Genomic DNA, 71,891 nt, shown 5'->3' with positions numbered 1-71,891 from the left:
TGGAATTCACTATGTAGCCCAAGCTGGTCTTGAACTTGCCACCCTCCTGCCTCAGCCTCCTAGATGCTGGTATTATAGGTTTATGTCACCACTCCCTGTGTTGATTACTATAGCTTTGTAGATATACAAAGTCCTCCTACTTCATTCTCCTCTTCCTCTTTCTCCTCCATTTTCTTCTTCTCCCTCCTCCTCTGATTCTGATCTGAAAAGATGGAATCTCACTATGTTGCCCAGGCCTTATCTCAAACTCACAGGCTCAAGTAATCCTCCTGCCTCACCCTCTTGAGTAGCTGGTACTACAGGTGTGCACTACCATCCCTGGCTTTTCATTCTTCTTTTTCAAAATTGTTTTAGCTTTTTGAGGTCCTATGAAATTCCATATGAATTTTAGGATGGGTTTTTCTATCTGTGCAAAAAGAAATGGCAGTGGCATTTTGGATAGACATTGCATTAAATCTGAAGATTGCTATGGGGAATGCTATAAAGTATAAATCTTTTTTTTTTTTTTTTTTTGGAGACAGGGTCTTGCTACATAGTCCAGGCTGGCTTCAAACTCCCAATCCTCCTGCCTCAGCCTCCTAGGTACTAGGATTACAGGCAGGTGCCACCACACCCTCTTTTACAGTTTGAATACTAAACATCTTCCAAAAGTCCATGTACTAAAAGCATGCCCCCTCCCTCCCCCCATTGTCACTATTGGAGAGAGGTGGAACCTTTGAGATATGGGACCCTCTGGGAGGCTCTTCAGTCATTGGGAGCATGCCCTCAAAGGGAATCATGAGACCTCAGTCCCTTCCTCTCTTCTGGTCTCTGGCTATGAAGCGGGCAGTTTTACTCCACTGTGTACTCCTCTCATACAGGCCAAAAGAATGGGACCAATTAATCAAAGACTGTAACCTCCAAAACTATGAGCCAAAATGAATCTTTTCTTTTGACAAATCAATTATTTCAAGTATTTTGTTATAGTGACATAAAGCTGACACTAGAAGTATTTTCCTCTTAATAGTAAGTCTTCCAATCCATGAACATTGTATTTCCATTTATTTAGGTATTCTTTAATTTCTTTCAGCAGTGTTTTATAGTTTTCAATATGCAAGGTCTTCTACCTCCTTAGTTAAATTTGTTTCTATGCATTTTATTCCTTTCAATGTTATTGTGAGTAGAATTGCTTTATTAATTTGCTTTTTGGATTTTCGTTATTAGTATTATAGAAAAGCACGCAATTTTGTATGTTGATTTTGTATCCTGCAACTTTGCTGGATTTGTTTATTAATGCTAATGTTTTTTGTGTGTATTCTTCAGTTTTCTTTCTTTCTTTTTTTTTTGATGGTCTGGAGTTTGAACTCAGGGCCTTACTCTTGCTAGGCTGCTGCTCTACCACTTGAGCCACTCCCTTAGAGTTTTCTAAGTATAACATTGTGTCATCTGTGAATTGAGATAGTTTTATTTCTTACTTTTCATTTGGATGTCTATTACATCTCTTTCTTGATAATTGCTCTAGCTAAAACTTCCAGTACTATGTTGAATAGAAGTGGTGAGAGTAGATATCCTTGTGTTTTTCCTTATCTTAGGGGGAAAGCCTTTTATTAGTCTTTCATCTTTGAGTATGATGTTAGTGGTGAGTGCTTCATATTTGGCCTTTATCTAGTTGGTTCTAGTTTATTGAGTGTGTATAACATGAAAGGGTATCAGACTTAGAATTCGTTGTTTGTTGTTGGATTTTGTTTGTTTAAATGGGTTCTCAGTGTGTTAACCAGGCTGATCTCAAATTCCTGGGCTAAAGTGATCCTCCTGCCTCAGCCTGCTAAATAGCTGAAACTACAGATGCACACCAGTGCACCTGGCTCACATATTGGACCTTGTCATATGCCTCCTCTGGATCAGTTGAGATGATCATGTGATTTTTTTCCCTTCATTCTATTAATGTAGCATACTTTATGGATTCATTTTTATATGCCAAACCTCTCAAACATTCCTGGAATAAGTTCCACTTGACATATAATCCTTGTAAGATGCTTCTGAATTTGGTTTTCTAGTATTTTGTTGAGTATTTTTGCATCTTTATTCATTGGTCTGTAGTTCTCTTATAGTGTTTTTGTCTGGATTTGGCATCATAATAATGTTGGCCAAGCATGAGGCCCTGAGTTCCGTCCCCAGTACCACTATATATACATATATGTATATATATATATCATATATATTAAGCATTCCTTATTCCTCAAGTTTGTTTGTTTGGTTGGTTGGTTTTTGGCAGCATTGGGGTTTGAACTCAGGGCCTCACACTCGCTAGTCAGGTTCTTTTTCCACTTGAGCCACTCTACCAACCCTTTTTTTTGTGATGGATTTTTTTTTGAGATAGAGTCTTGCATTTGCCCAGGGCAGGCTTCAAACCAGGATCCTCCTGATCTCTGCCTCCTGAGCTAGCTCTGAGTAGCTAGCTAAGATTACAGGCGTGAGCCACAGGCTCCTGGCTAAACCTGGTTTTTTTTTTTTTCAGAGGTACTGGGGTTTGAACTCTGGGTTAACACTTTCTAGGGAGGCACTCTACCACTGAGCCATACCTCCAGTCCTCTTCTCCAATCTTTATTATTCCCTTCTTTCTGCTTGCTTTGGGTTTAGTTTGTTTCTCTTTATGGTATAGTTTTCTTCGTGTTTCTTGTGCTCAAAGTTTGTTGGTATTCTTGTATCTGTGTTTATAATATACATCAAATTTGGAAAAAAATTGTAGACATTATTTTTTCTATCCATCCCTTCTTCTTTAGGGACTCAAATTACATGTATGGAAGGCTGCCTGGGGTTTGCCTTACATTGATGATCTGTTCATTTTTTTCAGTCTTTTTTTTCTTTGTTTCACTTAGTTTACATCATTATGCCTTCAAGTTTTGTTAATCTTTTTCTACAGTGTATAATCTGCTTCTCATCCCATGTAGTATATTTTTTTAAATGTTGGCATTGCCTTTTTTATGTCTAGACATTTGATTTCTCTTTTTTACATCTTCTATGTCTCTAGTTACTATGCTTAGTTTTTCTTCTATGATCTTGTCTGTTAACTTTATCACATGTGTTATTCTTAGGTCTTTTTCTATTCTTCCTTCTCGTGAGTCATATTTTCCTGTTTCTTTGCATGCCTATTAATTTTTTTTTTTTTTAGTACTAAGGATGGAGCCCTGGGCCTCATGCATGCTAAGCAAGCACTCTACTAACTGAGCCATGCTCCCAACCCTTTTGTTTGTATTTTGAGGGTAGGTTGTTTGCTTTTTTTGAGACAGGGTTTCACTAACTTTGACTGGGACAGGTTTGAACTGCAGTCTTAACTCCACCTCCCTCATAGCTGGGATTACAGCCGTAAACTACCGTGTCTGGCTTGCCTGTTATTTTATTTTATTTTTTTGCGGCATTGGGGTTTGAACTCAGGGCTTACATCTTGAGCCACTCCACCAGCCCTATTTTTGTGATGTGTTTTTTTGAGATAAGGTCTTGCGAACTATTTGCCCCAGCTGCCTTTGAACTGCTATCCTCCTGATCTTTGCCTCCTGAGTAGCTAGGATCACAGGCGTGAGCCACAGGAGCCTGGCCAGAGTCCTTTTTATATTGGACTGATTCGATTGTCCTGACAATTTGATTTTTGTATTTAAAAGGAACTTGTATGAAGATCAACTTGCCTGGCTTGCCTGTTACTTTTTTTATTGAATGCCAGACATTGTGAATTTTCCCTTACTGGTTGCTGGATATTTTTTGTACTTTAAATATGTTTAAGCTCTGTCCAGAAAGTTACTAAGTTATTTTGAAGGAGTTTAACTTTTTTGCAGTTCTAAAGATCAAGCCCAGGGCCTCATGTATGCTAGGCAAGTGCTCTACCACTGAGCTACAGCCCAGACGTAGGTAGTTTATGTGCATGCACTGACCAGGAATCAGTTGAAAACTCGAGGGGCATCATTGCAGTTTCCAGAGCTTTCTCTGTGCAGCTGTTTTTTTCTCTCGTACTCTGTCCTGTGAACTTTTCAAACTATTGTTTGATATAGTTTGTTGCTGTTATTTTAGGTGGTAGGATAAATTACCCAATGTTGGCCAGAAGTAGAAGTAGCTCTGCCTTGTTGAGAGATTGAGGTTTAGGATTTCAGAGATTTGAGCCGGGTGCCAGTGGCTCACGCATGTAATCCTAGCTACTTAGGGGGCAGAAATCAGGAGGATCACAGTTCGAAGCCATCCAGGCAAATAGTTTTTGAGACCCTATCTCAAAAATACCCATCACAAAAAAGGATTGGTGGAGTGGCTCAAAGTGTAGGTTCTGAGTTCAAGCCCCAGTACCGCAAAAAAAAAAAAAAAACACATTTCAGAGATTTGGGTTTTCTGGGAAATGAAGAAGCCCAGGGTATGGTCCTGAGAGTGGGTATTAAAATGGAATGGAAAACAAAGTTCCTAGGAGAATGATGGAGGGTGAATTCAACTACGATATATTGTAAGAACTTTGGTAAATGTCACAATGCACCCCCAGTACAACAATAATAAAAAAACATTAAAAAAAAAGTCCCCGGAGTGAAGGAAGAATAAAAAAAAACCGCAAGACTAGCTGGGCATGGTGGTGCATGCCTGTAATCCTAGCTACTCAGGAAGCAGAGGCAAGAGGATCATGAGATTGAGGTCAGCCCAGGCAAAGGTAGAGACCCTATTTCAAAAAACAAAACAATATAAACAGAAGGGCTGGGGGCATGGCTGAAGTTGTAGAGCCCTTGACTAGCATGTGCAGGCCCTGGGTTCAATCTCCAAGACTAAAAAGAAAAAGAAGAAATGCAAGGCTGAATTGTCAAATGAGGCATTTCATGTGAGTGTTCAGTAAGCAAAGATAGCAGGAATGGAACTAGTATTGCGGACAGAAGGATAAAGATGGGCAAAGAGCCTGGAATAATAAATTAGCAGTGGTCTAAGAGTATCGCAAAATATTTCTTTTTTTGTTTTGTTTTGTGTTTGTTTTTGTTTTAAGACAAGGAAACCAGGTTGGCCTTGAACTAAAGATCCTCCTGCCTCTGCCTCCTGAGTGTTGATCCACCATGCTCTGCTATTAAGTATTCCAGATTTTTTGTTTTGGCAGTACTGCAGTTTGAACTCAGGGCTTTGTACTTGCTAGGCAGGCACTCGCTTGAGCCAAGCCTCCAGCCCTTTGGCTGTAAAGTGTTTCTTATAGCTGGAATATAAAGTACATAAGAAACTTTTCTGGTTTGAATATATCCCCTCCAAAGTCCAGATATTGTGGTAGTGGAAGAGCAACTTGCTAGAATGTGTGAAACCCTGGGTTCTATCCCTAGCACTGCAAAAATAAAGTTTGGGTGTTGCCAATGTGATGATATTGAAAAGGGAGGCCTTTTTGAGGCAATTAGGCCATGAGGGCTCCTCTCTTATGAATGAGATCAAGGCTTATTTATTTATTATGGGTATGGTACTGAGAATTGAACTCAGGGTCTCATGCATGCCCTAGCACTCAACCACTTGAGCCATACCCCAGTCATGTTTTTTTGGTGGTACTGATGGTTGAACTTTTAGGCAGGTGCTCTATCACTTGAGCCACTCCACCAGCCCTATATTTTGTTTTCAAAATGGGGTCTATTTAACTTTGCCTAGGCTGGCCTTGAACTCAACAGTCCTCTTGCCTCCGTCTCTCTGGTAGCTGACCCCTTTCAGAGAGGCTTCCCACAGTATTTGGCTGATTTGTTCTTCCACCTTCTGCCATGTGAGGACACAGTGTTCTCTCTGGAGGATGCTGCCTTACCAGATAACTGAACCTGCTGATTGCCTTGATCTGGAGGCTGGGAGCAGCCTCCAGAACACTGAGAAATAAATTTTTGTTGTTTATAAACCCAATCTTAGAAATTCTGTGTTAAGAGCACAAAACAGACTAAAACAGAAATCATGTCAGGAAATGAAATAGGTGACTATATTTTTAAAATTATCATATTATTGCTGTACTGGGTACAGCGTGACATTTACGAAGGTTCTTACATAGTTGAATTCACCCCTCCATCATTCTCCTTTACCCCTCCTCCCCCATTCCTGGAATAGTTTCCACAGGTCTCATTTTCCATTTTTATACATGAGTACATAATATTTCGACCACATTCATCCTCCTGCACCCTTTCCTTATGTTCTTCCCCCTCCCACTCCTACCAACCCCCTTAGGTGACTATATTTGAAAAATCCTCTGTTAAATGAAGGAATTTGGGTATTTTCTTCAAGGCAGTTGAGAAATTGAGAGGCCAGAGAGTCAGTCATCCAGATTAATTCTGGAGTCTTTTAGCTAATGACAGGACATGGGGCAGGTAGAGAAGAAAACTGAAAGCTAGATTCAAAAATTCTTACAAGTGCAGCTGGAGAGCAGAGGGGGCTAGGAGAGGGGCTAATGCTGCTGGCCAGGATGTTACTGGAGAGCCTGCTCCCCGTCCTAAAGGTATGGTTCCCTGCTTGTCTTAAGTGGCTCCCAGTTTTTGAGAGCATTAGTGGTTTGTCCCCCTTGCAGTTTCAGAATGACTTTGGTTATTGCCTTTCCTTGGTGTACTTGCACTGTTTGGCTACCTTGCAGTTCATCCATTCCTCCCAAATTAAAAATAACAGAAGGATAGCTTAAATAACTTTTTTTCACTCCTTTTTCTTTTTGGTGGTACTGGGGTTTGAATTCAAGACCTTGCTTTCTAGGCAGGCACTCTACCACTGAGCCCCACCCCCAGCCCAGCTTGATTAGTCTTGAAATACAAAAGGAAAATTCCAAAGTGGTGCTCAAGGATATTTCCTCTCTGTGATGGTTCCTGTAACAAACATAATGAACTGATAGGAGAGAAAGTAGTTCCACACATACTGAAGAAGAAAGAAGTATAACACTAATGATTTAGGATTGATTCAATCCCATATTGTAAAATCTTACAATATTTTCTCATTTTTTTTGTATAGAAAATCTTTGAAATGGTGGTCTTAATTGTTACTACTGGTTGAATAATTATTTCTACCAATTTGTTTTCTTGCTACACTACTGCTTATATTTGACACTGTATATATTCAGTCATTTAAAGAGAAATTAAATTGTCAAGCCTCTAACTTCAAAGAATTAATGTGTCTTCCAGCAATAAAAGCAATACTTCTTATTTCAGTCAATTGCAAATCTATTTTTGTTCCTTTAGACTGAAGAAGTTTAGTTTTCTTCTTCTTTTTTTATTATTGTTGTACTGAGGGTACATTATGACACAAAGTTCTTACAATATATCATAGTTGAATTCACCCCCTCCATCATTCTCCTTTATCCCCCTCCCCCATTCCTGGAGTAGTTTCAACAGTTCTCATTTTTCCATTTTCATATGTGAGTACGTAGTATTTCCACCATATTTAAGCACCTACTCCCTTTCTTTATATCCTCCCTCCTCCCACTGGTACCAACCCCAGACAGGGCATGTTTTACCTTCCTGTTCTCCATTTTTGAAAAAAAGACATTTTTGTTTAAGATAGCTGTTACAGGGAGTTTCATTGTCACATTACCATAATTTTGGCAATAGGTCCAAAGCTATTTCCCTGAATATTAATTTGACAGAATATATTAACAAAATGTCAATTTCAACAGAATCTGTACTTTAAAAAATTTCCCTATATTGTTAAAAATATTTTCCATATTGGTTTTGTTTTGACCATTTGAAGTGGTTTTATTACCTTTTGGCCTTCCGCAAAAGATCATTCTTTTTAAGTGAATTAAGAAAAATATTGCCACCGGGTTTTGATGGCTCACATCTGTAATCCTAGCTACTCAGGAGGCAGAGATCAGGAGGATCACAGTTCAAAACCAGCCCCAGGCAAATTGTTCATGAGACCCTATCTCGAAAACACCCAACACAAAACAGGACTGGTAGAGTGGCTCAAGTGATAGAGCACGTGCATAGCAAGCGTTAGGCCTGGAGTTCAGTACCATCAAAAATTTAAAAACAAAGAAAGAAAAAAGAAAAATATTACCATCAAGAATTCCTTGAGGTGGGCGCCGGTGGCTCACATCTGTAATCCTAGCTACTCAGGAGGCAACGATCAGGAGGATCGCAGTTCGAAACCAGCCCCGGGCAATTAATTCCGCGAGACCCTATCTTGAAAATACCTAATACAAAAAAGGGCTGGTGGAGTGGCTCAAGGTGTAGGCCCTAAGTTCAAACCCCAGTACCGCAAAAAAAAAAAAAAAGTCCTTGAGGTCACAGAGATAAACTCTTTTGCTTTATAGAGATTATTGACTCATTAATATGAATGTCCCAAGGGTTGCTGGTGTGGCTAAAGTGGTAGAGCACCTGCCTAAAAAGCATGAGGTCCTTAGTTCAAACCCCAATACCTCCCAAAAAAGAAAAAAAATGAATGTCCGAATTTCAGAAAAGAAGTGAACTGCATATAAAAAGTTCCAATGAAGAAATTATTTGCATTTTAAAATATTTGTTTACAAAAGGCTTGGTGTGTCTGTGTCTGAGTGTATGTGTGTCTTGAACTCTGACTCAGTGACAACTGGGTTGCCAGAACACTTAAACTCATGGGCTGCCACAATTTGAAGGTCAATTCTAAATAAACCACATCTGAATTCAGATTAAAATGATAAATAGTTCAGTGATCAAAAATTCTTCTGGAACAGGAGTCTGGGATGCTAGCTCTAAGGTTGTGTAGAAGATTACAAAGCCAGTTGTCATGAGCCTTCAAAGGAGTAGATTTTCTTTTTAACCCAGGATTGGTGGATTTGGCAAGGGGGAACTAGAAGAAAGCTTCTGTTATTCCCTTCCAACTCCCTGTCTCTGTGATAGGCAGAGCACGAGAAAAGCAAGCAGTCTCGGTCAGGAGAGGGCTGCAGGGAAGAAGGAACCATAGGAGAAAGCCCCAGTTCAGTTCAGATGGGGGCTGGAAGGGAAAGTTCTGTGAAGAAAGCCAGGATATAGGAGAGTTTGCTTTTCATTGAACAGGGATTCCTGAGGGCCCAGTGGAAAGAGCTCTGAGAAAAGCAAGCAGTAGGAAAACAGGTTCAGATGTGTGTGAAGGAAACAGAGCCTCTGGAGCTCTAATGTTAGTTCTGACCTCTTTTCCAGTCTTGTGAAGGTGGCAGCACCTCCTCTGTTGTCATTCTTTCTTTAATGCCATTTTAAATGTGCTCCTTTGTAGCCAGTTTTAGTTTCACTTGGACATGCTTTCTGTTTAAAATCCACAAATCAGATTGGCATATCTCGGAGTAAACATTCTCTAGCCTTTATGAAATGTGCTCTTTGTAGCTAAAACTTTGTCATTGCAATGTCTTAAGTCATGTTCCAAAAGGCCAGTTTTCTCTGAGAAACAGCCATGCATTCATCACTGCTATAGCTGTCCTGCTCTTTCCAAATTCCTGACATCAATTAGAAGTGCAAATTCCCCCTTATACTCCCAAAGTCTCCAGCTTTTGCCCAGGCCTTTATCTAAAAGAAGTACATGTTTTGCAAGGTACTTGTGGAAGTGCTACTCAACCCTGCATAAGGAACTGTATGCAGATAGAGGTCCAAAAACTGGATAGATTCTGTGACATACTCCACATTCACAGTTTGGAAAAACAGGCATATAGTGTTCAATTTTATATACACTATGGTATAAAAATTAAAATCTAGGACAGGGGATAAAGTACTTACCTAGCACATGCAAGGCCCTGGATTCAAGACCCAGCACCACAAAAAAGCAAATTAAAATCTCTAAGAAAGCCTGCCTAGCAAGCATGAGGCTCTGAGTTCAAGACCCCACTATCACTAAAAAAAAATAATAAAATAAAATAAACAAACTATAAGAAGATATGTAATACAGAGTAAGTTTCCTTTCCTTCTCTATTCCTCAATTCACCTTCCTCCCTAGTGGCAACTACACTTATTAGTTTCTTATATATCCTTCCAGACAGATACTATACGGCTATCAACATATATTTATATATTCCTTTTTAAGAAAATGTAAATAGTAGCCCATTGTTTTGCGCCTTGCCTTTTCCATTTATGAGTATATTCTGATGCTCTTTCTGAGTCAGTCTATATATAGGAAGATACTCTTTGTTTTTGTAATGCATAGTATTGCACTGCTAGCTGTACCAAGTTTATTTAACCAATTTCCTACTGGTGTACTTTAAGGTTATTTCCAAATTTTTTCCTGTTGCAAGCAATGTTTCAGTGAAAATTTTTATAGGTATGTCATTTCAAACACATATTTATAAGCTATATATAGAATAATTTATAGAATAAACAAATGTGGAATACATCCCATGAAGAATACAGTCTTTTTTTTTTCTTTTTTCTTTTTTTTATGGTATTGGGATTTGAGCTCAGGGCCTATACCTAGAGCCACTCTACCAGCTCTTTTTTGTGAGATAGGTATTTTCAAGTTAGGGTCTAACAGACTATTTGCCTGGGCTGGCTTCAAATTGCAACCCTCCTGATCTCTGCCTCCTGAGTTGCTAGGATTACAGGCGTGAGCCACTGGTGCCCAGAGCATTCTCTCTTTTGATTGGCTGTGAGGAGGCTCTATCCAGCGATCTCTTGAACACTGTGGTGGCACACCATCCACTTCCACAGGGTCTCTGCTTCTGCTGTTAAGGGCAACTGTCTCCACTTCTTTCTGTTTCCACTGGCAGAATCCTCCCTCTCCTTCTGTGGAATATGTGATAAAATATTTTTGTCTAGTGGGTCTGTATAAAATCCTTCACAGATAATGCTTTGTATCTGTTGTGGAAAGTGGCTAGTTCAAATTTATTCTTTTCACATTCTTGTGCTTGTCACATAACCCCAGTTATGGAAGCCCTCTGAGATCTCCTGACATCTTCCTTCTCCTTTTCTTCTTTTTTCCTTCACATCTCCTGTTTTCTCTTTCCTTTCCCTTCTCCTTTTTCTTCTTTTCCACTCCCTCTTCTTCTCCTTTGTGATAATCTTTTTTCACACTAATACAAAGCGTTTAATAATAGAAGAATCTGGAGGGGGGAGTATATGGGAACTCTACTTTGTGCTCAATTTTTCTGTAAACCTGAAACTGCTAAAAAATCCATTAATTAAAACAATCATCATTTTCTATAAAGGTAAATAATTAGTAAGTCTAACTCAAGGCATTAGGAGACACTGAGGATGGTTAGGATACCACACAGCATGTGGATTTACCTATCAGCTGTCCACCTGTCCTGGTAGAAATGGGAGGAGAGACTTCTGTAAATTTATGTCTTGTTTTGTTGGCCGATGGTGGGAAGGCAGAAAGCTTTTGTCTGCTTCTCAATTCCTTAAGATTGAAATAATACTTTAACATTGTTTAAAGTGACATATTGGAGTGACATATTCTGGTCTCCTATAATGTGTTGTTTTTTCTCTACTGTTACAATTAAATTTTTCATGACCTTCTTTTTCCTTTTAACACATTCAGGGCATAACATATTATCATCTAGTCCTGGGGATAGGAAAATATAGGAAGAGAGAAAGTCCTGCATGAAACTGCAAGCAAACCCACCCTATTACATCTGCAGAGAGAAGACTGCCATGAACCACACACCACCTGACATTAGAGACTTGCGGCAAAAAGGCCTCCATGAAAGCAGGAATGGAACAAATTCACAGCCTTGGGCTGAACAGCCCTTCAAGCAATTCTTGCCCGAGATGCCAATACGGACTCCCGAGCAGAAGTTACCACTTCAACTATATTAGTCTCCTCTAAATTAGTTTCCTCCTCTGTACTAGTCTTATCACTCACATTACAATTTTTCTAAAGTCTTGTTCCCTTGCATTTTTGGGAACCTGGCTGCAATCTGACCTCTGTGGTGTTTTAGGAATACCGCATTTTTGTTCCAGGCACACATGCTTCTGGAGACTCAAGTCAAACTCTATTTTCTTGCCATCAGTACTCAAACTGTTGGCACAGTTCCACAAAGTGTTCCGAGGCATTAACTGGAGGCAAAAATGGTCTGCAGGGGAAGAAGGACTGGTATTTTACAATTAGATTTTGAGGAAGCTTTGAATTCATTTGCAGGGGGTGAACTTTATTGTTTTTCCTAGGCTTCTTACATTTGATACCTGCATGTTCAATATCTGCTGTTGAAGAAACACTGGGTTCCATTAGAAGTCTTCATTAGGTTCCTCTACAACTGGGATAAGTGTTAAAATCACACTTTCCTTCTCAAGGAAATTTTCCTACTTTTCCTTGCTGATACTGTGACTTGAATCTGACATTTTCAGGACTGCCCAGCAATGCTAAGGTTATCTGCAGTTAACTTACTCCTTTTAACCTGAGGGTTTCTAACTTCTTTTACAGGCAAATGTCTCCTTCTGCTTCCTGTTCCAGTTCCATGATAATCTTTTTTTTTTTTGTGGTACTGACATTTGAACTCTGGGCTTACACACCAGCCCTTTTTTTGATGGATTTTTTTCGAGATAGGGTCTTGCGAACTATTTGCCTGGGCTAGTTTTGAACTTCAATCCTGATCTCTGCCTCCTGAGTAGCTAGGATTACGGGTGTGAGCCACCATGATAATCTTTTGAAATGTCAGCTTGGCTAGGCTACAGTCCCCAGTTATTCAATCAGAATAATTTAGGAATTTCTGTGTAAGTATTTTTAATTTTTTATTTATTTTTTACTTTTTGCAATGTGCAGGACCAAACCCAGGGCCATGTGTATGCTTGGCAATTGCTGTACCACTGAGCTGTATCCCCAGCCCTGAAGGTAATTTTTTGGATGTGATCAAAGTCCCTAGCCAGTTGATTTAAAGTAAGGGGGATTATCTGGGATAATCTGATTCAATCTGTTGAAAGACTTTCAGAGTAGTGTTGAAGTTTTCCTTATGAAGAAGAAATTCTCCCTGTGAACTTCAGCTTTAGCCCGTGCCTGTGAGTTCTAGCCTGCCCTTCTCATGGCCTGCACTGTGGACTTTGGACTTAACTAGCCACCCCCTACAACTGTGTGAGCTCATTTCTACAATGAAACTCTTAATATATATCTTCTGCTGGTTCTCTTTCTCTAATTGAACCCTGACTGATTCATCCTTCAAAGTATTTTCTCCATCCAGTCTGGGAACCTATCTCATTGATAAGATAAATACAGAGAGGCAGTCCTCAAACCTTTTTATCAGCTCCTTTTATCTCTTTACCAATTTCAGTGAGTACTTACAGAGAACTTGAGCTGTCATTGCCTCTGACAAGAAGGAAAACATTCTGCAGGTCTCAGGAAGGGTTTCCCAGTGTCAAGAACAACGTGCTAGGGTTGTCAAGCGGAATCACCCTATTGGTGGTTGATTGTTGCCAGACTGCTGTTAATTGCATAAAAAAGAAAGTAAAATGATCGAGCATAAAAATGAGGGTAGGCAAAGTATAAAATAAATATCTATGAGTCCATACTAATATAAATAAGTGATTAAATAAATAGATGAGCAAACAAAAGAGAAGAGATCACTCTGCAGTGCAGAGGAATTACAAGTAAGTGCAGATACTATATTCTGCCCTCAAGGAAGTGGAGTATTATTCCCTATTCCTTAATAGTGATGCATAGTGACTTACTTCCAGAGTACAGCATGGAAAGGGGGAAAAGAGTATATTTACAGGCGAGAAACCTGACAAACACTACCTTAGCAATGTGATCAAAGTCAACATCAACACTGAAAAGTTTATGTTGATAGTATGTATCCTATTTATGATTTAATGAAAATGGCACTTTACCTCTGGGAGCTTCCTCCCTACAAACCTGTAACCCCACTCTAATCATGAGGAAAACATCAGAAATACTCCAGTTGAGGGATACCTGATCAGTATTCCTTAGAACTATCCAGAAGGTCATAAACAAGGAAAGTCTGAGAAAAACTGTCACAGTCAAGAAGAGCTGAAGGAGAAATGATGACTTAAATGAATGTGTCCTGCATAAGATCCTGGAAGGGAATTAGGTAAAAACTAAGGAAATGCCAGATACAGTGACTCACACCTGTAATCCAGCTACTTAGGAGGCAGAGATCAGAAGGATCTCAGTTCGAGACTGTCCTGGGCAAATAATTCTCCAAAATAACCAGAACAAAATGGACTAGAGGTGTGGCTCAAGCAGTACAGCAAGTGTGAAAAGCCCTGAGTTCAAACCCCAGTTCCACTCCCCCCAAAAAAAAAGTAAAAGTAAAGAAAACTAACAAGTGTTGGTGAGGATATGGGGAAATTACAACTCTCTTGCATTGCTGGTGGGAACGTAAAAAGATACAGGCACTACAGAGAAAGTTTATCAGTTCCTCAAAAAGTTTTTTTCCCTTGACTTTAGAGAAGTAAAAGAGTTTTAAAAAACCAAAACCCACTGCCTGTAATCCTAGCTACTCAGGAGGCAGAGATCAGGAGGATCTTGGTTTGAAGCCAGCCTGGACAAACAGTTTTCGAGACCCTATCTCTCCAGTACTGCCAAAAAAATTTAAAAAATGGATATCATCCCAAGCCAAAAGAGAGGCAGATATGGAGCAGATTGTGTCTCCAGGCCCCATCTCAACAGGAAGAAGCTGGGCAAGATGGTGTACCTGTCATCCCAGCTATGACAGGAAGCATAAAGGATCACAATTCAGGTCAGCCTGGGCAGAAAAGCAAGACCCTATCTCCAAAATAATCAGAGAAAAAAGGGCTGGAGGCATGGCCCAAGTGATAGAGTGTCTGCCTAGCAACACAGAATCCCTGAGTTCAAACCCCAGTACCCCACACCACATACACAAAAAGATGGAGAAAATCCATCGTTCTCTACTCTTCATCTATAGAATGAAAATGTTACTCACAGAAAGTTTCCATCAGTTCTCACTGTCACCTGTGGGTCTGTGTAGCCAACTGATGCAACAATGTTACTCTGACTGTTGATCTGGTTGTGAGTATTAATAAACTTTTTCCCTTATCCAGGTGCCTCATGTGTCTTTAATAAGTATACTAAAGAAGATCTCCTAAAGTGCTCACTGCAAGTGGAGTACATCGCAAACTCGCAAATCCTTCTCGATTCTTAATGAAACACATGGGCAACATTAACTTTAAAATGGTGGGAGGAGGAAGAGGAGATCAAAAAGAGGACTGGTGGAATGGCTCAGGTGGTAGAGTGCCTGCCTAGCAAGCATGAGGCCCTGAGTTCAAATTCGCCAAAAAAAAAAAAGAGCAAATAACCAGGAAACTGAATGAATTCAGTGTCATGGAAACCAAAGGACAGAACATTTCAAGGAGGTAGGAATGGTCAGCAGTGTCAAATGCATAGAAAGATCCAACAATATCAAGAGTGAAAAGTAAGTTGGATGTGCTCCTTGTAGTCCCAGCTACTCGGGAGGCTGAGGCAAGGAGGCTGACTTGAGCCTAGGGGTTTGAGGCCAGCCTGAACAACATAATGAAACATTATCTCAATAAATAAATAAATAAACCTTCTGTCCTTACCTGCAAAAGAAGCTATTGGCTTTGGTAATTTGGAGGAGGTCATATTACCTGTTCTATTGCCAAAAACAATAGAACCATTTTTCAGTAGGTTAAGGCATGAGTAGTTAAAAGGAAGTAGAGACCATGAATGTAGACTATTAGTATTTGGAGAAGCTTACGATGAGAAGATAAGATGAGAAATTAACACTGGAGTAAGATTCAGGATCAAGAGAGTTTTTTTTTTTTTTTTTTTTTTGGTACTGGGGCTTGAACTCAGGGCCTACACCAGCCCTTTATTGTGATGGGTTTTTTTTCAAGACGGGGGTCCCTTGGACTCCTTGCCTGGGCTGGCTTTGAACTGTGATCCTCCTGATCTCTGGCTCCTGAGTAGCTAGGATTACAGGCGTGAGCCACCAGCACCCAGCTCAAGAGAGATTTTTGTTGTTTTTAGTGGGTGACTCCCAAACGTGTTTTAGTTTTTTTTGGCAGTACTGGGGTTTGAACTCAGGACCTTCTGCTTGCTAGCCAGGCACTCTACCAATTGAGCCACTTCCATCAAGTGTTGAGGTTTTTTTTGAGATAGGGTCTTACTTTTGTTGCTCAGGCTGTCCTGGAACTGCTATCCCCTTGATCATTGCCTCCTTAGTAGCTAGAATTACAGGTGTAAGCAACTGGTATCTGGCCTAAACATGTTTGAGGCTAAGAAAAGATAGTACAGATTAGGTTGAAATCAAAGACAGCAGGGATACTTAATAGAGCAGGGTTCTGAAATGGATGGAAAAATATGACATTTAGGATACAAGTGGATAGGCAGGCCTTGAACCGGAATATAGAATAGAGAGAGATAAGGATGGATGTAAGTGTAGTGTTTGTTGACAAGGTTCAGCTAGGTCGATGACCAACAGTTGGTCTGGTTTAGTGAGTTGTACGGTTTTGTGTATTTCTTTATAACATGCAGATAAAGGAGAGGAAAAGGGTGATTTGTTGCACTCATACAAGGTTAGAGGTTTGTGGCCCATGTGGCAGAGAGGGATGCAAAGTGAGTCAAAGGTGCTGTTGTGAGTAGTCTAGGTATTAAGCATGGGAGTACAAAAAGTTGGGACTGGAAGGAAAAGAGGCCAGGCATTCCTGACATGGATTAAAAGGAGGTCTCAAGTATGAACTAGAGAGAGTCAGCATGTGGTCAAAGAGCCTCGCATGTGGCTGAAGGCTAGAGGGAGCAGGAAAGAGAGGAGACCATCAAAATGGAATACTTGAGTTAGAGATGTCAGAAGTGAGCCATTCCAGACCACAGTGAAGTTCAAAATGTGGTGCTTCCAGTGTACATGACTGAAGTAGGATAGACAAGGTAATTGAGAGCAAAGGAACTGAGGAATTGCTGCTTATGTCATCTTTATAGACAATGAGATTCCCTGAAATGAGGGCCAGGAATTAGAGTGGAGAGGGAGCTACTGGGCCATGTGCCAGTATGTTAAAGAGGGGAGAGGGAAAGAATATAGAAAAACTTGTTAAGCAGCCAGGGGTGGAGGGCATGGCCATTCTGGCAGGATGTGTGAAATAGCCTGATCCTTTTGGGGAAGTGAAATGAGTGAGCAATGCCAAGTGTGAGTACAGTAAATCATGGCTGCAAGAATAGGCTGGATTAGTAGGCAGAACTGACATATGGACGTCTCATGCACTAAACTAGATGATGCAGGGACCAAGAATTTTTAAGCTGGGTATTGGCTTAATTCTGTTTTCTTTTCTTTTAGATTTCCTAAGGTCAAGTGTAGAAAGTTAGGTAGGATTAACATCCCAGAGACCAGTCAGAGAGCACAAGCCAGTACGAGAGGAGTGGCATTAGCAGTGGAGGTGGAGAATGAATTCTGGAGCTATTTCGATATCCCACATGTGTTCTTCCAGCCCTATACCCTTTCACCTATTTTCAGCATGCAACATGAGGTCTAGTGGGTTTTTCCTTTCCATTTATCCTTTTTTCTGCCCCAGCTCCTTGCCCTAGAAGCAGCGGTCAGAGCCTTAGAGAATGGGGTCTCTGTCACTAATATCTTCCCAGTGCTCACTCTATAGGGCAGGGGATGAAAATATGGTTTTTTTGGTCTCAGATAATTTACTTTTCTTTACTGTCTTTTGTTCCTGTCTTCCAAATCATTCCAGTAATCTGAGGGAAGAATGTGACACCTTGAACACTATGGAATCAGACTGTTCCACCCTTTCTCTGTGCTATCGCTGCCTAGAGTTCCACATGTGGCAAATTGGGAGCGCTAGTTCTGTGTATGAAAGTTGAAGTCAGCATGTGCCTTCTCCGCCTCCCGTCGGCACTCTACCTCCTTTTTCAGGATTATTCATTGCCACTGTGGGCAGGTAGAACGCTAAGACAGACTCCAATATTCCCAGCCACACTGGTGTACACACACTTTCTCTCAGTTACTAGACAAACACTAATCTAGGCACTTATTTGAAGGGATTGTTCAGATTAAGGAACCAAATCAGCTGACTTTTAAATTTAGAGGATCCAGCCAGGTACCAGTGGCTCACCCCTGTAATCCTAGCTACTCATGAGGCAGAGATAAGGAGAACATGGTTCAAAGCCAGCCTAGGCAAATAGTTTGAGAGACCCTATCTGGAAAAAAACCATCACAAAAAAGGGTTGGTGGAGTGGCTCAAGTGGTAGAGTGCCTGCCTAGCAAGTGTGAGGTACTGAGTTCAAACCCCAGTACCACCAGCTGGACTCACAGTCGTGCTCTCTAGGACTGGGCTCTAAAAGTCACAAAAATAAACACACCTATTTAGGTGTTTAACACAGTCAAATTCAAGAAACAAAGTAGAAGGGTGGTTATTGGACATGGGGAGTTATCTTTTATTTTATTCATTTTGGCAGTACTGGAGTTTGAACTAAGGGCCTCATGCTTGCTAGGCAAGCAGTCTACCACTTGAGGCAATGCCACCAGTCCTGAAGTTTGTTTTTTTTTAATTATAATTTTTTCTTTTCTGGAGTTGTTTTTTAATGGGCATAGAGTTTCAGTTTTGCAAGATGAAGATCTGTTGCACAGCAATGTGAATATACTTAATACTTCTGAACTGTACAATTAAAAATCATTAAGATGACAAATTGTATGCTACGCATTTTTTTCCCTACTATTTGGAAAAGGCATGGGGATTGGCTCTTTCTGTGGAGATTCAGAATGTGAGAGGAATTTGACACAAGGGAAGTTTCCATTGCTGTCTTTCAAGATGGAGGGGGACACAGAGCAAGGAATGTGGGTGGCGTAGAGGAGTTCAGAGTGTCCCCAGTTGACTACCAACAAGGATATGGGAACCTCAGCCTTACAACCTTAAGGACTAAATCCTGTCAAAACCACAAATTTGGAAGACGACCTTGAGCCATACTGAGTTTCAAGTCTAATGGACACCTTGATTTTAGCCTGAGACCTTAAGCAGAGGACCCAATTAACCTGAGCCTAGATTCCTGATCCATGGAAACTGAGAAAATAAATGTGTGTTGTATGTATGTGTTTTCTTTTCATTTGTTTGTTTTGAGACAAGGTCTTGTTGTGTAGCCCAGGCTGGCCTCAAATTCACGATCCTCTTGCCTTAGCCTCCCAAGTACTGGGATTACAGTTGTGCACCACCACATCTGGCTCTTGTATGTGATTTTTAATAAAAATTCTTTTTACCATATTTAGAAGCAAATAATAGATTCTTATACAATTACTTTCCAGAAATGTACAGGAAATTATTATTGTTTAAAACTCAAACATTAAAATCAATGGGTTTGGAATAATTCATTTAAATACCAATAGCACACATCTCATTTGAATCATACAGAAAAAGTGTGAACTAAAACAGTTTGACTCCAAGTATTAATACCATAACACATAAACACAACTATAAAATTTCTTTAACCCAACATGTGTACATATTACCAAATTCTACAACACATTTTTTTTTGCAGTGGTGGGTATTGAACCCAGGACCTTAAGGGCTCTACCACTGAGTCACATCCCCTATCCCTTCTATAAGACCTCTCTAGACAGTTTGGCACATTTTTCAGAAACAGAAACTACATATTTTGCCGCATTATATCTGATTAATAAAAAGAATGTTTAGGGTTGGGTGTGTAGTTCATTGGCAGAGTACTTGCCTAGCTTGTGTGAGGCACTAGGTTTGATCCTCAGTACAGCATGAAAAAAAGAATGCTTATTTATTTATTTAGATAGGACTGAAATTTGAACTCAGGACTTTGTGCTTGGAAAGCAGGTGCTCTACCACTTGAGCCACACCACCAGTCCATTTTACTCTGGTTATTTGGATATAGGTTCTAGAGAACTATTTGCCTGGGGTGGTCTCAAACCAAGATCCTCCTGATCTTAGCCTCTCAAGTAGCTAGGATTACAGGCATAAGCCATCAGCACCTGGCTAGGGTGTTTAAAACTCCTTTCCCCCCCTTTTTTCTCTCTCTTTTTCTTTCTTTCCTTTCCCTTCTTCCCTCCCTCTTTCTCTCTTTTCTTTCTTTCTTTCCCTCCCTCCCTCTTTCTTTTTTTCTTTCTTCTCTCTCTCTCTCTTTCTTTCATCTCCTCAAACTCATGATCCTCCTGCCCCTGCCTTATAAGTGCTGGGATTACAGGTTTCAACCACCAAGCCTAGTTTGTAAACAAACAAACAAAAAACAAAACTTCTTCACAAAGATTAAAGTATTAAAAGAAACTAAATTTGTGATCATTAGTGTACCAATACTTAATTTTGAAAATTTGCCAGGTACCAGTGGCTTACACCTGTAATCCTAGCTATTCAGGAAGCAAAGATCAGGAGGATCATGGACTGAAGCCAGCCCAGGCAATAGCTCCAAAGACCCTATCTCAAAAATATCAAACACAAAGCAGGACTGGTGGAGTAGCTCAAGTGGTAGAGTGCCTGCTTAGCAAGTGTGAGGTCCTGAGTTCAAGTGCCCCCCCCAAAGCCAATAGAGAGCCAGCTATGTGCAGTGGCTCAGTCCTGTAATCCTAGCTATTTGGGAGGTGAAGATCTGGAGGACTGCAGTTCAAGGCTAGCCCTGGCAAATAGTTCATAAGTCCCTATCTCCAAAATAACCAGAGCAAAATGGACTGGAGGTGTGGCTCAAGTGGCAGATAGAGTGCCTGCTTTGTGAGTACCTCCTTTGTATCTCAAGCAATAGCTGCATGAATTGATGAGCACCTGTCATTCCAGCTAGCTAGAGGCTGAGATCGGGACGATTTTGGTTCCAGGCCAGCCCGGGGGGAAAAAATTTGCAAGATCCCATCTCAACAGAAAAAAGCTGGCTGTGTTTGGTGTGTGTCTGTAATCTCAGCTATGGTGGGAAGCCTAAAATAGGAGGACAGAGGTCCAGGCTGGCTTGGGCGAAAAGAATGACTATATCTCCAAAATAATCAGAGTATATAGGGCTGGAGGCATGGCTCAAGCGGTAGAGCATCTGCTTGGCAAAACACCACCACCAAAAAAAAAAAAAAAAAGCACAACCTTAAAAATAACTTGGAAGCTGGACACCAGTGGCTCACACCTATAATACTAGCTACCTGGTAGACTGACACTGGGAGAATCCCAGTTCCAGGCCAGTTGGGGCAAAAAGTTAGGAAGACCCCACCTCAACCAATAGCTGGGCATGCGCCTGGTATCCTAAGTCCCCCAAGGGGTTGAGATTGCAGTTTGCAGTTCCATGCCAGCCCTTGCAAAAACAAAAAAAGTTTTTTATTTAAAAAAAAAAAAAGTTCTTTCCCATCTCAATGGGAAAAAAGCTGGGCATTTGTGGTGTGCTCCTATCATCCTATCCTATTATCTTAGCTACTGCAGGAAGCATAAAATAGCATGATTGTGGTCCAGGCTGGCCTGAGCAAAAAGCGAGACCCTATGTCCAAAGTAACCAAGCAAAAAAAAAAAAAAAAAAAAAAAAGCTTTGGAGGCATGGCTCAAGTGGTAGAGCACCTGCCTAGCAATCGTAAAGCCCTGAGTTCAAACCCCAGTACTGCCAAAAAAGAAACTTAGAAAAGGTTGCTCTAAAAGATACGTTACAGATATGTGTTCTCTTACCCAAGATTATATCAATTCATAATTCTAAATCTTTCTAAAGTATAATAATTTTCCAGCTAGATGTGGTAGTATACGCCTATAATCTCAGCACTCCGGAGGCTGAGGCAGGAGGACGATGAGTGTCCAGGCCATTCTGTCTCCAAAAAAATTCATTTTCAGTGCATATATAAATTATGTGTATTATCACACAGGTATGTTTCTTCAGCACAACCTTTTGAAAATTAGACAATTTTTACTCTAAAATTTCCATTCAACTTTACTTCTGGTCAAATGCACATGAAATGTGCTTTCAATGAATGAAAATCACGGTTGATAGAACAAAGGAGTAGGAGGGTGGATAAAAAAATGTGATCATTTTCACTGTGATTATTTTGCATATTGACAAAAGCTAATTTGTACTTCTAATGCCTCCAGACTTCCATCATAAAGAACCAAAAGAAACTCTTGCTAAAATAACTTGTGAACACTTCTCCATCTCAACAAATTGATTAATGTTTTTATACAAAAACTGAACCAGTTATGGAAGCAAAAGATTTTTACAGTAATGAAAGTTTGTCAACTGTATTTTCAATCTCTTTTTCTTGATCCCAAAGTTTGGGCAAGATACAGGGTTCTTGTAATCTTACAGCAATTGTGCTCCTGTAAATAAATAGTCCTTCAGTTTAGAACAGGCAGTTTTCTAAATAAGTCTATTCTGATATGCTGACATAAAATGAATGACACATTTTCTGCAAAGAACAAACCTGCATGAATTGTGATACTGGATTGGTCAGTCTGACAGTGTAAATTACAGATCCAGGCCACTAAGACATTGAATAACAGAAAGCTCCATTTTCAGAGTCCCTAGGTGAATGTTCAATTAGACCAAATAATTGTCCTTCTACATCTGGTTGTTCATGAAAGCAAAACCTACCACTTGATTGTTCAGTTCTAGTGTGAAGTGTTTTACCATAGAAGTGAGAGCTCAAGCTTAAAGGATAATAGTCATCAGAACTATCCTGAACAAAAAAGGAACCAACCATCTGGCACATTCGCTAGCTTCCCTTCTGCCTTCAGCATATGATTCCTGTCCAGTACCATCCTTGTTTTCAGTTTTGCAAGTTTTTTCAGCTCCTCTGAAAGGCTTGCCAGAGCCAATGATCACTATTTTGCATGGAGTCATAAACTCTTGCAACCTAAGGAACAGAGTCAGGTTCAAAATTCAAATGATGGAATGGATTTTCAGACACGTACACATGTGTGCTGGTGAGTCCCGTGAAGTTCCTTTGGATTTAATTATTCTGCATTGGAGGGAGCAATCGTGAGAGTAAAGGAACATCACTCACTCTAGGGCTCTGTGATGTGAGTCCTAGGTGCCAAGGAAAAGCCATTCTGAGACCCACGAAAATTTCTGGGGCAGTGGCCTGGTGAAGATCTACCTGATTCTCATCTCTCACTTGAGAAGAAACCACAGAAACTTCCATGGGGAAAGAACTGTCCAGACAGTAGCCACAAGATCTTCACAATTTACAGCCTTTTGCCTAAAGGTACAGAAACATGTCATTAGGCCTAAGTTCAATAGTTACAGACACATGCTCAGCAAGGAGAAGATACAAGTCTCTACTCTGAAATTCTCAGGTCTTTCATGAATTATTTTGTTTTTTGCATAGTTTCAGGCTGTAGATTATGAAAATCTTTTTGAATATCATTCAGTGATGGACTTGGATTGGAAGAATGAACCAAGGCTTTGCCTCTCACAGCCATCTTGGTGTGCGTTTTTTTTTTTTTTTTTTGAGTTTGTAGGTCAAGAAGCAAGTGATGACTGTAGAGGGAAGTAGACTTGCCTTTTTGCTCAGACGTCTTTATTTTTTCTCACATCTTTAAAGACTATCCTCATGGGGCAGAGCTCAGGAGGGTGTGCTCTCTGCTTTTGTTTTGCAGAAAGCCACCTTTGCAATGCTCCCCTAGGCTTTTCACTGTTTGATATGGGTGTTTTCACCTTTTTCATCTGCACTGTTGATATTACAGCTGGCCATATCCTTATTATAGCAATTACCAAATAAGGAACCATCTTTTCCATAATTCACTGGCTAGTGATGGTTTTACTACAATGTAGTCAGTTTTTTCTTTACTTTTGTTCAGGTTAAAAGATTTCTGGAAGATTTTTTTTTCTGGAAGGTTTTTTAAAGACTAGCTTTTTTCATCGTGACTAGTTTCTTAATTTAGGGGTATCAAGTTCTCTGTGGAATATTATCCCTACACATCTGGAGAACCTGGGTTGCTGCGTCTATGCATTTTTTTCAGCTTCATTTAACCTTTGCAGCCATTTTTCCAGTGGCGGCAGGCAGCGCATCTCCCTGCTCCCTCCTCCAGCGCTGGTGGTATTGTTACAAGATGTGTTTCAAGCAGGTAAATCTGTGGCGATGTTACAGAGTGACAGAAAAGTAACACATAATAATGTGTGGCAAAATTTGGGATTGAAATTGAAGCCGCTGATGTATTTACAGATGATTTTACATTTAGAATTGTTGCACATAAAAGGGAGAAAAGAACAAGTAACCAGAAATTAGTATGAAAGGGAAGAAACGCACACATAAAAGCACCTCCTTCAATGCTCAGCTCAAGCCTTTATCATCAGCCCCCTCCAGCATGAAGTGACTTTTCCCTCCCGAGATATTTAGAAACCAGTGTATTTTATTACCTAAATAGTATTCTATATCATTTTCTAGTGACATTTTGTGTCTACTTAACTAGGCTTCAAGTTCCTTGAGGGCGAGGATCTTATCTTGTTCATTTTATGTCTCCCACAGTGCCTTGCAGATAAAAGTAAAGGATACTTTATTGGCTGAAGAAGGTATGTATACTTGTCTGATGAACAAGTCCTTCAAACTAAACCTTCCAGGTACTATTCCAGGAAGGTACCTGGATGGGGTTCTTAAACGATTTTTCCGATTTTTCCTTATTGACCTACACTGTGAGTACCACCATCCCGCTTTCCACAGCAGCAAAATGTATCATAACATCGTTGTGATTCTTTTCTCAGGATTAGGAACCTTAGATCACAAGCGTTCTATGAGCCAAAGAGCCTAGCTGACCCTTGAGCATGACCTGACATTCAACAAGAAGAGTTTTACCTAATTAATTAGCACGGACTATTCAATAAGGCCCTAAACATCTGCCAGTGAAATCTGAGAAGTCTGGTTCTAAAAGTTAAAAAGCCGACTTTATTTATCACAGGTGAGGCACTTGGTGGATGTGTGTGTGTGGGGGAGGGGGACTTACCAGTGAAATCGAATTAAAAGAAGAGGCTGGTACCCAATTTCCAAAAGAGTGTGTATAGTGAGCTTTGTCTTTTTCACTGAATGCTGTGACTCTTCATTATGGGAGGAGGAAATTAGCTATCTTATGATTTTTCTCTGCGCCCATATCCATAATTAACAGTTTGTCAACTGTGTCCAAGAAATTGAAGCAGAACTTGAGGATTTAGATTATTTTTTTAAGTAGTCAAGGGGCTAAAGTAGTGGAAACTTTGAAGAAATTCATCCACCTGCTTTCTTAGATCAAGGGCTTTTTTAAAATAAGGACTGCAAACGATCCAACTTGGAGCCTCCAGAGTCTTGTAATAATTTCTTGCTGATGTGGCAAGCTACCTTAAATCCTTTCAGGAACATGAGATGAGGTATGAATTAATAACAATCTGATAAAATGTCTGAACAGTGGACTTGAAACCGCAGGAGGATCATAAGAGCTGATTTGTCGCAAGTCACGACTCCATCTAGATTTGTAAATTAGACAGATGGCAAGAGAATGCGCTTAGTATTGGTGAACTGCCTTGATCAAGCTCAATGGCATCAGCGAATGTGACGATCTGCAGAGCTATTTGGTGGAAACAAAGTCACAACTCAAAAGAGAGTCAGGGATTTTGACGAAAACCAATCATCTTTAACATTTTTATGATTGCTTTCGGCGTGCAAACTCTTAGCATGTCCCTGAGTTATTTAGCATTTACCCTATTCCATGAGCACAACTCTCCCGAAAGAGCACACCGATTTAGAAATTTCGGGCTATGTGGCCCAAATCGGAGATGTTTGGGTGCATTTGGCTCAGTGAAAGTATCAGTCTTTTTCATCAAAGTGCTTAAGCCTATGGGTGGAGTCAGAATTAAAACGCATTCAATTCGGAATCATCTCCCCCGTCGTTTCGAAGAGATCCATCTTTGAAATGCAATTTTTTTCATTTACATTCTCAGAACTGACACGCTAGCCGTGTAACTATCCATTTTCGTACAAATAAAGTTGATTAAACTTTTTTAGACGTCTCTAGCATTTGTTGACATTGACCTTGTTGACTAGGTAACAGACTTACATTTTGCAATTGCAAAAATATATTCGACGTGCGTATTTTTTCCCCTTCCGCCTCACTCTTAAAAACTTGGACATTACTGCCCTATGGAGTGCCCTAAACCCGGGGTCGGGTTGACAGCGAAGTCGCATGCGCTCTCGGTACAATCAGGTTTGTCGCAATGGGCCTGAGCGGAAGGTTACCAAAGAGCAAGTGACTTTGATTATAGTCATTTTGTTGGTAGCGGTAGTTACCGCGCTACCTCCGCGAGGGTACTTGATTGTAACAGAAAGTAGTTCCGGCCCGTGTTGTTTCGGTCGAGGAGTCGTCGCCGCCATTTCAAGACCGTGCAAGGTAGATACCCCACTAGAGTTCCTAAGGTTTGAGGTTTGCAGTTGCTATCGCGGCTTAAGCCTTCCAAGACACCGATACCACAGCCCCTATCTTCTTCTGACCTCCAAAAACATTATTGCCAGTAGTGGCGGCACTAGGACTCAATCACCCCCTTCTTGCTCTCCTTCAAGCAGCTCCAGATGGCGTCTTCCGTGGGCAACGTGGCCGACAGCACAGGTACCAGTGTCCCGTTCTACCTTGGCAGACGCCCCTTTGGGGTCTGGCGCCGTCTTGTATCGCTCATTACTCCCTTCCCTCTAACCATCCCCATTACATCAGTGGCATTACTGAGTTTTTCGTGGTCTACTGGCATCTGATCGGGTTTTCCGCTGTCGTCCGTTCCTCTTGCATACCCTCTTGCTTGCTTGCTTTTTGTTTCTTTTCTTGGTTTTTTTTTTTTTTTTTAAATCCCATAAATGTTCTAGCCCTCTACTCTCGCGGGACGCTCCTACCACACGTGCGCGCTTAGAATGTCTTGGATGAACTGCATTGGAATCCCTGTCCTTTCAGTCTCCGTCGCAACTGTTTGTCCCCGAATTTCAGCTCATCACCCTTTTCTTTTCCAAACCTCCATCGCCTCCTCCAGCCCTTTCCCCTTAGTCACATTTGGTTTTTCTCTGCCAATCTAGGGCGGGGGTGCCATTTCGTTGTAATCACATTCTCACTTTTGCATCACGCCAAGACTTAGCAAGAGCTCCTCGATGTGTGCTACAAGTAACCTCAAGAAGAGGGGACCTTGAGCAGCTCCTCGCCGGGCAGAGCTTTTCTGTGTGTTCTTTTGGTTGAGCGGTCCTGGTTTAGATTGGAAATTTCCAGGGGTTCCCTTTGCCATCGTCCAATACCACCCGCTACCCCCACCCTGCGTTTCCCAGCCTGTTGTCCCTCCCCGTCCGCGGGGAACCACACCCTTTCCTCTGCGAGGTTGCCAGCCCTCCAGTCTATTTCCTATCCTTGGGGGAGAAACCACCCGAAGCCTTTGCTTTGGCGATGACCACCCTGCCCGCTCAATTCTCGCTTTGTGTTACTTTCTCGGTGTATTCTTCCGCCGCCGCCTCGGGGTCTTTCGTCCCCATTCTTTAGCCCCGCGTGTCTTTATTCATAGGGCGTGTATTTTTTTTAAGTTTCCATCCTTGCTTGAAGAGTTTGTAAAGCAACTGGAGTGTAGCTGCACAAGTGCAAAGTGGTTGCCGCTGCAGACAATTCAGTCGCGACCATTTGCTACTAAAAATACGAAAACAACCAAATTATAGGAGAGTCCTTCGGCCGCCTTTGCATAGTGAGGCTATTTGGGACGGAAGGGGGTGGGGAATTGGGCTGTGGCTGTAAGATTTCCCACGGGTTTTTAAAAAACGGTTGTTTCGCAGTTGAGATGTGTCTAGGGTTTTACTTACTGTTTTTGGACACTGTGCAATAAGTAATAGGCGAATCTTCAATAGTAGCGTATCCATAATTGTAGGGAGTGGGATTAATAATTAGTTCGATCTCCCCACTCCCTCACCGTGATTTTCGAAGATGTAAGATTCTGTACTAGATTCTCTACTAGCTTGTCTTTTTCTGTCTGTTGTTTGGGGAAGTGGTCATTTTCAGTGAAAAGACCAGATAAACGGCTTTGAAAAGTGACTGTTAAATTAAGGAGGTAGGAAGTTCTAGAGACTTGCCTAAAATGTAAATTTTTAGTTTCTATTAAAGATATAGCCTCCCTCAGATTTGGACGCAAGTCTTTCTGCTCTCTGTTTTTGTGGTCAGCTGTGCATTCTGTCAGGAAAAAAAATTCACTTTCCCAAGTATTCAGAACACTGGTCAGCTCTAATGATTGGGAAGCTAGGCTCAAATTTGAGCTTGTCACTGTGACCTTGGCAATATCAAGTAATTTGCCTGTGGTTTCCCATTCCAACTATCTAGTGAAAGTGCTGTCGTTGAATTTCTAACAATGTATTGCTGTTCAGATAAATATTTACAATTGAGATTTGGGCAGGTTCTCCTCCCTCCTGAGCTTTAAGTGTACCCTTTATTACTAGGTGTCTGAATTAAATCACACACAGCAAAGTTTTAATTTGTTATTCATTTGTGCTTTACCAATGTTTTATATTGTAGCAATTTTCTCAGTTTTTTTTTTTTGACTTTTATATAACCTTTTGGTCATGGGTTTGTTTTCGCTTTTATTTTTCTCTTGTTCTTATATTCCCCTTCCCTATACTTTTTTCAAGCTTACTCATTTGTTCTTGCACTTCTTAGGCTCAGTCTTTATAATTTTCTGTCATAAGTATGGATAGCCGTAAATTTCCCGATGTATTTTTTAATGCATCCAACAGGTTTTGATTTGCTTAGTTTTTGGGTTTTGTTTTGTTTTGTTGGTGTTTTGGGACAGGATTTGACAGGTCCAGGCTGACCGCAAACTTTACATTTTCCTGCCTCAGCCTTCGAATGCTGAGATTATAGGAATGTACCACTGCATCCAGCTCATTCTTTTATTTATTTACATTTTAAACCACTGCAGTTGTAGGTTACTGCTTGGTTATTCTATAGAGTAGTTTGCAATGTTTTAAATCTTCAGTCAGTGCCAGAGTGCTTTGGAAAAATGTTGAGTGCTAAAGCAGTGTGGGTGGGATTTAGCTAATTGAGTCTCTTTGTGGGTTGGGAATGGTAGAGGGGCAGTATACTCTTGGGTCTTTATTTAAAATATTTGATGGCCCTATTAAATGTTTTTGGTTCTTGACAAATGAATTCATTTTGTTTATCAACTATTTTAAAAACAACACCTTGACTTTTAGGTTTTTTTCTCCCTAGACTTGTCTCTAGTCCTAAATTGTGAAATATGCAAATTCATCAATATAAAGGGTTAAACACATTTGGTGTACCCACCTGTGTTAAGAGATAGTTTATTACCATTCCCCACCCCCTGAAAATCCAGCCTGAAACATGGGTTCCCAGTAGGTTATTCTGACATTATTAAATCTTTGTGACCTTTGCAGATTGCACATTCAGTGTTTTGCTTCAGTATGTTAAGCTATAAGTAACAATGTTTAATGAATCTTTCCATGCTACTTATGCCTTATAATTTAAAAGTACAAAATATTTAAAATGTAATTGCATCCAGGAAGAAATAGTCTATGTGGTTTAGAAAAGCAAGTATTAATGGATGAATTCTAAAGATGCCAATTCTGCACTTGACGTTAACTCGGGGTTATAAATAACATGCAGAACACTCTAGTGCTTTACATAGTTTCAAGCATTTTCATCTTTAAGTTTAATATGCCATATTTTTTACATTTTTTTGTTTGCATTTCTAACTTTTTGTTTTCCCCCCTCCTTCCCTCAAATGTTTTGATGATTCTCCAGAACCAACGAAACGTATGCTTTCCTTCCAAGGGTTAGCTGAGTTGGCACATCGAGAGTATCAGGCAGGAGATTTTGAGGCAGCTGAGAGACACTGCATGCAGCTCTGGAGACAAGAGCCAGACAATACTGGTGTGCTTTTATTACTTTCATCTATACACTTCCAGTGTCGAAGGCTGGACAGGTAGGAGATGTGGGGGTACCTGCTTCTGGGTGCTGAGCTTAAAAAAAATTTCAGCTGAAATTTTTCCAGTACTGGGTTTCAACTGAGCCACCAACGCACATCTGCTCTTTTGCCCACTTGCGACATGCCCAGCTGCCAGTTTTTCTCCCTTCTTTTGTATGGTGGCTATTGTATTATTATGACTAGGGTATTTTTCTAGGTTTCTTTTTCTGGTAATAAATTCTTAGCATACATCTGAGTGTCCAGTCTGGTCTTTATAAGATCTGTCAGCTTGAGGGACTGAAATGCTCAGAAATGATAGCCTGTATGCTGTGGTAGGAGATGCATATGTAGTTCAAGTTGGAAATGCCATCCATTAAGCTGTTAGGAAGTGTTGCTTTTAGCTAACCAGAGGAATTTATCAAAAGGGAGGAATTTGTGCTCTTGTCCTTTTAATAAATTGTCATTCTGGCATATTTGGACATTTAAAGATGTGCGTCATTAATTCCTACCAACAAATGGAAAATAAGACTCATTTGGGTAGTATTTTCATTCTTGATCTTAATGATCATGATTTCCAGTGTGGCAGTTTGATAATAAGATTCTAGTAGAATTTCATGTCAAGGAAAAGATTTCCAATTTGAAAGCTGGACTACTCCCACTTTTGAAAACCTTTGATTTTCAGTTTTTTTCTTGCTATGAACCAGTTAAAAGATAATGTGTTGTTACATAATTAGCAATAGCACAAGATCTTCAGAAACTTACAGTTGGATATGGGCCGTGCCTTCTTTTCTGTAACATGCATACCCATGCATCAACACTTTCACCTTTTCCAGATCTGCTCACTTTAGCACCCTGGCAATTAAACAGAACCCCCTTCTAGCAGAAGCCTATTCGAACTTGGGGAATGTGTACAAGGAAAGAGGGCAGTTGCAGGAAGCCATTGAGCATTATCGACATGCGCTGCGTCTCAAACCTGATTTCATCGACGGTTATATTAACCTGGCAGCTGCATTGGTAGCAGCAGGTGACATGGAAGGAGCGGTACAAGCTTATGTCTCTGCTCTTCAGTACAATCCTGTAAGTAAAATTTTGATGGTCATTTTCTCTTCACAGAAACCCTGAAAGAAACATAGTTTGATACTTCATACACTGAAATAGGTTTTTGCATGGAAAGTGTTTAGAAATGTTTATGTCCTTAAAATGATGAAATTGCTTTGACCTGGTCTGTCTTATGTTTAAAAATTCATCTTATATAGCAAGTTTAAAAAACATAAAAATTATCCTTACAAGAAACTTTACGTCAATTTCTTTTATAATACCAATAAAGTACAAGCTATAAGACATGGTTTCTTAGGGCTGTTTTGGTTAACTGGATAAATTTTGATAGGTGTTTGCAGCAGTTAAATTTATTTTCAAGGAGCAGTCTTAATCTGTAATATAAAATAGTTAAAATGAGGGGTGCCAGTATATGAGTGAGTTTCATGAAAATTGGGCCACAAAATTTGTTCCTCAATATCCTTTTCTCTTTTGTTTCAATGTAATTAGAAGTGGTGGAATTGTGGCAATAGTATCCATACCAGGCTTTTAATTCATTCTTGTAAGTTTTTTTTTTTGTCTAAGTTGCAGATGTATTCTGGAGAACGAGTGAGGCCCAGCTGGCAGATGTTAAGTTCATACTGTATCAGGGTCTCTGAACTTTTGATGTAGTTAGGGACAGTAGGTGAAAACTTAAGAGGTAAGTGATAGAGGGGTTATAGCAGTTCAGAAAGAGTTTACGAATCTGTTCCCATGCTACATTGTAAGCATTCAGTTTTGCAACCACTCTGGAAATGTTATCAACTATTACTGCTACCATTTATCGAAAGTCTGCATGCTCACTGTGCTAACTGCTTCAAATGACTGGTCTTTTTTAATCCTCACAATGATCCTTCAAGGTAGATGGTATTTCCAATTTTACCTGTTTAAAAAAAAAAAAACATGGACTTGGGGTTATGCAACTTTCTTGGGATCATGTAGCTAGTAATGGTGAGGTGGATCTTGAAACCTGAGCCTGAACATTTTCAAAGCAAATAAAGAAAAGATCAAAAGGGGCTACTGTGCCCCGGGGCACCTAACCTTCAAGGGAGACCTTTTTGAAAACTGTTGATCCTGTTCTCCTGGTCCTTAAACCCCATTTTATTGGTTGGGAAATTGGAGCTTAATTAGTTTGCTCAGATCTGTGGTCACTTTTTTTTTTTTTTTTGAGATGGTCTCACTGTGTAGCATAGGCTGGCCTTGAACTCCTGATCCTCTTGCCTTGGCCACCTGCATGCTGGGATTACAAGACTGCATCACCATGCCCAGCTCTGTGATCACTTTTCATCATGATATCTGTTAACAATTATTTTTTCAGTTAATTTTGAGAATTTTATTTTCTTATTCATTGTTTTTTGAATAGATCTAGAGAAAAATCCTAGTTACCTTTGAAAATAACTTGTGTATCCTTTCAGAGACACTCTATGTATGTATGTATGTATGTATGTATGTATATAGTTGAGTAAGTTTATGATTTTTATTGCAGAATTATCTTAACTAGTTATCAATGGAAAGTTTTAGGCAACCCTCTCTGTGCTGCCACTGGGGCTTGGACCCCATTCCTCCCAAACATATATACCTTGTTAACAGGAAGCTAATTATTAATCAAGATAGTATTAAAATAAACCCTGGGGTTACCTCTTGATCACATTGACCTGCCATATGTTCCCATCTGGTTCTGTGTTTCTTTTGGAGGAAGATGCTACTTTATTTCTGTTTTTACCAGTAAAATGAAAATGGGCTTGTGCAAGTTCTCTTGATTTCATGTAGGTATACCATGGTGATGATGTTTTGATTTATTTCAGGATATCTTGTCTTAATTAGGTTTATAAACTTCCTATAAAATGCCCATTGTCAATTCAGTGCTGATGGTCTTGAGTCTATTCCTTACATTGTATTCTTAGTGTTTAAATGCATCATGACTACATGATGGACCTGAATCATAGATGTAATTGGCATTTTTGTGAAAAATAATTGAACTTGGACTATATTGGGCAAAAGTGATAACTGAAAATGTTAAGATAGTTTTACTGGTTTTCAGCAGTGTTGCTCTTTTAATAGATGTCAATTTAGAAGTGATTCTCTGTGACTTAATTATAGAATTTACATTTAAACCGGTCACGCCTGTAATCTGGCTACTCAGGAGGCAGACATCAGGAGGATCTCTGTTCCGAGCCAGCCTGGACAAATAGTTTGAGAGACTGTATCTCGGAAATACCCATCACAAAAAAGGGCTGGTGGAATGGCTCAAGGTGAAGACCCTGAGTTCAAGCCCCAGTACCACACACACAAAAAAATAATTTACATTTAAGACATAAAACTTTTTCCTATTTTTCTATTTGGAATTGTTTTCGTAATGTTGGATGGTCTAACAATTTTGCTATAACTTTAGCCCATTGTATTTAAAGGTGCCAATGCATCTGGTGTTTTTTCACATGATGGCTCACTAGAGTTGCCCATACCTAGCAATCCCTTTTATGAATTATGCATAAAGTGCATAATTTGTATAATGGCTGTGACCCTGAGTTGCTTTGAGCAGCTCTGTTTCTGTATTTACGTGTTGTTGACATGCCTTCTGCTTTGATGGTGGATGCGTAGCGCTGAGAGCTGCTGGCGTCCCGACCATTATGTGTTATTGTTGTGTTTATTGTGGTTATGAGCCTCACTTACACAGCTGAAGTGCAGAAAGCCATATATTTCTATTCCTCTCTGGTCTGCTTTTTGTTAAGAGTGCCTTGTAAATGTCACATTTAAATGTTTTTGAGGGCTTATTGTTGTGTACAATGCTTGGTTAGGAATTGGGAAGATGTGTTCTGGGGGGCAGGGGAAGAAAGTCGTGGGTTACCGCATGAGATAGACCTGACCCATAAAGGAAAAAAAGATGTAAGTTCCTTGCCTCAGATGATTATTGTTGGAGAGTATTAATCAGAAGATTTCCTTGAGTGGGTGCTTATAACCTAAGCATTCTGTAGGAAGGTAAATAGCAAGTAGACTTCCTTGGCTGAAGTGGTGAGTCAAGTAGTAACAAGAAGCGAGTGTAGTAGAGCAGAGTCAATTGGAAGATTTTGAAAGAATAGAGAGGCTGAGGAGTTTGAGTTTAATTTGAGAGGCAATTGAAAACCACTGTAGGTTTTTATTGACCTGATTTTGCTTCATGTATGTGAGTGTATAAGGACGTAGGGGCTCCATGAGGAAAGTCAGGAAACAGTTGCTATCTTAGAGGGAGATAGTTCTACAGAAATATTTTCTTTCTGACTTACTGTCTTCTCATGTCTTCTTTTGTCTGTTAAACCCTGTTCCTCCTTTGAGTCCCAGCTTAGTCTTCTCCTTTGACCACGTCTACTTCTCTAAATTCTTTACTACTACGTGGGCATTTAGTATGTGTGCCCTGTCCTTCTATATAGATAGTAAGTCTCTTTGTGGTAAGGATTCAGTTAATTTCTTTTCCTTACAATTTTAGATATGTTACTGAATTGAATAAAGGTTCGCATGAACGGTATTAGCCTGGGATGAACAGTATGGGCCAGGTTTTAGGAGTGGGACTCTCTTTACTGATACTGTTTTTGATTTGACAGAAGGTGCAGAATTTGATGTCGTGAGTTTTGAGCTTTTGGCAAGAATGGTAGCATCTTTGTATTTTCTAGACATGAAGTGTTATATAGTATTAGATAGATGTATATATGTAGATCCCTAAGTAAGAGAATTGGATTTTGGTATTATATTTAATAAGACATGCTTTAACTTAAAAAAAAAATGTGCCCTATTGATTATGGCAATCTTGAAGATATCCTGTTTTTAACTATAGGTATTGTGTTAACTTGATTTAGTATGCTACAGTGGGTCTAGAGGATATAACTTAATATAGATAGGTACACTGTCAAGACTTGGATGGCATCCATCTAAGAGTTTATAGAAACTAGAGGGTAAAATTAACAATGTTTACTAAGATGTATAGCTATTACAATCATTGTTGGAGGATTATTGTGAGACTTCTGATTATTATGGCTGAGAAAAGATGTAGGAGTTGTTAAAATCCAAACATATATAACCACAATTAAGTAGTAGTAGAAGGAACTTGTATGCACGGATTGGATTATTCAGTCATAGTCTGCCAAAACAGAGGGTTAGCTTACACTTAAATTTGGTGGTGGGTAATGGCATACAAAATATGTTACAGAATTCATCACTTCTGAAAGTATCAATAGGGTTCAAAGTGCTTAGACTAAAATTTAGAGGATGATTAGTCTGTAATAAGATTAGTGGTACCTATGTTATGAGGATTACGTTTGGCCTGTTCTAAAGGTAATGGGAGACAAGCATATTCTTCCAAAACATTGCAGGCATTGTTTGAGGGACAATACTGAGTCAGGTGGCTGGATCATGAAGCTGACTCAGTTTGGCCAACCGTGAGAGTGTTTTGTGGTAGCCTATACTCAGTTGGCAGACTTTTTGTCCATCTGATGGGTCATAGTAAACAATCACAAAAGAAGTTTATCATAATATAGTTACAGAGAATGATATATATAGTGATATTCTTAACACCCTTGACAAAATTTCACTGTGGGACTTAATTTGAGGCTCTCTGGCCCATGGAACGGGCTCCATATTGCCATTTTCTCTGCTTCTTGTTGACTGATACATGCAACCAACAAAGGCAAAACTAGGGCAAATGAAAATTTAAGCTCACTGTTCTGATGAGTGTTTCCTATGGTTGAACAGACTGGTGAGTCAGAGGACTAGCAACACAATCAAGCTGCTAATACAAAGCAGAGTCAACTGCTTTTCATTATTCACCCACTCAACTCTGGTGGCACTTAATACTAATGAGTAATCTAGTGGCAGGTGTCAGGATTGAGGCTGTCGTTGGATGGTAATCTTTCTGCCTAGGCATGAAATGAAGTCAAGGTTTCTAAATAAGCCTGAGAGCCAAAGGGTAGGTTTGTTGATAGGTAATCACTTGCTAAGTGCAGTACTGTTTTTCCCGCTATGGAAAATTTCTGGTCCTTGATTCAGGAGTGATTCATCATAACCTTGAATAAAGCAGTTGAATAAATATGCAGTCATTTTTCTAACAACTGACATTTGGAGAGGAGAGAGGCTCTAGAAAGGTCCCATAGTCTTTTATCTGAAACTGGTGAGGCCAAATGCATTTCAGAATTCAAGAGTTTATAGGATGTTAGGAAATAATGCTGTATATAAATCTCTCAGCCAGTCTGAAGCAGCACTGTGTAGTAAAACACTACAGTAAAACAGTATTCCTGCAGCAAAACATACAAGTATGCATTCTAAGCAAGAGAAATTCTATTAAATAGTGTTTGTCAGGTTTAGCCATCAAGTGAATTTTTGGAACCTTTTGGATTTAGAATTGAAGATGGATTGTGGTCCTGTATTTAAGTTTGTCAAGTGGTATTTTTAGTTGACAATAAAATGATAGGGAGTTAGATGTATGGAAGTGATTTCAAGATATTTTTGATAGACAAAGCAGAATATAATTAATGACAGAATATCTCTGGGTTTCTAGGATTTGTACTGTGTTCGCAGTGACCTGGGGAACCTGCTCAAAGCCCTGGGTCGCTTGGAAGAAGCCAAGGTAGGTGTTTGATAGAACACATTTAAACATCAGTGTTATGAAAACCTGTACTTTTTGCCAAGTCTTCAACTCTTCATTGCGCTGTCTTCACAAAACAGTCCTATGAAACTGAGGAAAACTGTCGACATGACTCGCCTCAGACTAGAGCAGGACCAGGTTTTGGCATATCTGTTCTAAATCTGGGGGTAAAGCAAGAACCTGAACATTGTGGAGCCTTTCTGCTGAGCTAGATCATCTTTATAACATTGGGCTCCGTCATGATCTTATGTGGGAATAAATAACATCCCTTCAAATCTGAGGCTTGCCTGCTGGTGACAAGCAGAGCGCCTGTGATTTGGCTCAAGACTCCTATATGATGCAGGTGCCATTGAAAATGCTGCTCTTCTAAGTCCTTTGTGGCTTGTAAGTGGAGAAGAATTTCATCCAAATGTTACCCTGTAATACTGGCATTTAAAATTCTTATTTAACCTTCCTCCCTTCATCTTCCTCACCCTTTTTACAGTGGAAGAAAGGCTGTCAAAATGATTGTAAATTTAATAATTGGAACATCCTGCCCCTCTTGTCCCCACTCCTTCCCCAAGTTCCTTTTTCCTTTTTCTCCAATCCTAGTTGTCTGCCTTCTTTTCTTCCTCACTTCCTTCTTTTATTCCTCCCCACCCCACCTCCTTAAAAAAAAAGTCAGAAGGACAGAGCTGGTTTGTTTGGGAAATGGACTGATCGAAAGAAAACTTGCCAAAGTGGAAAGGTGGCTTTTAGCATTCTGTGTTTCCAAATAATGAATTTGAACACCAGGTTGGGTTAATTAAAGCTTTTGGTATCATTTCCAATTAAATTAACAAATGCAGTTGTCTTGTTACAAGCCACCTTACGCAACCGCGCTGCAGGGGTGAGGAGTGGGGAGAAACCAGAATGCTTCTGAAACTCCCACCTGTTGCTCTGAGCCCCACGCGCATGCTAATGCGTGGAGTGTATGCGCAGCGTAGCTGTCTGTTTGACTGCTTCATCCAGGGAAGGGAGAAGGCTTTCCAGCACCATCCAATGTTCAAAAGGCACTAGTTTTAAGTGCATAGCTCATAAATTCTGCTGACACTTTGGATTAACCTACTGTAGGTTTCCAGCTAATGAATTGTAATTGATTTTAATCTTAGCTGATAAATCTAATTGGTAATTTAGAGAACAAATATGTAATAAGCTCCTATTAATTGTCACCCCACCAAGCGGACAGCTAACATGAATTGCACTTCACTGCAGCTTTAGAGATCGGTTTAGGCTGAGACATTGCGCCTGCCTTAGGTTGCTGACTTCTTTATTTCAGAGCTCTGGAGACACCTAGTTTGAAAAATGTTATTCTGTTTTTTTGTGAGAACTTAGTAAACAAGAAAAGATTCTTGAGTGAAATGCAATGTATTTCTTTTGTAATCAGTGCATTTGAAAATTCAAGCCAGCATATTCCTAGTAGATGAAGCAAAATTAAGTTCTTTGTAGAAAATGAAGAGCCTTTCTTCCAGCAAAAATCCCTGCTGTATGCAATAGCCCTGATTAACCCTCTCCCTTCTGCATGTTTCCCATGTTACAGACTTGAGACTGTCCTCATTCCCATATGTAATAGACATCCAAAGAATTTCAATTGCTTTGTTGAACTTTTACTAATGATCTTGTTTTTATTTTCTCTCTTGTTTTTGGTTTTTCACCATTGATATTGTATTTAGAAGGTTTCAGGTGGGTGAAACCTCCTATTCCATGCGTAAGGTGCCTCGCTGAAGGGAGCTCGAGGCCTGGATCTAGGGCAGACACACAACCTCCTCCTCTTCCAGCAAGGAACGCACCGAAAAGTCACATGATGAGAAATATGGTAACGGGTTTGTAACTGCCACAGCCAAACAATTTGCCTCCATGCCTGAATCTTCTGTCTTGTGGCTTCAGAAACAGCTTAAAATAATTTTATTTACAAGCAAGTTATGTAAAAGAATGTTTTATACTATAGCCACAATTCTGTCAAAGATAAATAAAAGTTAATTAAGATTAAAAATTATTAGAGATAATTTACTAGTAAAAGCTTCTAACTCTTCTTGTTGTTCATTTTTTTTCCTTTTTTCTTCTTTGTTTGGATTGCAGCATTCTGCTCTTCTGATGATGCGCTGTGACCCTGCAGTAGCGCAAAGGCTGCGCAGCGTTAATGCGCGTTGCGTGCGAATAAGCCCCTGTGAACGGTTGACTAGATGAGTAATCTGATTGACTGGCTCCCTCAGTCCTGTTCTGTAGCCTTTTTGGATAAAATTGGGTTTTAACATACTTCGACTCCAACTAATCTCATTAAGCAAATACTCTCTACGGGCCTGTCTAGTAGATTAATGGATCTGGTTGGCCGTTTGCTGCGTCTAGGGGTGTTATGTGGAGCGCAGCAGTTCGCAGCGATTGCGCAATGCGATGCTGTTAGGTGGCGCAAGCGATGTTTGCGCTCGCATTACAGGGACCTCAACCTAGGTGCAGTCCTTTCATGTGAGGTTTCAACTGTAGGTCCTCCTCCGAGGATAGGGGAATCATGAGTTTAAAACTTTAAAGCCTAGCATTGCGCTGTCTGACTTGGCAGAAAGACCCTTTTCTCTGTTAGGGAGGAACATGTTGAGAGCAGTGTTTTCCAAAATGTGTTTTACAGTATTCTAATAGAATGCTCAGTGCGGGAAGAGTTCCGTGCTCAGCTAAGTTCAGGGGCTCCTTTACTACTATTAAAGGCTTAGGGAAGTCCAATAGTAAAGAAACCTGCCTCTATTTTTCTCATTAGATGATGGAATCCCACCCCCCTCCTCCCACCCCAAGTGATAACCCGTAACACCTCCTAGAACACACCTTGGGAAGTGGTGGGGTAGGAATACTTGGCCTTTAAGTGTCGCCTTCAACCAGACCCCTTAGGTGTTAAGGTAAAAGAAGTCCAGAATTAGAATCTCACGGCAACTGACCTCCCAGATAAGACCCAGAGTGAGGGTTGGTCATTGGTTGGCAGAACTGAACATGGTGGTTTGCACTTGGGTTCTGGTGGCGCAGGCGCAGGAGCAGCCAGCTGTGGCAGCGCATTAGTTTTGGCGCAAGCGAGCCTATGCTGCAGGGTCACTTTTGGCTGGTCAGAGAAGGAATAATAATATCACCTTCTTCCCCCCCCCCAATCTTTTTTTTTTCCCTTTACAAATTTTCCCCTTTCCCTTTACCTCCTTCCCTTCCCATCTTCTTTCATTAACCCCTCCTAAGGCATGTTATTTGAAAGCAATTGAGACGCAACCGAACTTTGCGGTAGCTTGGAGTAATCTTGGCTGTGTTTTTAACGCACAAGGGGAGATTTGGCTTGCAATTCATCATTTTGAAAAGGTTAGTCATTAAATAAATAATTGGTATTTAAGAAGTGTTTATGTGTGCCGAATGTTCTTACTGGAACAAAAAATAATAAACCTTCCCATAATCAGCCACGTGATGTCTTTGTTTCTCTGACAATACCGCAGTGTTTGCTGGGTCATATGTGTTATAGAAATTTCCAGTTTTCAATGAGAGTGTACTTCAGTACATTAAAAATGCTTTTTAAATGGGTAGCTTTACTTTTGAAAGAAGCAGAGCTGCTTGATGAAAAGGCCGATTCCATATCTGGGGCAAGAAATATGCAAAATTTGCCTGGAATGGCGTCATACTAGAAAGCAAGGAAGATTTTTTTCCGAGTGAGGGTGTTTACTGGGGTTGGAACTCAGGGCCTCCTGCTTGCTATGCAGGTGCTATACTGCATAAACCACTGCTCCAGCCCTTTTTGTTTTTAGCTGTTTTTTGATTAGGGTCTCACATTCATGCTTGAACTGGCCTGGACTGTTACCTTTTTCTTAAGCTTCCCACGTAGCTGGGATAACAGGCATGCATCACCACACCAGCATTTTATTGGTTAGGATAGGGTGTTGTGAACTTTTCTTGCCTGGGATGGCCTCAAACTGAGATCTTCCCCATCTCTGTCTCCCCATCTCTGCCTCCTGAGTAGTTAGAATTAAAAGTATGAGCCCATCACCCCTAGGTTTTTTTTTTTTTTTTTAAAGGAGACTGGAGTTTGAACTCAGGCTCATGCTTGCATGGACCACACCATTTGGCTCTGGTTGTTTTGGAAATGGAGTCTTACAGACTTCACCCAGGCGGGCTTCGAACCTTGGTCCTTCTGATCTCATCTCTCAGATAGTTAGTATTACAGGTGTGAGCTGCTTGTTTTTGTTGTTATTGAGATGGGGTATTGCTGTGTTACCCAGGCTAGTCTAGAACTCCTGGGCTCAAGTGATCCTCTTGCCTCGGCCTCCTGAGTGCTAAGACTACAGGTGTGTGCCATTGTACCCAGCTAGCAAGGAACCTTTAAAGTATTACTTTAGTTGTGTCAGAAGAACTTTGTGCAGTTCGAAGAGGCTCCCCCACTGGTTGAAGATGGGACTTGGAATAATAACTGAAATATATTAGAACTTACTAAATATTTTTAAGCCTGTGAATTTACAGTTATACTAAAAAATACACTGATCAGCTTTGGAAGCTTTGGAAGATAAGCAAGTCATTTAAAAACCTGGTTAAGAAAAGAAGAAATAAAATTTTTGTTTTGAGACTGGGTCATGCAATCTAGCCCAATCAATCTTGATCCTCCTGCCTCCTCCCAGTAATCCCAAGTAACTGGGATTACAGGCATGGACCATCTGCCTGTAATGGCCCAGCCTATCATTAATTTTTAGAAGAGTTGGATGGGCAAATTGTGAATAAAGTAGAGTCAGTCATTAGAATATTATGCTCAGTAAAATTTGAACAGACCTGATTGATTTTTTTTTTTTTCCCCTTAAGGACCCATTTTGCTGTGAGAACATTTGGTGCTGGGGATAGTCCTCTAATATGCTAAGCAAGACCTTTATCACTGAACTGTATTCCCAGCCTTAGAAGTTACTTTGATAACATTGAGGTTCATAAATGAGAGGGAACTAAATAAACCATTCATTTTAAAAAATAAAATAAGATTTAATTCTAGAAAATGTAATTGGAGGTCTAAAATGTCCTCAGAAAAAAATATTGTGAATGAGAAGTTAATCTGGCAAAATCCTAACTTGCTCTAAGTAATTGTCTTAAAATTTTTAGGCTGTCACCCTTGACCCAAATTTTCTGGATGCTTATATCAATTTAGGAAATGTCTTGAAAGAGGCACGCATTTTTGACAGGTGAGAGAATGTTTTGACAAATTTTTTTGGCTTTGTTATATTGAGAATTTGGACTGAAATTATGATGGTGGCTGGCTGAAACACATTTCCTTTTCTAGTATGTTGTTCTTCCCTACTTCTGATGTCTACTGTTTTACCTTTTATTTTTAGACTTGTTGCCTGACTTTTATTGGTTATCTTTCCTGAAAGCCTTTATCCTTTCACTTGGAATTTAGTTGAAATTCCCTTTATTGTGAAACTTTTGAAATGATTATCTCTTAGACTAAATTATTCCTTTGATCTGATTCAGAAAACTAAGTAAATCTGGACATTTAACTTTTTTGTTATTGTCAAAAGAAAACCTATTTCTTATATAGGACTAGATCTTAGTGTGAAAATACATTTCTATAAAGGGGAGATTTTGGCTTGAGGTTAAGTATATTATAGCAAAGTTAATTGTAATTAGCTCTAATTAATTGATAGGTTCTGGTATATTATAGCATGAATTAGTTATAGCAAAGCATCCATTGAAATAAGTTGCATTTTGTGCGTGTGTGTGTGTGTTTTTTACTCACAGAGCTGTGGCAGCTTACCTTCGTGCTCTCAGTTTGAGTCCAAATCATGCAGTGGTGCACGGCAACCTGGCTTGTGTATACTATGAGCAAGGCCTGATAGATCTGGCAATAGATACCTACAGGCGAGCTATTGAACTGCAGCCACATTTCCCTGATGCTTACTGCAACCTAGCCAATGCTCTCAAAGAGAAGGGCAGTGTAAGGATTTTTATTCTTATTTTTATTTCTTTGTTATTTAGTAGGATTAAGAAAGTATTTTGTGCATAATGTTAAGTATCAAGATGGCTACATTAGTGTATGGGAGTTTTGGTTGATGGGAAGAATATCAAACAAGTATCCATTTTCTGGAGGCTCACCACCCATTAGGTTTAAGGAGTTACTGTTAAGACAGTATCACTGGTGGCTCTGTGGGTCTTCTGTATGGTTTTTTACCTACCCCCTTCCTGTATAGTTTTTTAAATTAGCAATTGTAGTTGTAGGGGGGGGGTACATTGTAACACTTACAAAAGTACTAACAAAATGTCTTTTTTTTTCCTGTGGTACAGGGGCTTGAATTCAGGGCCTACACCTTGAGCCACTGCGCTAGCCCTTTTTTGTGATGGGTTTTTCAAGATAGGGTCTCTTGAACTGTTTGCCTAGGCTGGCTTCAAACCACAGTCCTCCTGATCTCTGCCTCCTGAGTAGCTAGGATTACAGGCATGAGCCACCAGTGCCCAGCCTATGTAAATTTTTAATTGTTTATTTTATTCTCTAGGTTGCTGAAGCAGAAGATTGTTATAATACGGCTCTCCGTCTATGTCCCACCCATGCAGATTCTCTGAATAACCTGGCCAACATCAAACGAGAACAGGGAAACATTGAAGAGGCAGTTCGCTTGTATCGTAAAGCATTAGAAGTATGTGGAGGGAGATGTGGCTGGGTATTCAGTCTATGTGATAGTAGACCGAAAACAGTTAAGTTTGGCATGCCGTCCACCTCTTCTGTAAAAAGAGATAGTGGTTGAGTCATTGAAAAGAGGATTATTCATTGAACCAGTAGTTGAATATGGAAGATACAATGTAAGGGCCTGTGTGACATCTAGAAAATGCCTACTTTCAGGGTTTATTATTTTATGGCTAGGTAAGATCTGTACAAAGAAGTTGACCAGTTAAGCTACAGTTAAAGAGAAGTTAGCAATCGATATATAATGTCAGTGTCTGGTGGCTGTATGGTGGTTACTAGGTATGGTAGCAGTTTTAGAAGAAAGATTTGAGCAGTGCTAGAGTGGTCAGCATGAACAGGAGGAGGGGAGGCCTAGTTCACATTTGAAACAAGGAGAGGTATAAACTAGAGGAAGAGGGAGAATTTGAGCTAGGAGGCCTGACAGAATGAGTAGACTTAGAAAAGACTGAGAGAAGTGTATGGGCATAAAATTACTTTAGCAAAACTCTGAGGCTTGTGTGACCTTCACTCTTTGTAGGTCTTCCCAGAGTTCGCTGCTGCCCATTCAAATTTAGCAAGTGTCCTCCAACAGCAGGGCAAACTGCAGGAAGCTCTGATGCATTATAAGGAAGCTATTCGGTAAGAAGCTCCCAGCCTTAATTATTATGTCTTTTTAAAAAAATTTAATTTTCAAATGTTTGGCTAAAGTGGCTTTTCCCTCCCCTTTGGCAGTGCTGGGGATGGAACCAGGACCTGGCACATGTTAGGCAGCAGTCCAAAATGGCTTCTAATAACAATAGAATAAATTCATATTATAGGGGCTAAAGATTTTTATGCTAGACAAATAAGACCTTTGTCCTCTCCTTCAGAATCAGTCCTACCTTTGCTGATGCTTACTCTAATATGGGAAACACTCTAAAGGAGATGCAGGATGTCCAGGGAGCCTTGCAGTGTTACACCCGTGCCATACAAATTAACCCTGCATTTGCAGATGCTCACAGCAATCTGGCTTCCATTCACAAGGTACTGCTGTTTACTGTAATACTGTTAACATGTAGCACTGCATATTAATTTTAGAAACATCTTACCATCCCACTTTATTTCCAGGATTCAGGGAATATTCCAGAAGCAATAGCTTCTTACCGCACAGCTCTGAAACTTAAGCCTGATTTTCCTGATGCTTACTGTAACTTGGCTCACTGCCTACAGGTAAAGAATAATAGGCCAGTAATTGACTTTCAGTATTCACGTTTTAATTGTTATATACCATAATAATCCAACCCTGATTAGAGACAGTGTTTTTAATAGGTTATCTGACATTATTTTAGGCTAAAATGTATAATATTAAATCCTGGGATATGGTTTTCAGGATAATAACTTTTTTTATTTCTCTAGATTGTCTGTGATTGGACAGATTATGATGAGCGAATGAAGAAGTTGGTCAGTATTGTAGCTGACCAGTTAGAGAAGAATAGGTTACCTTCTGTGCATCCTCATCATAGTATGCTATATCCTCTTTCTCATGGCTTCAGGAAGGCAATCGCTGAGAGGCATGGGAACCTCTGCTTGGATAAGGTGTGATTCTTTTTTAATCTTTTTGTTGTAAACTAAAAACACACATACATGAAACTATGTAGATCAGATGTATGGCTTGATGAATTTTAAGGTGAGTATCACCCAAGCTGAGAAATGAAACTAACAGGTGGAATCTTTAACAAGTGAGTGATGGTGTTTTCCTTTATGTGGAAAACCATTTTGATAAAAAGTGTGTGGTATTCATTTCTACTGAGAAATGAACATAAATTAATGAGTACCTGTATTCATTCATTGAATGAACATTGCTTATTGTCCATCTATTATATGGTAGGCATCGTATTCATCCCTGACATTGTGGAAGCACATTAAACATGGTTGCTGGGAGGTGAGAGAGGGGAAAATAGAAGGGTTGGTGTTTAGTAAATACAGAGTTTTAGTTCTGCAGACAGAGTGTGGCAAAGGTTGTATAACAATGTGAAGGTACTTAATGCCTTAGAACTGTACACTTAAAAATAGCTAAATTGGTAAATTTTATATGTATTTTACTACAATAAGATTAGTAAGTGAGAAACAAACAAAAGTGTGTGGTATTTTATATTCCTCTTAGAGAATTAGAGCACTGCATGATCAGAGTTTGGAGTTTGCTCCAGAGAATAGAGTGCTAGGTGTAATTTTGTTTTTTTAAAAAATGCTTCCTTGTAGAATTTCCTAAAATGCTACATGTACTGTCCACAATACTTCAATACTACAAGTTTTAGATTTGCTTATGCTGTTTCATCATTCTTAGGAGCAGGTCACGTACAAATCATATTATATAGACCACTAAGATTGCATCAAACTGGCTATAGAAATTAAAATGAAGTTTTCTGGGTAAACCTTTCTCAACAGGTATAAGATGTAGGTTTATTTTGTTTTTTAGTTTTCTTAGGTGAAAATGTATGTAAGGACCTTACTAATGGAGTATTGGATTCTGTTGGTAGATTAATGTCCTTCATAAACCACCATATGAACATCCAAAAGACTTGAAGCTCAGCGATGGTCGACTGCGTGTAGGATATGTGAGTTCTGACTTTGGCAATCATCCTACTTCTCACCTTATGCAGTCTATTCCGGGCATGCACAATCCTGATAAATTTGAGGTAAGACTGAAGTCTCTAGAATCACTATTTAAAAACTACTGCTGAACATGCTGGTACACACCCATAACTGTAATGCCAGCACTTGGGAGGCCAAGCCAGGAGGATCACAAGTTTGAGGCCAGCTTGGACTTTGTAGTGCGTTCTGACCAGCCTGGGAGCCTTTGCCACAATTGTGGGACCCTTTGCCACAATTGTGGGACCCTGTCTCCAAAAAAACCTAACAGTGGTGTCTTTATGGTTACCTAAGATGTTAAATTAAGTGTCGTTTAGAATGATTGAAACTGTTATTAAATATAGTCCGTTGCCTTTCAGGTATTCTGTTATGCCCTGAGTCCAGATGATGGCACAAACTTCCGAGTGAAAGTGATGGCAGAAGCCAACCATTTCATTGATCTTTCTCAGGTAAGTGAAACTATTACTATACTTCCAACTTCTTATTTTGAGGAAATTTGAGTAAAACTACCGGCATATAGTTTTTTGTGCTAGGGATTGAACCCAAGGCCTCATGTATGTTTAGTATAGTTTGTATTTTTGATGATAGATATTAAACGTGAGCAGCTATACATGGGAGTTGGTTTGTTCATTTACATTTATAATTGGCATGAGTTTTGCTGAAATAAAACAAATTGTTATATTTGTTCTTAGATGTATAACTTCTCTGGTCATTGCCCAGCACTTGTGACAGAATATACTTAACATGTTAACTGAATAAATTGAACAAAATGAAGAATAAATAGGCCATTTAAAGAAAATAAATGAAGTATAGCTCATCTATTTCTGTGGGTCTTTGCCTTGGTTGTCTTTATTTCTGTACTTGGCTCTGTTTTTTGATAAATTAAGGTTGAAATCTGTGAAGGAATTAAATTTGCTGAGTATGTAAGACTACAGTGTTCTCTTTGTAGACTTTATTGATAACTTTGATGACCAATAAAGATATACACAATACATATAGATGTGTGAACATTTACGTATAGTGTGTATACATGCGTATCTATATGTATATGTACGTGAGTATATAGATACACGTGCGCGTTTATGTGTATGTATGCGTCATTGAAGTCCTAGTAGAAAGATTGTGAGACTTTCGCTATTTAATACATAGTTTGTACCAACATCTTTTGCAATGTAGCAGTTTCAAAAGTTTGCCTGGTCTTTTTTTTTTTGTTGCTATTTTGCTATTTTGGGGTTTTCTTTTTGGCAGTACTTATATTTGAACTCAGAACCTCATGTTTTACTAAGCAGGCATTTATCACTTGAGCCACTCTGTCAGTCCTGTTTTGTGCTGGGTATTTTTGAGATAGGGTCTCTCAAATTATTTGCCTGGGCTGGCTTCAGACTGTGATCTTCCTGATCCCTGCCTTCTAAGTAGCTAGGATTATAGGTGTGGGCCACCAGCATCCAGCCTGGTTTGGTTTTTATAGCTCAGGGTGGCCTCTAACCCACAATCTTCCTGCCTCAACCTCCCAAGTGCTGGGATTACAGGTATGCACCATTACCTATGGCTGTTTTTAATGTATGGTTAAACTCTTTGTGACCAAGAAGCATACTACTGTACCCCTGAGACCTTCAGGGACTGTTAATTGACTGAAACATAAACTCTTCATCATAACCTTTATAACTTTTCTCAATTTGCCTCAACCTTGCCAATACTTTCACCACCACCCCACTCACCTTCATGTATACCATATACCATATAAAAGTGAATTGCTCCTTGGGTTTTTCTTTTGGGGGGGTGGTAATTGGGGTTTGAACTCAGGGCCTCACACTTGCTAGGCAAGGGTTCTACCACTTAAACAATACTCCAGCCACTACTTGCCATTTTTTAAACCTATCTTGCACTTTTCATACTGTTTTCTGCTGAGACTGTGTTCTGTCAAACTCCTTTTTTTTGAGACAGGGTCTCACTTTGAATCCCAGGCTAGCCTCAAAGTTGTGATCCTTTTTCCTCAGCTCCAGAGTGCTAAGCACATAAGCATATGCCACCATGGCCAGCGTTATTCATCCTCAAAGACCCATTTAAAATACCAACTCTTCTCTGAAACCCTGTTATTCATAATTTGATCCAGAAGAAAACTCTACTTCTTCTGTGTTCTGGTTTTGTAATGCCTTGAAACCATTTTAATGGTACTTAACAATTTTTTTTTTGCCTTGCATTAATGTTTTCATCCCTTTCATACTGAAGAATCAGAATCCTTTTTAATGCCACTAAAACTAATTGAATTAATCTATGATTAGACATAGTTCTTATTTTTTATTCCATAGATTCCATGTAATGGAAAAGCAGCTGATCGAATCCATCAGGATGGAATTCACATCCTTGTAAATATGAATGGTTATACCAAGGGTGCTCGAAACGAGCTTTTTGCTCTTAGGCCAGCTCCTATTCAGGTAAAAGAATTAATAATCACTTACCATTTGTATTAGACTAAAAAAGACAGTGGTATGTTTTTTTTCCCCATTCTTAGAACTAACATTTGAGACAATAGGGTAGAATGCTTGATTTTAAAAAAAGAAATGCACAAGGTTAGAATTTTGAGTGTAGAACACAGTGCCTACTGGTACATGTATATGGAAACATCTAATTCATGGTTGGGTATAAATAATTGCTCTATCTTGCAAATTTGACAACTATTTTACCACTTGCAAGGTTAGTCTGAAATAGTATTTGATTGCTCTTGGCTAAAGAAGTCAGCCTTCCTTGTTTATTTGCATATAATTTTGGAACCTTTTGATGAAGGTTTTTTTTTTTTTTTTAAATAAAAAAACACTATTGAGGAGTGGTTGACACACAAAAAGCTGTGCATATATAATGTATACAAATTGAATTTAGATATTAAGTATACTGATGAAAGTTGATAATCAGTTTTTGGTGTGCTTTTTTTTTTTCCCTCCACAAGGCAATGTGGCTGGGGTACCCTGGGACTAGCGGTGCACTTTTCATGGATTATATCATCACTGATCAGGAGACCTCACCAGCTGAAGTTGCAGAGCAGTATTCTGAGAAACTGGCTTACATGCCTCACACTTTCTTTATTGGTGACCATGCTAATATGTTCCCTCACCTGAAGGTAGGTGGAAAACAATGCTGTGACAGAATTTCAAAGAAGTGTCATAATTTATATCCTTGTTATTGTCCATATGCATTCTAAAAGGTGTGTCTGAAATTTTTTCATTAGAAAAAAGCAGTCATCGACTTTAAGTCCAACGGGCACATTTATGACAATCGGATAGTTCTGAATGGCATCGATCTCAAAGCATTTCTTGATAGTCTACCAGATGTGAAAATTGTCAAGGTCAGAACCTAGTCAGTATTTGTCATCGAAGTGAAGTGAACTGCACTTGGAATCTTATCTTCTCCCTAATGCATTTTGTGTCATTTCTTCTGTTTTCATTTGTTTTTCTAGATGAAATGTCCTGATGGAGGAGACAACGCAGAAAGCAGTAACACAGCTCTTAATATGCCTGTTATTCCTATGAATACTATTGCAGAAGCAGTTATTGAAATGATTAACAGAGGGCAGATTCAGATAACAATTAATGGATTCAGTATTAGCAATGGACTGGCAACCACACAGGTGAGAATAGAATAAATGGCCACAAATTATGTACCACCAAGTATGTATTTATTTCCTTTAAACCATGTAGAGCAGTAGGAGGTTAGCATTGTCACCATTTCATGGATGAGGAAGTAAGTTCAGTGGAAAGTGGCATCTTCTGTAGGTTGCTTAGATTTTAAAAGTCCCCTGGATTCAGCCAGCAGGTTACTTAGTGAAAGATCTTATCTTTCCCTTTTGTGACTATCATATGACAGACTATTGGTTGGCACTGTACAGTATTTTGCTTCTATAAACTCATCATTTCCCTGACTAAATCCTACTCAGAGTTTCAGAGCAGACAGTTCTTCCAGGATTATTCTCCTGTAGTTATATCTAGCCTCTCTGTCCCTACTCCATTGGTTCTTGTCTTCTGTGCTTCTGTAGTATTTGAGGTATGTTATATTCAGCACACTGGAGTATAATTCCCTGTGTTTGTGTCCTCCAGTGAATGGAATTACTTTAGGGCTTGTGTCTTTACCACATGTACTCAGTGGGTATGTATGTATGTTGCATCCCTGAATAAGTGAATCATGTAGCTTTGTCAATAGCATATAAAGGCAAGGATCCCAGGCTTCTTAGGAGTTAACAGTTCTGTTGAGATGTTCATACTCACCTAATAATGTAAGGCAATACTAAAAATGTTTGAGATTTGGAAGATTAGACTCTTAATTGAGTGTGTAGAAGTTTAGAAATGATGATAATCGATTTGAGGAGAGAGTCTTGGGAGAAGAGACCATTTGGAGGAATAATTGCAATTTAGCCTTGAAGGGTAGGTGTGATATAGAAAAGAACATTTCATTCGTGAAGAAAAAGAGTAAGGACGACCTTGCTTTGGGTTGATGGCGTTTGAGTACTTTTTGTTTGTTTTTTTGAAATAGGATCTTGCTATGTAGCTCAGGCTGGCCTGCAACTCGTGGTCCTACTGCCTTTTTAGTACTTTTTAACAAGAGCAGGAGACTCATACTGCATTCCCCCAAGTTAAGATATGCTGCATCTGTGGGTTTTTTTTTTTTTTTTTTAATAACTTCATATATCATGAATATTTTCTCATTACAATTCAGGGACGTGACTTCTAATGGTTATAACATTTTGCATCTTAATGCATGCCTTTTTGATTAAAAAATATTAGACTGGGCATACATACACATACACACACACACACACACACGTGACTGGGGTGGGGATGTAGTTTGGTAGATGAGGTCCTGGGTTCAGTCCCTAGCAATGGGGAGTGGTGGGAGAGAGACAATACATCGGACTGTTGTTTACGTATGTGTGTTATTTATATGTATACATGTATACACACATATGACTGGGATGGGGATTTAGTTCAGTAGATGAGGTCCTGGGTTCCATCCTTAGCACTGGCGTGCGGGAGGGAGACAGTATATCTGTGTGTAGTGCTGGAGATGGAACCCAGGGCCTTAGGCATGCTTGGCAAGCACTCTACATGGAACTACACCTTAAGCCTTTGGATTATCTTAACTTCAGATATAATCATTGTATTCTTTCCCTTGCTCTAGATCAATAATAAGGCTGCGACTGGAGAGGAGGTTCCCCGTACCATTATTGTAACTACCCGGTCTCAGTATGGGTTACCAGAAGATGCCATCGTGTACTGTAACTTTAATCAGTTGTATAAAATTGACCCTTCTACTTTGCAGATGTGGGCAAATGTGAGTATGTGTAGATTCATTATTAATTTCATTATTGTCTAGAGCCTAGCAGAGATTGTGAATATAGGCTGCCTTGCTGAGGCTGCTTAATTTTCTCCATTCAGGAGTCATTGTGTTATTTCTGTTCTTCAAAAGAATTGTAGATTTTTAAGTCATTTTTGACTTCTCTTTCCAATGTCATTGTTTTTTGTTCTTGTTTTTTTCCAGTGCTGGGGATTGAACCCAGGGTCTTGCACGTGCTAGACAAGCACTCTGCTACTGAGCTACCCCCAGCCTTCTCCTTCCAGTGTTTAAATTTCACATGAAAAAACTTTTAAATTTACATATTCAAAAGTGTTCTAAATCAGGGGTCAGCAGCTTTTTTCCTAAAGGAACAGGCACTAAAATATTTTTAGTTTTGTGATCAGTATTGTCACATCTATTCAACTTTGCTGTGGTAGCATGGAAACACCTTAGATATTATGTAAATGAACAAGTTTGCTTCTGTTCCAGCAAAATTTTATTTACAAAAACTGGCAGCTTGCCAGATGTAGCTCACAGTTTGCCAACCCCTGGTCTAAACTGATAGCAAAAGTTGTTTACATCTACCCATGTTTAACATTCTTACAATGTTGTAGAGTTTAAAACTAGGAAGCAATCAGTTTACACCATTACCCTCTCCTTCAGTTCATCAGACCAGTTTGCATAGGCAGGACATTTGATAACTAAGTAACTGGCTCCTTAGTCCATAGAACTAAATGGTAATTTGGAGATAATTCTTTGATTCCTCCTATATCCCTCTTGATTTTTTTTTTGTTATTTATATTTTGTTTCCTCCCGATACTTGGTTTTTCATTTGTTTATTTTAAAGGAGAGGTAGGGTAGAGGAGGAAAGGAAGATAACTGTACACCTGTCATTCCTTAATCCTTACTTTCCCCAAAACTCTAAAACATGAAAAACTTTTTTGTACAAATTTACTTGGCAGCAAAACGGAACTGATATCAGGCTATTACTAGTCTTTTATTCATTCTGTTTATTATGAATATTCTGCATCTCAGTGAAGATACTGTGTTTACAAGAACTTCCTCCTTGCAGATGTTCAGTAATATGTGTGCATTGTCCTATTTTTTATGGTACATTGATTAGATGTAGGTCTAAATCAGGAGTTGGCAAACTATAGCCAGTGGGCCAAATCTAGCCCACTGCTTGTTGTTTTTTCTTTTTCTTTAAATTTTATGGTTTGTTTGGTATTTGGTGCCAGAAATGGAACCCCAGGACCTTGTTTATGCATATAAGGCAAGTATTCTACCACTGAGCTATTATCTCCAGCCTTGCAGTGCTTATTTTTAATTTTAATTTTTTTTTTCTTGGCTGTGTTGGGGTTTGAACTCAGGGTCTCACATTTGCTAGGCAGGTGCTGTACCACGTGAGCCATACCTTCAGCCCTTTTCTGCATTGGGTATTTTTGAGACAGGGTCTTTGAGAACTATTTTCCCTGGCTGGCTTTGCACCATGAGCCTTCTGATCTCTACCTCCTGAGTAGCTAGGATTACAGGTGTGAGCCACCAGTGCCTTGCCATACTGATTATTTTTGTAAATAAAGTTTTATTGATACACTGCCACACCTCCGTGTTTACATGTTTTCTATAGCTGTTTTCAAGATACAAAAGGATTGAGCAGTTTGACAGGATTCATGTGGCCACAAAGCCAAAAATATTTGCTATTTGCCCCTTTACAGAAGAAGTCTGATGACTTCTAATCTAGATTATAGATTTGGCAAGCAAAATCAGGCAAATGTGTATTAAGTTTCTTTATGTGACATGGTGGGGGATTTAAAATTTATCATGCTGGATGTGCTGAAATGTGCCTGTAGTCTCAGCTACTCTGGAGGCTGAGATGGAAGGATTGCATGAAACCAGGAGTTCAGAGGGCCAGCCTGAGCAACACAATGAGACCCTGCCTGTCAAAAACAGAAACTCCATAAAATCTCTTCAACAAAAATAACTGCTTGTGTCAATTCTCACAGGATATAGCTGCCTCAGATTGTGCCAATTAATAACTTGTTTTGTGTCTTCCAATATTCTCTTTCTTCCAACTCTCTCTGGGGACAGCTAAGCAGAAGAGCACTAGTTCATCTTATGTGAAGGAAAGACTTAGGTTTAGAGTCAACTTCTTCCTGGATGGAAAGAACAGTACAGCAGAATGGTTGGAGACCTGTGGGAGCCTTTGTTGAGAAGGGCAGATGCGCTATTAGTATTCTTATTTTCCCCTTTGTAGATTCTGAAACGTGTACCCAATAGTGTGCTCTGGCTGTTGCGTTTTCCAGCAGTAGGAGAGCCCAATATCCAACAATACGCACAAAACATGGGCCTTCCACAGAACCGTATCATTTTTTCACCTGTTGCTCCCAAAGAGGAACATGTCAGGAGGGGCCAGCTGGCTGATGTCTGCCTGGACACCCCACTGTGCAATGGGCATACCACAGGGATGGATGTCCTCTGGGCAGGAACACCCATGGTGACCATGCCAGGTAAGTTGCTGATAAATCATTGGACTCAGCCTTTTTCTTTAAAAATTTCCTTTGGATAAGGGGAGTTATGTCCAGGTGAAATAATATACTAAAAGTAACATTTAAGGCAAAATGATAGAAAATGGGATTTGTTTAAATCTGAATACTTGGCTTCATTCTCCTCATCTGTATTGCGTGGGTACATAATGTAAATACCATTGATAACACTGTGCTTTTTACATCCTCAAATGTGCAATTGTTACTTTTCATATTGTAGGGGAGACTCTGGCTTCTCGAGTTGCAGCTTCCCAGCTCACTTGCTTAGGTTGTCTTGAGCTTATTGCTAAAAACAGACAAGAATATGAAGACATAGCTGTGAAACTGGGAACTGATCTAGAATAGTAAGTAAATTTTCCTGTGAACAAATTAAATGTTAAAGTGGAGATAATATAGCTATTGTAGCTATTGTAAAAATGAAATCATAAATTAAGGGTAATAGGTAAATTAGTTGTATGATCTCTGGATGGGAAAAGAACTTACCTGTTTAAACTCTGATAAGCGAAGTAATCACTAGGTTTTACTATGTAAAGAATAATGGCTAAATTTAAAAATTCAAGAAAATTAAAAGGAAAACAATAGGGAAAGAATCTTTTGTTTCATATGTCAAAGTATTACTAGCCTGAAGAACATTTAAATTTTAAATCCCCTCATAGGAAAGTAAACAAGGAAATGACCAGACAACTCACTGAAGTGGAAATACAAATGATTAACAAGAAAAGTTTCAGCTTCTCTAGTAAAAATGCCAGTTAAAATAATATTGAGGTATATCCATTATTTGCCTATAAAATAAAAAAGATTTTTAATATATCGATGAGGGAGCATTGAGGCACTGGCCCTTTCATACATTGGTGAGTAAATTGGTGCAACTCTTCCTCAGAGTTTTAAGAACCTTTAAAAATGTCAGCCCTTTGACCCTAATACTGCCACATCTTTACTATAAGCGTAAGAAAAAAATTTAATTGCCTGAAAATGGGTGGGAATTAGAGGGGTGATGTTTAGGTAAATGAAGCTTTATCCATACAGTGAAATAGAAAGGAAGAAACCCTAACCCTTATTTAAAAGATGATCTCGCTCTTTTTTCTTTCTCTCTCTCACTTTGTTTTTGTTTTGAGACAGTGTCTCACTATGTAGCCTAGGCTGACCTTACTATCAATCTCCCTGCCTCTGTCTCCTAAGCACTGGGATTACAGAAGAATACCACCATGCTCAGATAAAATGAGGTTTTTCTTTGGGCATCATGGTTTTTTTTTTTTTTTTTAAAGAGATAGTAGCATGTTACATAAGAAGCTAGAGAAGAACACTTACATTGTAGGCTCTGCCATTTGCAGTCTTTGTGATTTTACCTCGTTTTTCTACCTGAAAAACAGAACTTAATGGTAGTATTTACCTTCCAGAAATTATGTGAGGTTTAAAAACCGTACTTCCTGTGAAGCACTTAACGCACATAGTAATCCCCATCAAAATTTTCTCCACCTGACCATCAAAGACATGTAAGGAAAGTAAAAAATTTTAAGCTAGGCAATTGAAATTTAAGATTCATGTCCATCACCTCAGGGATAAATACAGTAACAATGTAGTGTATTTAAAATTTTTACTAGACTTTGGGAACTTAGTTTGATTCATACAATACTTTTCCTCCAACATTTTGTTATGAAAAATTTAAATTTTATAATAAACACTTCTATACTTTTTATGTTCTACCATTCATATTTTACTGTACTTGCATCATTATACATCTGTCCATCTATTCCTCTTTGCATTGAGCAGTCCATCTTATCTGATACATTTTGAAGTAAATGGCAGACATCACTACACTCCCTAAATACTTCAGAATGGGTGTCATTAATTAGAATTTAGTACTTTTTTGTGATACTGGGGTTTGAACTCAGGGCCTCATGCTTGCTAGGCAGGTGCTCTACCACTTGAGCTGCTCTATCAGCCCCTTTTTTGTGTTGGGTATTTTTGAGATAGGGTCTCTGAACTGTTTGCCCAGGCTGGCTTCAGACTGTAATTCTCCTGATCTCTACCTCCTGAGTAGCTAGGATTACAGGTGTGAGCCACCAGTGCCTGACAGTACTTTTTTTTTTCTTTTGGAGGCAGAATTTATATACATGAAACACAAATCTTTTTTATTAGCATACATTAATATAAAGGAAGGGGGGGTTCGTTATGATAATTCCATAGAAGTGCATAGTGTATTTAGACAAGTTCACCCCCTCTTTTACACTCCCTTAAAGCCCTCCTCCCATTTCAAACAGTGTTTGGTGGGTTTCATTATGCTGTCTTCATCTATATGTAATGAACTTCAATCCTCTTTATCCTCTAGTATCCTCTTCCTTTGGGCCCCCCCTCATTTATCTCCCTCCTCTCATTCCCCCTTTTATACTCACATCCTGTTATTATTATCATCATTTTAGGTCTAGATTCCACATATGAGCAAAAACATGATATTTTTTAGTGTACAAAATATTGCATCTTTATTTTTTAAAATTTTTGGAAGTGGTAGGATTTGAACTCGGGGCCTCACTCTTGCTAGGCAGGCACTCTACCATTTGAGCAGCTCATCCAGCCCTGCATCTTTATTTTAACTAACTTCTAATTAATGTTTAGTATTTCATTTAACTAAGAATATTAGGCAACAGACCAAAGTAGTATTAACAGTACTTCTAACTTTGACACTAATAGAAATGATATTTTCATATCACATTCTAGTTGTGGCAGGTATCTTTTTTTTTTTTTTTTTGTGGTACTGGGGCTTGAACTCAGGGCCTACACCTTGAGTTACTCTACCAGCCCTTTTTTGTGTTGGGTTTTTTTGAGATAGGGTTTCCTGAACTATTTTCTGGGGCTGGCTTTGAATTGACATCCTCCTGATCTCTGCCTCTTGAGTTGCTAAGATTTACAGGCATGAGCCACCAGTGCCCAGCTAATTTTTTTTTTTTAATTATTAGCATGCAGTAGTTGTATGGGGAAATACATTGTGATATTTACGTATGTGCTTACAATAATGATACTTGGCTTTTTGAGCTTGGCTTATCTCACTCAACATGATCCATCCATTTTCCTGTAAATGACATAATTTCATTCTTTATTGCTGAATACTCTTGTACATACATATACATACGTATACCCACACCACATTTTCTTTATCCACTTATCAGCTGTAGGGCATTTAGGTCAATTCCACAACTTGCCTATTAGGTTTATTTATTTATTTATTTTTTGGCTCTGGGGTTTGTTAAAGCAGTTACTCTACCAATTGAGCCACACCTCCAGCTCGGCTATTAGAAATATGCATATCTTAAGTAACATTATTCAGTGAACTTTGAAAATTACGTTGGGTAACCCAAACCTCTCAAGATGTAGAACATTACCATTAATCCAGAAAGTTCCTTTATGCTACTTCTCAGTTATTTCTTCTCACCAACTCCCAGAGACAAATATTGTTCTGGATTCTTTTCCATTATTATTTAGTTTTGCCTTTTTAGAACTTTATACATATAGAACCATATGTATAACTATTCTCCGTTGACACAGAACTTTTAAAAAATTATATGGCATATAGGTCTTTTCCTCTGGAAGTTAGCATCAATATGAATGTGGTTGAGTTGAGGCCAATAAAGATGAACAGCTATTTTACTGGTTCTGTTAACAGCAAGCATCAAAACACCCTTTTTATTAAACTCAAGGCTCTTACCACTTGAGCCACTGTCAGCCTCAAAACACCCTTTTAATTACAGATTTTACGAATGCACAGGTGAGTTTTTGCTTCTGGTTCTGAAGTAATAATTTTCTCTTTAATACATTCAGAAAGGGAGTAAAGAGAGAATTCTTCTCCCTACCCTCTATTCCCAGAAGCATTGATTGCTCTTCCCCTCCTCCATTTCTGAACAGAGCCATAGTTTTGATGATACTAGGAACACTTCCATTATATAGCTAAATAAAAGACAGTTAGATGCTAGTGGAAAATTATGGCAGTAAACATACTGCATTTCTTTTCCCCTTGAGTCTTTTCTGTTTCATGAAACTCTTTACAAACGGAATACTTCATTTTATGTTTTGCCTGAACTGTTCTAAATGATGCTTCAGTGAATGTCTTGCGTGGTCGTGTATGTCTGCGTCTCTGGTTATTTCCTTTGAGTTGATTGAAAATTATTACTGATAAGTGAGAGGACTGTTAGCATCTAAGGTTGTTAATATTTATGCACATTACTAAAGTGCTTACCAAAAAGGTAAGCAGTTTGCATTCTAATGGGTAGAATGTAGTAGTCATGTGCCATTGTCATTTTTTTTTATTTTTAAAGGTAGAAATGAGGTGAAGTAGACAAAGCATGTCATATCAAATACACTTGTTTGGGAAGGAACTACATGATTTTTCAGAGGATGTGGGGTGAGCATGATTATAAGTATTAGTATTATGTTAGCTGTGACCCTTCCTGTTTTCAGCATTGAGGTAACAAGCCAATCAGAAAAGAAATATATGGTCATATATTTTGCCATAAAGATAACTAGGTATTTACAGGTTTATCTAGCTCTGAGTTTTGCTCTGATTTGTAAGCTTGATCCTCTCTCTCTCTCTCTTTTGATTGCTTAGCCTGAAGAAAATTCGTGGCAAAGTCTGGAAGCAGAGAATATCTAGCCCTCTGTTCAACACCAAACAATACACAATGGAACTAGAGCGGCTCTATCTGCAGATGTGGGAGCACTATGCAGCTGGCAACAAACCTGACCACATGATTAAGCCTGTTGAAGTCACCGAGTCAGCCTAAATAAAGACTGTACAGGAGGATTACCCCTATACCTGAGCCTCAACCTTCTGGGGGAAAGGGAACTAGATAACATACTTTTTACTTATCTGTACAGTACCATGTTGCAGATGGGTGATTATATAATGATAGAATAGCACAGCCAGACTTGACTTGCTTCCTGTATGATAGGGAGAAACACAAGAGATGGGAGATTCCATAAGGAATCTCCACAAGTTTTGCAGCAACCAGGTGGTGCATAGGTCTGGAGGTCTGATCTCCCTTGGTCTTCCATGGGATGGTTAGTGTAGAAGGGAGATAAAGATTGTCCAGCCTTTTTGTGATTCCGTGGATTGATCAAGTCTTCTGAATTAATTTTTTTCTTTATATTTTGGGTATTGGAGCTTTTTTAAGTGTTTGATTTCAGGTATTTTTACTCATGTGAAGTGATTTTGATTCTTTCTGAGATAAGGTTTTAAGCTAAAATGTTGCTCCCTGTTTCAGTTTCTGAACTCTGACAGGTGAACAGGGACTTTGCTGGTGTAGTCTTTTTATAGGTTTTATAAACCACTTGAGCCTATATCAGTCGTTTTAGTGTCTGACCTAATGCTTGGAGTTATCAGTGCTTTGTTGATTTAGATGATGACTCAAAATTTTTTCAATTCTATTTTCCATTTCCTTCTCCCCTCACCCTGCTTTAAAAGTTCTTCTGTAACTCTGCTAACAAAACCAAGTCTGATTTAAAACACCCCAGAGTGTTTCTCTTAAACACACCATCTGGTGCCAAATGAAAATTCTTAGGAGTAATTATTAATTATGAAGGGCACGTTGTGGTACTGTCATTTATAATATAGATTTTTTTTGCCTAGTTTTGGCCTACATCACCAGTGTTTTATGCTTGACTGCCCCCTTCCGTGTTGCTTCCAAAAGTGATAGCGTGTGATAAGATTTTTACCTTCCTTTCTAAAGTTTTTCTTTTTTTAAGTGAGTCCTGTTCTTCCTATTTCTTTCAGCAGAAATGAAATCCCAGGTAAGTATAAGTATTCAAATATTTGATTAGTAAGTTGCAGTTTTCTCCGATACAGTCAGTAATATTCATTGAAAAACTTGTGATAGGTAAAATCTCTGAAGGACCATCTATATAAACAAGTAATTATTTTTCAGACTTTGTTAGGATATTATATGATAACTGTCTTCTGACTTAGTCTTAAAGTCTGTATGGATTCAGCTTCAGTAGTAGCAAACTGTACTGCTACTTGGTTTGGAGTACAAATTAGACTTTAGTCCTCCTGGAGCTTGAGATCTTGGTATTAAAAACCATAGGAATAAAATTGTGGAATTTTAACAAAAGTTTGAGGGCTTGAGGCTTAAACAAGCCAACATACGAATATATGTTTTGTCTTGCTGTACTACACTTCTGCTATCCAGTCACAGATAATTTTTGTCTGCTAGTAGTGTTCTAGATGATGTCTTTCCAAAGCACTGAGGCAGTGCACCTCTTCTGTAGTTGCAGCTGTTGCCTGAATGTATCATAGCTCACAAATTGCTGAATAATAAGGACTTAAGTTTCTGAAAGATTCTTATTGCTAACCAAAATCTGAGCAAGGAGTCTCAAATGTAATTCTGAGCCAGAATTACATGTTAATGAACTGTGTACCTTTTAATAATGTAAATCAAGAAATGTCAGTTGAGGGATTTCTTAATTTATTTTTTACCTGATTAAAATATCAGTTAAAGGATGCCAGCATGGTTACAGATAAGCTGATGTTTGAAACTCACTTGATCTGGAATAGGATAAATACTTCCAATGCCCTCAAGGCTGTGATCTTCAGCCATTTTACATAGCACATCGTTCCTCCTATAGGGATGAACTTCTTCCTGGCACGAAAAGTAGCCGCTCTGGTTGAAGCTTTGCTTATTGTAACAGGCTTTTTATTTCCAGGTAACATGTCTGTGGAAGACCTAATTCTGAATAGAGATATAGATATTACTGGAAACTAATTGTTTTTTCTATTATACTCTGCTTTATCGAAAAAGTAAAGCATTTAAATTGTGCTAAAGAAATTCAGATGTTGTCTTGTGATCTTTAAAACAATAAATGAATGATTTCCCCTTGATATGGCTGATGTATTTTGTGTCTTCTTATATTCAGGGTTGGGCAGAATAATAGGGTCAATCCAGTGACGAAACCTACATTTGAATAGCTCTAAACAACATTCAAAGGGATGGATTTCCCTGCATTAGCTGTGATATTAAGAATTATTTTGTTTTCTTGGCCAACTCTGGTGGAGAAGTGAAGTTGGTATATGATCCATTAGGAAGGCAATAAAGCCTATGACCTCCAAAACATCCATTCATGCTTGGTCCTTTTGCTTATAAACACTGTGGCTTCATTTACTCTGCAGTCTCACTCTTTATATGGATTATTCTTTGCTTGGCTCTTGGGGGCAAAACTATTTTCCTTCGTGCTCTATATAGTGGTTCAATTCAGGCACAAATATGAGAGAGGTGGGTCTCCTCTCCTCCCCTCTCCCCTCCCCTCTCCTCTGCTCCCTTCCCCTCCCCTCCCCTCCCCTCCCCTCGCCTTCTCTTCTCTTCTTCCTTTCCTTCCTTTTTTCTTTCATTTTGAGACAGGGTCTCACTATGTAGCCCAGACTGGCCTGGAAACTGCAATCCTCCTGCCTCAGCCTTCTTGGGCGCTGGGATTACAGGTGTGTTCAACTATACCTGGCTGAGAGGATTTCAGTTCGTTAGGAATTTGAACAGACTGGCTGCCAGTTTTCTCAGACATATGAGAGGTAAACATTTGCTTTTATTAAATTTTGGGTGATTTGCTTCCCAGCTTTTCTTTGTGCTCTGAAAGCCTTAATGTGGATTAGTGTTTGTTTCCTAAAAGATAATGTAGAAAGGTGTCTAGTAGCCTGCTCATAAGTTTCACTGGCACTTTTTTTTTTTAGAGAAGACGTAAAAAAATTTAATGACTTTGGCAAAGCTTTCTTTTTTTTTTCTTTTATTATTCATATGTGCATACAAGGGTTGGGTCATTTCTCCCCCCTGCCCCCACCCCCTCCCTTACCACCCACTCCGCCCCCTCCCTCTCCCCCCCACCCCCTCGATATCCAGCAGATACTATTTTGCCCTTATTTCTAATTTTGTTGTAGAGAGAGTATAAGCAATAATAGGAAGAAACAAAGGTTATTGCTTGTTGAAAGCTTTCTTAAATATAGCACAAACAATAACTACAAGAGAAAAATCGGTAATTAGTATTTAAATGTTTCCTCTGGTCAGAAGAACTCCCATCATTCTCTATTAAGAATCTACTTGTTATTTCTCATCTACTTGACCTCTTCTTGCCTTCAGTCTAAAGGAGTTGCTTGCATAGCTTGAATAAATGTGTAACTTCTGAAGTGCCTGTTTTAAGATTTAATTCCAGTTCTGATCTCTTATTTGAAGCACATGCCTCTTAATTATGTATAACATTTAGGTTCTTTGCCCAAACCTCCAAGGCATACAGTTATGTAACCTCCCTTTTTATGGAGAAACCTTACATATGTTGATTTGCAAGTTTGTTGTAGGGATGTAATAAACAGCCCGTTTTATTCAATGCCTCATCAACTCAGCCCCTTTATATATGTAGGCAGTTTGGTGAGTAAGTAGGTTTTAGAATTAGACCTGTTGGAATCACCTCCGTCACTTTCTAGCCGTGGGATCTCTATAAAATGAGCATGCTAACACCACCTCTTTTTTTTTTTTAAAGCAATACTGGGTTTGACCTTGTGTAGCAGGTACCCTACCACTTTTTTTTTTTTAATGTGGGGTCTCTCCATTTGCTCAGGGTGACTTGAACCTGTGAGTTTAAGTGATCCATCTCAGTGTCTTGAGTAGCTAGGACTACAGGGGTACACCATTGTGCCAGGTTCATTGGTTCATTGTGTCTTTATAAGGATTAAACTTATATAAAACTTGGAACAGTCCCTGGCACAAAAACTGTCACATGCAGAAATGTTTCACTTGTTGGATAAACGCTTAAATTATTAAATGTATGGGTATCTGCCAGAGGAAAAGCAATAGTCTAGAAAGCATTTGCTTCCTCTGCTTTTCTTGGTGTATTTGGAGTGAACCCCCAAAATAAGCAGCATCCCCCTCCCCACGTTTTCTCCAGGATTCTGATGGTTCTGAAAGTGAACGTGATAGTTCAATACTGCTGGGCACTGGGGTTGCCATTTTGCCCTTATCTAGGAGGCTAGTTTGGAAGTCGGGAGAACGGACTTAAGGGTTTGGACAATTCACGCAAGGAACAAAACCTTGTTATCCAAGTTCTCATAAGAATGAAACTTATAGGGAGGATTCAGCTGGATTCCCTCCCGCTCCTATCAAAAAGTTCGAAACCTTTAACCACAGAACCAAGTTTGGGTTCTTGAGCTCTGAATTGAAATGGCGCTTGCACCATCAATGTGTGACCGCTCATGAAAGTGATACAGATGTGACTCCGGAAGCACTGCATCTATCTGGGCTGGGCACACAGTGTTGATTCATTAATTGCCATTTTCAGATTGGTCTTGAGACCCCTGTGATAGGTGGTTACAGGGTGGCGGAAGCTCGTCAGTTTTGACCCCGCCCCCACCCCTGCTGGGTTTCCCGCTCTCCCCGGCGTCCCTAGCAGTTGCAGCTGTGGCGACAGCGGGTGAGTGACTTGTGGGCTGAGGTGGGGTACTGAAGAAGTTAATATTAGTTGAGCAGATTTAATTAAAATCAGAACCACCATGTACCTTGGACTCTGTTCATGAGATTTAGGCAAAATATTTTGCTGTTTAGTCAGTGCTTTTGAAAAGTGCTTTAATTTAAATGATTAATCCTAGTATGGCAAAAATGGGGAAGGGGGAGCCTAGTGAGATGTGTGAGTAGACTCCCGGGGATGCAGAATATGGCGAGAATGGCTTTTGGTCGCAATGGTGGGAGAATGCTGGGGTCTTGAGGTGTGAGGAGGGGATGGGAACCAGGGGTGGGGGTGAGGGTGCCTAGGACTGAGCTGTGGAAGACCTGTTGGTGGAGTTAGGTGGGCGTACAGGACGTGGAAGCACCATGGGGGCAATGCGCGCATTTGATGTCTGAGCAGTGGAGGAGCGGGTCGCAAGTTTGAGGTGGGAGTTTGGAGTGGGGGACACAAATGGGGGTGAGGAGAGAGGGATTCCAAGTCTGAGGGATTAAGCCAACGGTGGCGGGAAGCAGTTGTGTAGGCAAGGGGGCATGGGGGAATGGCCGAAGTGGGAGAGTGCTGGCTTAGCAAGAGGCCTTGAGTTAAAATCTCAGCACCATCAAAAAAAAACTTGGCTATGCACATTGCTCAAGAGGTCCGTGAGACCCTGAGTTCAGACCCTAGTAGGGTCCAAAAAATAAAAAATGGTTGGATTGAGACAAGGGCGGAGTGGGTACAAGACCCTCTCAAGATAGGAGTACTGGGGGGAAGGGGGAAGGCTCGAAGTCTGATTGGTGGAAAACTCGAAGCCTGATTGGTGGAAAACTCGAAGCCTGATTGGTGGAAAACTCGAAGCCTGATTGGTGGAAGACTGGCTGAGGCGAGAGTGGTTGAGGGGAGGTGTGGAGGGCTGAAGAGAGGTGGAGCCATTGAGGGTGAGGGCGTGGCTAGACAGGCAGTGAGGAAGGGTTGGGAGGGCAATAGTGGCTTGGTGTGGGCAAGACTTTTTTTTTGTTCGTTTCTTGTGATATTGGGGTTTGAACTCACGCTTGGTAGGCAGCCTGTGCCTACCAAGGCCTGGTCTGGGGTAGACGTAATGAAAGATTGGTCTGTAAAGAACCTTGGTGAGGCAACGTAGGGTGCAAGATACACCTTATCTCTAGTTTTTTTTTTTTTGTGGTACTGAGATTTGAACTCTAGGCCTAACGCTTATCAGGCAGGCGCTCTACCACTTGAGCCACTCCACCAGTCCTTTTTTGTGAGTATTTTCCAGATAGGGTCTCTCGAACTATTTGCCAGGCTGCCCTCAAACTGCAATGCTTCTGATCTCTGCCTCCTAAGTAGCTAGGATTACGGGCGGAGCATGGCTGTTTTTTTTTTTTTTAAATGTGCGGGTCTGTCTAGGTTGCCCCAGGCTGGTCTGGAACTCTGGGGTTCCAGCGATCTCTGGCCTGAGACTCCCAAGTACTGGGGCTACAGATACAGGCCACCCCACCCTGGGCTCAAGTTTTTTCATCCAGGGAAAGTCAGCAGCAAACACATTTTAAATACTTCTCATTTCACAAAGTAAAGTTTCACCTTTAAATTAGGGTAAAATAGCTGTCCAAAGATACATGTAGAATATTGAAATGTCTTCTTGGATCTGAGTTCTTCTGGTTTATCTTAAGAAACTATATGCTTGACTTGACTACAGACATGGACAGGTCTGAAGAAAACCCTGACCAATCTGACCAGTGGTGGTACTCCAAGGAGGATGATTGGTGAGATCTGAAAACTTCTATTTCCTCTTATTTTAGTCTTACTCTTTTGGTGACACAACTTTCTCAAAAAAGCATATGTTTATTTCTTTTTCTGTTTTATTAGCATAAATTAATTGTACAAAGGGGTGTCGTTGTGAGTATGTTTAGGCTTTACAGAGTATCTAATTTGGTTAATCTTTTAAAAAAATTTTTTGGCAGTACTGGAATTTGAACTTGGTCTTTGTTCTTGCTAGGTAGGTGCTCTACCCGCTTGAGCTATGCACACCTCCAGTCCTACTTGGTTAATCTTAAAATGAGAATTGTAAAGAAAGAAGAATCTTAGAATCTAGGAGTCTAGCTGTGTAAATATTTTGTATAACATCTCTGTTACTGGTCAGGAGCTCACAACTCCACAAAGCAATACATTATTGAATGTGTGAAATTTCTAGAAAGTTATTGGTTCTCATAAAATTCAAGCCAGCTGTTAGGCAACTTCTACCCCATTGTTAATGGAGTCCTTCTCTAATGGGATCCAGATGAAATATTTCTCTTCTGTATGATAACAGAGAAGTTATTTTAAGATAGCTTTTGCCAGGTGCCAGTGGCTCACGCCTATAATTGTAGGTACTTGGGAAGCAGAGATTAGGAGGATCGTGGCTTGAGGCCAGCCTGGGCAAATTGTTGGAGAGACCCCATCTTCAAAATAACCAGAGCAAAAATGGACTGGAGGTGTGGCTCAAGCGTTAGAGCACCTGCCTAGCAAGTGTAAGTCTCTGTATTCAAAACCCAGTACTGCACAAAAAAGAAAAAAATAGATTTCTGTCTTTTCTAAGTTGTCTCTCTGCTGGAAAGCTGCTCTAGTCTTCTCCTTCACAGATACATGTGTAACAATAATATGAAAGAAGGTATAAACTGCAGGAGTCCTATATAGGAGAATTTAGTTCATGATAAAAATGACATTTCAAGTCAGTGGGGGGAAATGGACTACTCAGCAGACAATTTGAGAATAAGTGACTAAAAAAAAAAGAGTTGGATTCTTACATCACTCCTTATATCAAAATAAATTTCATGTGAGTCAAATATTTATTTATTTATGTATGTATTTATTTATTTTGGCAGTACTGGGGTTTGAACTCAGCAAGCTTCATGCTTGTTAGGCAGAACCTCTACCACTTGAGTTACTCCACCAGCTCTGTTTTGTGTTGCGTATTTTTGAGATAAGGTCTTTTAAACTGTGCCTGGGCTGGCTTCCAATTGTGATTCTCTTGATCTCTGCCTCCTGAATAGCTAGGATTACAGGTGTGAGCCACCAGTGCCAGGCCAAATATATATTTTTATTCTTATTTTCATTTTTATGGTGGGACTGGCTTCATGCTTGCAGAGCAGGCTCTCTAATGCTTGAGCCACACCTCCAGTCCATTTTGCCTTGGTTGTTTTGGAGGTGGGGTTACTCGAACTATTTGCTCAGGCTTTCCTTGAACCATGAGTCTCCTGATCTCATCCTTCCAAGTAGCTAGGATTATAGGTGTGAGCTTCAGGTACCCAATGTAGGTCAAATATTTAAAAAATAGCAGGAGGCATGGCTCAAGTGGTAGAATGCCTGCCTAGCAAACTCATGGTCCTGAGTTCAAACTCCAGTACAGGGGGGAAACAAAAGACTACCACATATAGGAGCTTGAAAAGGCTTAAAGACAGAACAGTCTTGAGCTTTTTCTGCACCAGAGATTGACTCCCACATGTGGAAAAAAATTAAAATAGCAAAAAAAAAAAAGCCACTAAAAATGCTACTAGAAAACAGATGAGTTTTGTTTTCAATAATTTTGAAGTGGACAGGTCTCCTGAATTTAATATCAAACAAAAGGCATAAAAATGGCAAATAAAAAACTGGAAAAATATTTCCATTACCTATGATAAAGGGCTCTTTTCCTTAATCTACAATGATTTATAAATCAATTTTTTGTAGTAAAAATAATAGTAAAGTTTATTAGTAAAGGAATTAAGTATCACAGAACTAAAGTGGGGAAAAATGAGGGGTGGGGAAGGGAGAAACATTTCCTGCTCCCCATGCAGGAAATGGCAGTAGAGACTCCATAAATAAATAATTTAAAAAAAAGATAGACATGTAGAAAATGGGCACAGGATTGTTAGAAATTAGTTCTTGGGAGAAAATACTAATGGTCAATGAACATTGATTCAATTTTTAATTAGATTACTTTAAATAAAAAATGAAAACATTTTAAATGAGATACCATTTTTCCTAACTTAGAGTGGCAAAGATAAAGAGTTTGATACTATTCAGTTTTGGCAAATCTGGGGAAGTAGGCAGTCTTTATTTATTTATTTATTGGCTGTACTGGGGTTTGAAATCGGCTTCATGCTGGCTAGGCAGGCGCTTTTACTGCCTGAGATACTTCACCAGTCCTGGAAAATAGGCAATCTTATACAATCTGGTGGGAGTATAAATTTGTGCAACCTCTTTTTTGGAGAGCACTCTATCAGTATCAAGATTTTAAATGCCCACATCCTTTAACACAGTAATTCAACCACTAGGACTTTTTCTTTCATTTGAAAAGCCAGGCGAGGTGGCTCATGCCTATATAATCTTAGCTACTTGGGAGGCTGAGATCGGGAGGATCTCAGTTCAAGGCCAGCCCAAGCAAATAGTTTTTGAGACCTCATCTCCAAAATAACCAGAGCAAGATGGACTGGATATGTGGTTTAATTGGTAGAGCACCTGCTTTGCAAGCATAAAGCCATGAGTTAATACCCCTGTCCCATAAAAAAAAATAGTAGCTACTCAGGAAGCAAAGATTGGGAGGATCTTGGTTTAAGGCTAGCCTAGGCAAAGAGTTAGTGAGACCCTATCACAACCAATAAAAGCTGAGCATGGTGGGGCATGCCTGCCATCCCAGCTATGTAGGAAGCATAAATAGGATTGGAGTCTAGGCCACCCAGGCATAAAGTGAGACCCTATCTCAAAAATAACCAATGTAAAAAGGGCTAGGGCCATGTCTCAATGCCTGCCACCAAATGGGAGGTCCTGAGTTCAAACCCCAGTACCACCAAAAAAATAATTAAATGTGATGAGAGCTCTGTTTACTGACAGTGGTAAGATCATTAATGCAAACTAAGGAACATTCCGTATAGCATAATGCTATTTTAAGAACACAGTGTAAATAAAAAAAAATTTTTTAAAGTATATACACTTATATGTATTTAAGAACTTTGTAGGATAGATAATATTTTTATCTCTGGGGAGTGGGACTACTGGAGAAACAGGAGAAACTATCTGGTAAACATTTCATGATAGGCATTAAAATGGAGGGAATTAGCAAAAGAATGCAGCAAAGATTGGAAAATACACATCTTTTTTGTGGCACTGTTTTATTTTCCCCACTGAACTGGGGTTTGAATTCAGAGCTTTGTGCTTGCAAAGCTGGTGCTCTACTGCTTCAGCCATACTTCCAGTCTGGGGTACTGGAGTTTTGAACTCGGGGACTAGTGCTTGTTAAGCAGGTGTTCTACCATTTGAGCCATGCCCCAAACCCTTTTTGCTTTAGTTATTTTTCAGCTAGGGTCTTGCAGTTTTTGCCTGGGATGGCCTCAGATTATGATCCTCCTATCTCCTATTCCCATGCAGCTGGGATTACAGATGTGAGCCACTGTGCCTGACTGAAAATATACATCTTAACAAGTAATAAAAAATGCTAGCTTAAAATTATTTTCCTATTAAATTATAAATTTTAAAATATTTAATTTTATTATGGTGATGCTTTTGACATCATAAACTGATAACCTATCCGGGCACTGGTGGCTAATACCTGTAATCCTAGCTATTCAGGAGGATCACTGTTTGAAGCTAACCCAAGGCAAATAGTTTGTGAGACCCTATCTTTAAAATACCCAACACAAAATAGGGCTGGCTGAATGACTCAAGTGTAGAGCGCCTGCCTAGCAAACCTAACAAGTATAAGGCCCTGAGTTCAAACCCAAGTACTGCACCCCCCAAAAAACTCCCAAAAAACCAAAAACCAACCTTTTAGAAATGACTAAGCAAAAGCTAGAAAACTGAACCTAATGGGCTCTTTTTTTTTTTTTGAGACAAGAACTTACTATGTAGCCCAGGCTCCTGCCTCAGCATCCCTAGTGCTGGGATTACAGATGTGTACCACCACACCCAGCTACACATACCTTTTTTGTGTGAGAGTGGAGTTTGAACTCAGGGCTATGTCCTTGCAAAGCAGGCACTTTACTGTTTGACACTTCTAGTCCATTTTGCTGTGGCTGTTTTGGAGATGGGGGTCTCACAAACTATTTGCCTAGGCTGACCTCAAACTGAGGTCTTCCCAATCTCAGCCTCTCAAGTAGCTAGGATTACAGACATGAGTCACTGGCACCCGGCTTATTCATACTTTTGATTGAATAATTTGATTTTGGGGGACCAGTCCTAGGAAAATTCAGTTTATGAAAGTAATCAACTGCACAGAGACTATATTTTGCAGCACTTAATTTAAAAAGTAATATTTGTGTGCACAATAAAAAATCAGAAGGTCAAATTTTATCTCTTTGTGATCTTCAGTTATTTGTGCCCAGGGAAAGTGGGCAGAAATTGGCACTGGTTGTCCTGAGAGGTTAGTAAGCTTATTAATCAGCCTCTTGTGAATGTTGTTAATGAGTTATACCTATAGCATTTGATGAAGAATTGATAACCTGAGTTTCTGGAACTACAGGTGTGAAGACCAGATTCTAGGCTTGTTGGAGATAGCCCTTAATGTTGGGCAATAATCTACCAATTGCTATCCCACTGTAGCTGCCAAGCTGAGACCATTACTTCCCCTGGTCTGAGCACTGTATTTTCATTAATGCAGAAACGATTGTTATTTTTTTAAACTTTGGGCTGAATCTGTACTTCAAACCTTCACCTAGATGGACATACATGTGTAATTAAAATTTTACAAGGAGAAAATTACTACCCGGTGTGATCTAGTAGGCAAAAATCCTTTCAACACTTGAGGTTCTGCAAGGGAGAGTAGAAGACAGTACGTAAAAGGGGTTCTTTGGTGCCAGGCATGGTGGCTTATACCTGCAATCCCAGTCACTTGGGAGGCAAAGATTGGGAGGATCAGGGCTCGAGTCCAGCCTGGGGAAAAAGTTAGTGAGACTCCATCACAATGAATAAACAGTGGTGCACTGTTATCATCCCAGCTACTCAGGAGGCTGTAGGTAGGATTGTGGTCTGAGGCCTACAGAACCTTACTTGAAAAATAATAAAAGACTAGGGGTGTAGCTCAAGTGGTAGAGCACCTGTTTAGCAAGCGTGAGGCCCTGGGTTCAATCCCCAATACTGCCAAAAAAAAAAAAAAAAGTAAAAGTCTATAGCTTCTCCATTCACCTACACCTATTCTTATGAGGTCATAGTTAAGAATAATTTGGTGCTGATTCTTAACACCTCTTTGCATTTCAGAAACTCTGGTCATTCTATGCATTTATTTGAGATTGTTGACATGTGTGGTTGCTTATGATGTTGGTATTCCTTGTTTGAAAAGGCATCTGTTATTTTTTCAATAGTGCTTTTAAACTGGATTCAAGCAGCAGTGAAGAGTCTGAGCCCCGTAAGTTGAGTCCTCTCAAAACAGTAATGTGTGTGATAAAGTATCTTTGTGGAGATGGCTGAAGTAAGACTTGGGATGCTTGGCATATGCTGGTCCTAGATTTGTCTTCTCTAGGGTTCTCTCTAGGTTGTTGAAATGAAGTTTATTTCCCTGCTGTCTGTCTGTGCTTCTTTTCTAATTCCTTTACCTGTTTTTGGTTCCTGAGTCTCCTTTTTTTCTCTCTTTGCATGGGAGATGGAAATCCATTTTTGTGGTGCTGGGGGTGGAATCCAGGGTCTTGAGCATGCTAGGCAAGTTCTCTGCCACTGAGCTATACTCCCAGCCCTACGGAGATGTAAAATTTACAAGTTCTAATTTATGAACTTTGGTTTTAGGGAGTTAAAGATATGGGCAACAGATTTTGTTATGCTTACGATACTTCCTAATGCTTCCTTGCTTTCTCTGATTTAGTCCTGGCCATAAAAGAACCTCAGAAGAGACAGGTTGGGTAAGTAGGAGAATTGTTGAAACTTGACTTTTTTTTTAATGAAGAAAACATTCTGATGTTCTGGGTAAGAAGACTTAAGAGTAAGCATCACATTTCCTCTGTGAACACTATGTAGGTTCTTGGCAGAACTATAATGGTTGTTTGACTTCACAACCAGTTTAAAAATATTAGATTGTTTATCCCTATAGATTCTTTATCTATTTGGTTAGTTTCTTCCTCACAATGTCTTCATGAACCATGCCTTAACTTCTGGTCTCTACTAGTGGACACATCACATGATCTCTTCTTTCTGTCATCCAGTCTGCATGCCACTTCCAGGGTAATCTCCTGAGGTACTGCTTTGATCATATTGATGCCTGCATCAAATAGCTCATCATATAAAAATCAAGCTGTGTAGCCAATATTTTAATTAATTAATTTTGCTTTTTTGAGACAGGGTCTCACTATGTAGTCCAGGCTGTCTTTGAACTCAGACTTGGGATCCTTCTGCCTCAGCCTCCGGAGTGGTAGGATTACAAGCAAGATCCACCAAGCCCAGCTAGTTTAGTGTTTAAAGCTCTCTGTGATCTGGCTGTAAATCTATCTTCCAGCCTTACCTATTATTCCTATTGTTGGGTTGTTTTTTTGTTTATTTTTTGAGATAAGGTCTTGCTCATTTTTTGAGGCAGAGTCTTCTCTAAGATGGCGTCAAACTTGCCATCAGGCTTCTTAGTGCTGGGACTACAGACATATGCCACCATACCCGGATAATTATTTGCATTCTTATATTCTTTTTCTTTTAGGTGGTACTGGGGTTTGAATTCAGGACCTCGTGCTTGCTAGACAGGTACTCTGCCACCTGAGCCACTCCACCAGCCCAGTTATTTGCATTCTTGAGTGGTCTATCATGGTTCCTAAGAAGCATTCTTGTTTACAATATCCTGTATAATATTAAATTTTAATTTCTAATAAAAAGTACCTGATTTTTAAATAGAAATATTGGTTTCATATGGGCATGGTGGTACATACCTATAAAGCCGCACTTGAGAGGCAGAGGCAGGAGGATCTCCAGGTTGAGGCAAGCCTGGGCTGTATAGAGAGACCCTGTCTCAAAAACAACACAGAACAAAACCAAAAATAGGTTC

The 71,891-nt window shown here is 39.6% G+C and overlaps 1 protein-coding gene and 3 pseudogenes across 3 annotated transcripts; 2 read left to right on the top strand and 2 right to left on the bottom strand.

The window, feature by feature from the left end:
* The first annotated feature begins 6,406 nt into the window (after nt 1–6,406).
* LOC141419851 (CDGSH iron-sulfur domain-containing protein 2-like) lies at nt 6,407–6,864 on the top strand (annotated as a pseudogene).
* A 15,224-nt stretch (nt 6,865–22,088) lies between these two features.
* LOC141410404 (suppressor of cytokine signaling 6-like) lies at nt 22,089–22,801 on the bottom strand (annotated as a pseudogene).
* Nucleotides 22,802–22,951: 150 nt separating this feature from the next.
* Nucleotides 22,952–26,089, bottom strand: LOC109699232 (suppressor of cytokine signaling 6-like; annotated as a pseudogene).
* Nucleotides 26,059–60,350, top strand: Ogt (O-linked N-acetylglucosamine (GlcNAc) transferase). Of its 3 annotated transcripts, XR_012444429.1 has the most exons (23): nt 26,059–26,321; nt 29,484–29,664; nt 30,480–30,723; nt 36,242–36,310; nt 39,554–39,670; nt 41,438–41,517; nt 42,074–42,269; nt 42,826–42,966; nt 43,531–43,631; nt 43,862–44,015; nt 44,100–44,201; nt 44,388–44,567; nt 45,509–45,667; nt 45,980–46,069; nt 47,930–48,055; nt 48,565–48,735; nt 48,844–48,960; nt 49,072–49,242; nt 50,787–50,939; nt 53,197–53,449; nt 53,706–53,829; nt 54,142–54,336; nt 58,083–58,288. XR_012444429.1 is itself a non-coding variant. In XM_020183851.2 (22 exons), the coding sequence occupies exons 1-22, from the start codon at nt 26,285–26,287 to the stop codon at nt 58,255–58,257; spliced, it is 3,111 nt and encodes a 1,036-aa protein (XP_020039440.1). In that variant the 5' UTR covers nt 26,060–26,284; the 3' UTR covers nt 58,258–60,350. The 3 variants fall into 3 exon arrangements, 2 of the variants coding, with proteins under 2 accessions (XP_020039440.1, XP_020039439.1); XM_020183851.2 differs by lacking the exon at nt 54,142–54,336 and having other exon boundaries at nt 26,060–26,321; nt 29,514–29,664; nt 58,083–60,350; XM_020183850.2 differs by lacking the exon at nt 54,142–54,336 and having other exon boundaries at nt 26,060–26,321; nt 58,083–60,350.
* Nucleotides 60,351–71,891: the final 11,541 nt, after the last annotated feature.

This window comes from Castor canadensis, chromosome X (assembly GCF_047511655.1).
Source record: "Castor canadensis chromosome X, mCasCan1.hap1v2, whole genome shotgun sequence".
NCBI lineage: Eukaryota > Metazoa > Chordata > Mammalia > Rodentia > Castoridae > Castor > Castor canadensis.
This window is presented reverse-complemented; position numbering and strand designations above follow the sequence as displayed.

Bases quoted from the DNA above. Each gene is read 5' to 3' on its own strand.
- Ogt (XM_020183850.2), top strand. From the start codon at position 26,285: ATGGCGTCTTCCGTGGGCAACGTGGCCGACAGCACAG. The intron at 44,568-45,508 runs GTGTGATTCTTT...TTCTGTTGGTAG, and splicing joins GGAACCTCTGCTTGGATAAG to ATTAATGTCCTTCATAAACC. The intron at 48,736-48,843 runs GTAGGTGGAAAA...TTTTTTCATTAG, and splicing joins ATATGTTCCCTCACCTGAAG to AAAAAAGCAGTCATCGACTT.